The following is a 71042-nucleotide window of genomic DNA, read 5'->3' as shown; positions in this document are numbered from 1 at the left end:
CCACCACCCCACCACCCCACCACCCCACCACCCCACACCCCACCCCACCCCACCACCCCACCACCCACCACCCCACCACCCCACCACCCCACCACCCCACCACCCCCACCACCCCCCACCACCCCACCACCCCACCACCCCACCACCCCCACCACCCCACCACCCCACCACCCCACCACCCCACCACCCCACCACCCCACCACCCCACCACCCCACCACCCCACCACCCCACCACCCCACCACCCCACCACCCCACCACCCCACCACCCCACCACCCCACCACCCCCACCACCCCACCACCCCACCACCCCACCACCCCACCCACCCCCCACCACCCCACCACCCCACCACCCCACCACCCCACCACCCCACCACCCCACCACCCCACCACCCCACCACCCCACCACCCCACCACCCACCACCCCACCACCCCACCACCCCACCACCCCACCACCCCACCACCCCACCACCCCACCACCCCACCACCCCACCACCCCACCACCCCACCACCCCACCACCCCACCACCCCACCACCCCCACCACCCCACCACCCCACCACCCCACCACCCCACCACCCCACCACCCCCACCCACCCCCCACCACCCCACCACCCCACCACCCCACCACCCACCACCCCACCACCCCACCACCCCACCACCCCACCACCCCACCACCCCACCACCCCACCACCCCACCACCCCACCACCCCACCACCCCACCACCCCACCACCCCACCACCCCACCACCCCACCACCCCACCACCCCACCACCCCACCACCCCACCACCCCACCACCCCACCACCCCACCACCCCACCACCCCACCACCCCACCACCCCACCACCCCACCACCCCACCACCCCACCACCCCACCACCCCACCACCCCACCACCCCACCACCCCACCACCCCACCACCCCACCACCCCACCACCCCACCACCCCACCACCCCACCACCCCACCACCCCACCACCCCACCACCCCACCCACCCCACCACCCCACCACCCCACCACCCCACCACCCCACCACCCCACCACCCACCACCCCACCACCCCACCACCCCACCACCCCACCACCCCACCACCCCCACCACCCCACCACCCCACCACCCCACCACCCCACCACCCCACCACCCCACCACCCCACCACCCCACCACCCCACCACCCCACCACCCCACCACCCCACCACCCCACCACCCCACCACCCCACCACCCCACCACCCCACCACCCCACCACCCCACCACCCCACCACCCCACCACCCCACCACCCCACCACCCCACCACCCCACCACCCCACCACCCCACCACCCCACCACCCCACCACCCCACCACCCCACCACCCCACCACCCCACCACCCCACCACCCCACCACCCCACCACCCCACCACCCCACCACCCCACCACCCCACCACCCCACCACCCCACCACCCCACCACCCCACCACCCCACCACCCCACCACCCCCACCACCCCACCACCCCACCACCCCACCACCCCACCACCCCACCACCCCACCACCCCACCACCCCACCACCCCACCACCCCACCACCCCACCACCCCACCACCCCACCACCCCACCACCCACCACCCCACCACCCCACCACCCCACCACCCCACCACCCCACCACCCCACCACCCCACCACCCCACCACCCCACCACCCCACCACCCCACCACCCCACCACCCCACCACCCCACCACCCCACCACCCCACCACCCCACCACCCCACCACCCCACCACCCCACCACCCCACCACCCCACCACCCCACCACCCCACCACCCCACCACCCCACCACCCCACCACCCCACCACCCCACCACCCCACCACCCCACCACCCCACCACCCCACCACCCCACCACCCCACCACCCCACCCACCCCACCACCCCACCACCCCACCACCCCACCACCCCACCACCCCCACCACCCCACCACCCCACCACCCCACCACCCCACCACCCCACCACCCCACCACCCCACCACCCCACCACCCCACCACCCCACCACCCCACCACCCCACCACCCCACCACCCCACCACCCCACCACCCCACCCACCCCACCACCCCACCACCCCACCACCCCACCACCCCACCACCCCACCACCCCACCACCCCACCACCCCACCACCCCACCACCCCACCACCCCACCACCCCACCACCCCACCACCCACCACCCCACCACCCCACCACCCCACCACCCCACCACCCCACCACCCCACCACCCCACCACCCCACCACCCCACCACCCCACCACCCCACCACCCCACCACCCCACCACCCCACCACCCCACCACCCCACCACCCCACCACCCCACCACCCCACCACCCCACCACCCCACCACCCCACCACCCCACCACCCCACCACCCCACCACCCCACCACCCCACCACCCCACCACCCCACCACCCCACCACCCCACCACCCCACCACCCCACCACCCCACCACCCCACCACCCCACCACCCCACCACCCCACCACCCCACCACCCCACCACCCCACCACCCCACCACCCCACCACCCCACCACCCCACCACCCCACCACCCCACCACCCCACCACCCCACCACCCCACCACCCCACCACCCCACCACCCCACCACCCCACCACCCCACCACCCCACCACCCCACCACCCCACCACCCCACCACCCCACCACCCCACCACCCCACCACCCCACCACCCCACCACCCCACCACCCCACCACCCCACCACCCCACCACCCCACCACCCCACCACCCCACCACCCCACCACCCCACCACCCCACCACCCCACCACCCCACCACCCCACCACCCCACCACCCCACCACCCCACCACCCCACCACCCCACCACCCCACCACCCCACCACCCCACCACCCCACCACCCCACCACCCCACCACCCCACCACCCCACCACCCCACCACCCCACCACCCCACCACCCCACCACCCCACCACCCCACCACCCCACCACCCCACCACCCCACCACCCCACCACCCCACCACCCCACCACCCCACCACCCCACCACCCCACCACCCCACCACCCCACCACCCCACCACCCCACCACCCCACCACCCCACCACCCCACCACCCCACCACCCCACGGGGGTCAGAGCAGATACCAACGGTACGGCGTTGTTAGAGAATTGCCCGTTTCGTTTATGCAGTCAATAAAAGTTAATGAATGTTGGGACTTTTATAGTAGTTGCTTGTTACATCTAGAGATATGTGTGTAGAATGTTTTTTTTCAGCAAATAAAATACACCAGAGGCGGCACGGATAAGTGATATATCTCATCTGGAGCCCCATTCGTTATCTTATTATTCCACTTGTTTACAGAGGCAAGCCTCAACTGATTGAGAATACTTCTCTCAGGAGGGTCTAGCCCCAGGTTGTCACAAGAGGGGGCCATATTGCTGCTGTGTGATCCCACTTGAGTAATTTTCTGGTCAATTTTCAGCATTTTTGGATGTTTAACCAACACCACTTACATTGTATGGGTTTTTTATTTTTAGCTACGGAAGGAAAACCAGAGAACCCTGAGGAAATACATGCAGAACAGGGGGAGAACACGCAACTCCACACGGAAAGGAACCGGTGTCGGGAATTGAACCCAGGATCTTCTGGTGGCGAGGCTCGAGTGTCCGTGCCACGGTGGCGAGATGTTAACTACCTCGCCCGGTATACAAGAGGTCGATCCCGACCTGACCCCGACGCCTGTATATTTGGAGTTTGCATGTTCTCCCCGTGGTCACGTGGATTTTTCTCCCGGTCCTCCTGTTTTTCCCTTCCACATTTAGAAACATTCTTTGTTGCCAGAAAAAAAGGGGAAACCCTATTCTCATATTTTGGTACTTGCAAAGGAGATCCCATGATATTCATCGAGAGTATTTGGCTACTAAACATTTCCACATAAGCCACTTTGTCGAGCTATCATTTGTGGCGAGGTCGCTTCTGAAAAAGAGCTATATAGCTCATCGGGCCTTGCCTGGTAAGTAGAACAAAAGTTCAACAGTTTCCACTCTGACACCCTCACCCATGAATCAACATGCGCTGACGGATGACTTGAATTACTCTGCTACTGGAGTGTCCGCCACCGGACGGCAGCATGAAAACCGCTGGGTACATTGGGAGCAGCCCCGGTGGCAATGCCGCGGGAGAATCGCAATCTCTCTCACTGGACCAACTTGCGCAGAGCGGTGGAGCACGCTTCGACACTCAATCGCGCGAGACTGTGCCGCAGGCACGCACACCGGCACGCATATTTGGCGAAACATAATCGGCACACGCGCAGTGGCGCCACGTGCACGCAGGCATGGGTTGCGACACGGCGGGTGGCCCAAGTCGACTGGCGCAGTTCCCCGTGGTCCACGCTGCCAATTGTAAAACTCAAGCTGTGAGTGCTCCGACGCCAAATTATTACCACGAATCACCAGTTAAGCACAGGCGTGTTCTTATATTTGTACACGTATTAAGTGTGTGTTCATATGAATGTTAACAATGCTGCGTTACGATTGATTCAATTGGGGTGGCGAGGCTGTAGGTAACTGCCTCGGCATGACACAGCGAGCTTGTGTCTGGAAAGAGCGTTCCTCTCCGTTGTGATGCAAGAGGGGTGATTAGAACGTCTGTAGCCTGCAGTAGGAGTGTAGCCACAACAACGAGTGAGTGGTCGGGGCTGGTCACCTTCCCACTGAGGACCAAGCCCAGAGAGACTTCTCAGTCAGCCTCCGTCAAAAATCGGCAACCTGGAGCAGCATGCGGCTCTTTAATGACTGCTTCGTGACAGTTGTTTATTAAGGATCGCCGTTCGTTTTTCGCATTGCATTGCGGCTCTTGAAATATTTCGTTTGACCGAATTCGAAAACAAATTATCTTGTCATTTTGGTTGCCTATGTCTGGCGTAGGTCGACATCAAAACTGCAGGTTACTGCAAGTAAAGTTCACGGCACTACTGGTACCAGATCTAAGTACAAATTAACCCCTGCCACCTGGACACAGATGCCAATTCCAGCACTCTCTGGGTTAAACCCAGACAGGTGCCAACACTAATGAATGTGTTATTTATTGGGGAGATGAACAGTCGTGTTCTCTACGTGTTTGATATGACTCCCGGTGCATCTCCACGCTTTGAGAATCACTTTGCAGAGAAGGAATATTTAGAGCTACAGGGAAGCGATGAGTGTTATGAACAATTGGTTTTCCATCATGAAGGTTTTTTTTGGGCGAGATCGCGTAAAAAAATGCGTCGTTAAACCCGCCACCACCCGACACAGCCAATTAGGAATGTTTGTCACGTCAACAGAACATGCCAATTCGTTACTAGTACAGCACACCGGTGTGTTGGAGAGTAAATCCACAACATTTACAATTCGATTTTCTCCAACACACAGGTGTGCTATACTTGTCACGAATTGGCATGCTCTGTTTACGTGATAAACCTTACTGATTGGCTGTGTCGAATAATGGCGGGTTTAAAGACGCATTTATATTTACGTGATCTAAAAAAAAAACTATTATGAATTTTGGTCGCGAAAGCCTCCTACAGCGTGTTAAACTAACACTTGGTTTTGGCGGATATTTAAGCCTTGGTAAAATCGATGGAGTGAGTGAACAATGGAGAAAGGTCAAAGACAAAATCCGCAAATCTGAAGAAACGTGCAAAGTTGAAAGCTCGCTTGTAGGGAACGCAGTCGTACAAAGGCAGTGAAGTGAATGCGTGCTGTCACAGAGTACTTTGACAAGACTAAGGGCCACGTTCACATCTTGACAAAACGGCTACAACGCACACGGCAGTGCCGATTTGTCGCATCGGTGAAACCGTTGGTAATTTTTCACCAAAACTAGGATGGAACGAGACGCTCGCCAGCGCACGGATAACATCGTCAGGGTATAGTTTGCAGCCTCGGAACGTCAACGATGGACCAATTGCATTGCACTTCAAGGAAACCTTGAAGCGAAACAAGTTTAATTGAGGCCACCCATCGCTGTCTGTCAGGACGCAACCTTTTCTCCCTAAGCCCTCTCACGATGGCGAGATTCTCTGCGTGGAGTTCTGGCTCCTGGCCCTGGATAGTTGAGAGGGAGCAAGTGCAGTCCCCCTGACCTACAAAATCCAACCTAATCTATATTATATAGAGCACCTTCACTTAATAGGGCTTGACGTAACATACGGAATGAGCGTTTAATATAACGGCGAATAAAGAAAAGCTAAACTACGCCCAATAACTCACGTAATATTCTTGGTTCTTTCGGTAAAGTCACGGAGAAGGGAAATAATAAAATAATATAAATATAAAACAATTAAAAGCATTCTCACGACGTTTGGACTGCAACACAAGCAATCATCAGGTGTGAAATCCACAGCAAGAAAATTTGAAAAAAGTGGCGGGTTTTCCTAACGTCAGCACCACAGACAGCGATTTGGCAGTTGGCCAGATGGACGAGTCCATCTGTAATAAAGGACTCTTTCACTGTGTCTGTCTCCGTTGTCCTTTATTCGGGTTCTTACAACTTGTCCCACACGGCCCTCGCTCAGAGCCTCCCCGCTTGGCAGCTCGACAGCTGCCGTCGCTCCCGTAGCCTTTCTCCACTCCGATGCAGCTCCGCTGCAGGTTCCCTTGTACAGTCCTCCGGCTGCTCACACTGCAGCTCCACCGCTGCTCCCCGTTCCTCCCTTGCTCGGTCACCGCTGGCCGACGGTGCCGAGTCTCACCGTGTGGCGATCTCGCCACTCTCCACTCTCCGCCCTGCGTGGCCTCACCCTGTCTCTATTCCCATACTCTCCTCCCGTCTCTTCCGGTTCTCTCCCTTAAGACCTTACCCCTCTCTCTCACGTGACCTAACCCCTCCCCCCGTGACGTCATATCCGCGAGGCCGTTTACGCCCGCATTACACATCTATGTTCGGAAAAGAGGAGGGGGGAGTAGAAAATGGAATGCGGTCTGAAAGTCACCGTAAGCGTGAACACAATCAATTAAGACCCGAAATGGTTTATCAAATCCTTACAATGATTGCTAATCCAGAATCCATCTTCTCGGTTGAAATTGTCTCTGTGTTTGTATATGTGAATAGCCTCATTAACGAACCTCTCATGGTAGCCAGACGGCTTGCAAAGAACCTCTGTCTTGGAGAAATCAATGTCATGTGAGCACACTGAATTATAACAGTGATCTTCTACGGCCGAGGTGTTGGTCCTTCCGTGTTTCAGGTCTGCTTTGTGCTCACGGATGCGGTCAGAGACATGTCGTTTGGTTTCTACAATGTAACTACTACCACAGAGGCAACTCAGTTTGTAAACGCCAGGATACTGTATGTCCGGAATCACATCTTTTACAGACGGATCCAGATCACGAATTTTATGTAATGTGTTGAATCGGACCTGGATCTTGTGTTTATTCAAGATTTTGGAGATCTTTTTTGTGATCCCCGCCATGTAGGGCAAGGTGATAGTTTTGAATGGCTCCTCAAGAGGGTCCGTCATGGTTGGAGTGATGGCTTTGCGGATTGTGTAGTCGGAGTAACCATTAGCCTTAAGAACTTGGTGTACATGCTTGAGTTCACTGGCAATGTGTTCCTGGTCAGAGATGCATTGGGCTCTATGGTGCAAAGTCTTGATTAGGGAATTCTTCTGGGATGGATGGTGGTGGGAATCTGGTTTCAGGTTCGCATCCGTATGGGTAGCTTTCCTGTAGACAGAGTGGCTCATTGAACAAGCAGGTCTCTTTTGTATTAGGACATCCAAAAAAGGTAGCTTACCATCTTTTTCGACTTCCATAGTAAATCTGATGGCTGAGTGTATGGAATTGATGTGGTCAAGGAATTGGTCTAGAGCAGGCCGGCCATGTGGCCAGATGACAAATGTGTCATCCACGTACCTCTTCCATAAGGTTGGGCGTAAAGTGGCAGTCTGGATGTTTCTGTTTTGTTTAATGCAGGTGGCCGTCATTTTGACGAGAAATGCCACGTGACAGAAATGTGTACGATTTATTTTGTGGCAGGATTGTGAAGCCACGGTTCCCGGCTTCTAATCACTCAGACTCGGCTCAGGCTTTGAGCCGCTTGCTTGGTTGCCAAGACCACACGTGAGCAGCTCAGCCGTGGTTTGGCTCAGGCTCAGCTCTGTGGAAGTCCCCGTGTTAAGCGCGTGGCTTTCAGCCGGCTCACTTGAGCCACAGCCTGAGCCATGACCAAGAATATTGGCCGAATGTCTTAAGGAAAATGTCCTTCCTCAGAACAAGCCATTGTGACAAGAAGCAAAAAGACAAAATAAGCTCTCGTCTCACGCACAGAAGCTTTCGGTGCAAGTCAGCACCGATGAGGGCCAACACGGCGCACAAAGGGGGGTTGGTGGCAAGCAACACGTCTGGCCACCTTCACCTCCTCAGCAAGATCTCAATAGCGGGAGAAACATCAAATGCTATTATCAACCGCTACCTTATCCAAGCGCGTAAAGCAGGCAACACACGGCATTGTAATTTTATACGAAAACAGGACCCTGTGGGGTGGGCTGGTAGGACCGAACAATTGAATGGCTATAATAAAATGGCAAAAAATGGCCGCCAATAAGTGGATGCCCCGTGGCCCCGCCCTCCACCCGCGTAACCCCGCCCCGGCCACCCGTGGCCCCGCCCCATCTCGGTGTCCCCGCCCCCAGCTCGTTGCCCCGCCCATTACCGCCGTAACCCCGCCCCAACCCCACATAGCCCCGCCCTCCACCTCGTGCCCACGCCCCCTGCCGCCGTTGCCCCGCCCAGCCCCGCGTAGCCCCGCCCCCTGCCGCTGTAGCCCCGCCCAATACACCCCGAGCAGGGGAGAGATTCCCAGGCCTGGCTTGGCTGGAGAGCCGCCGACGAGGGGGGGTAGGGAGTTGTTTTTAATGTAAAAGCTTTAAATTTAAATGTTTCTATTAAAAAACATCAGGGAATGTAACATTGTTAAACATTAACTCCCTTTCACACCCACGGGGGAACTATACGAAGGGAGAGCTTGAGGCCTAGGTCTAGGCTTTAGGCCTAGCTGTAGGCCTTAGGCCGCCGTGAGTTAATTGTTAATATAAATGTTTTAATTATTTATGTAAAAGCTTTAAATGTAAATGTTGCTATTAAAAACATCAGGGAATGTAACACTGTTAAACATTAACTCCCTTTCACACACACGGGGGAACTATACGAAGGGAGAGTTTGAGGCCTAGGTCTAGGCTTTAGGCCTAGCTGTAGGCCTTAGGCCGCCGTGAGTTAATTGTTAATATAAATGTTTTAATTATATATGTAAAAGCTTTAAATGTAAATGTTTCCATTTAAAAACATCAGGGAATGTAACATTGTTAAACATTAATTCCCTTTCACACACGCGGGGGTACGATACGAAGGGAGAGTTTCAGGCCTAGGTCTCGGTTTTTGTAGGGTCATGCCAAGTGTTTGCAGTAGGGGGCGATGTTGCTACACGGACGGACGGACAAACGGACGGACGATATAATCTATTGGTGGCTGGTCCACTTCGTTCCTACCAGTATTATACGAACCGTATACCACACATACACACGCGTGCATGTAGGGTATAGACTGAGTTGAAAAACTCACACGTTACACTTTTCAACACTGCACACAACTTGGAAACATCGATTATGTGGATTTTTTTGGCCAAACCAGTGATTTGTTTTTATTTCATTTACAAATGCATCGTTTGAAATGCCACTAGGTTTCAGAAACATGTCCATTGTGAGTCAGTGCCCACCACCCATACAACAATTACACTCGATCAACGTCACATTTCCACGCGGGAATCTAAACATCAATAAAAATGCAGTCCAGCTCATTGTTGTATTTAGTGCAGTTATACTTTCTTCCATTGCTATTTATGCAAATTGACAAAAGGCACCAACCGTTGTGAAATGCTGACTGTGCGTTACCTTGTGAGTGCGAGGCTTGCTATGGCAGTGACCGAGCATGCATGCAGCGATGCTACCAAGCCCATGTTACATCCTGTCCAGGTGGCACTGGACAGATGTTACCCACCCACTGGCAGTCACAAGGTCAAATTCTGGTCAGGGGTCAACCCAGCCCAACATCATTAGCAGTCCCTCCTGGGTCAATTCGATCAGCGGCACTTCATGAGAAATCAGAGGTTTTCCCATGTGAAGAGGAATGGAGAATAACCACCACCTTTAGCTTAGGGCCACCAAAAGAGCACTCCACTCGACACTGATCTGAGCAAGAAAATACCGTGCCAGGGAGTAGAGTTGCCACCTTTCTGGGTTCCGGGTTTAACCCCACAAGTCTGGGAATTCGCATCTATGTTCGGGTGGCAGGAAATTGATTTGTACCAAGATCTGGTTTTGGTATTGCGTTGAACTTTATGACGGTACACAGAACAGATTTGATAGATGTAGTGTCGACTGAGAAATATGTCCGGGTCGGCTCTGTGTAAAAGGTGGCCCACGCAACCGGGGAGATTCCTACCCTTGACCAAATTTGCAACCAACTACATTTTATAAACACTCGTAGAGGGTGACACTAAACGACCGTTGGACCTTCATTAAACCAGCAATAGCAGTGTTTTGTTGCACGTAATTAGACTGTTCTTGAAGTGATTACGTGGTAAGCTTGCATGGCGGACAAGCCTTCACAGTGATGGCTTAAAAACTTTGGTAAAAACCTTTTACTCAATTCAGCTGTAACCAAAAATGTTTAACATTACGAAAAGTGTTAAAACATGTTATCCGTGAAACGCAAACTCGATGCACAATCGGCCACACGGCGGCAATGCCACAAGCAACGCGGCTCGGGCCGTCCCTTCCTCAGCATGCACCGGCCACAGCCCAGGGCCTCCAAAAACTCCATTCCACACTTTGCTTCCCACCCCACGCTCCAGGTTTTCACTTCGACCAATCCAAGTGTCTGTTTGTCAGCAACACTCGGGGGTTGTGGAGGGCAGCAATTTCAAATGCAATCGGCGTCCGCCGACGAACTTGACGCTCGCCCGTAACGTGATCCTGCATTCGGTATTATCGGATTGATTAGTTTTATCGTCACCCATATCACACTCGTGTGTCCGGTCGCGCCATCAGATTTCAAAGCAGTATTACGCTGCGACCGTAGGCTGTGCGGCGTGGCTTGCGAGCGTCGGTCAATGCTGGTCCTCAAGTCAACCCAAGACGTCGGAGGCATCACTTCCCCACTCGAGCTATATTGTTCTCGGAAATGTTTTTAACATTTTTTAAATCATAGAATAATCCAATGGTAGACAAATAAACCGGGGGTAATCCGATACCGCAACTTACAATGTAGCAATTACACGGGATTACCTTTCGTAATCAGATCACAAGTTGCGTTACTCGGCAAAATTTCAACGTCCGACAACCTTTATTTTGCAAAACGAATGTGAAGGAACTGACTGGGGTGTGCGCGTAAAGCGAGCACGAGTCGGGAGGCCCTGGACTAGCCACTTCCATCCCCTCGTCAAAATAACCACGCACTTTGGTTTCTCACAGCAGTGACCGTTAAGACAGGCGACACACCGCGCACGCCAGAGTTCACGGTCAAGCGCTACGGACATCAAAAGTGTGAAACACGGACAACAAATTAACTGCATTTGGTAATCGGGAGGAGAAGAGTGTTTCGCACACGAGACGGGCACTCACCCCTAACCACATCCAACAAAACCCTAGCCCTAACCACACTTGCCAACTAACCCTACCCCCTAGCCCACTAATCATAACCCTACGCCCTAGCCATAGGCACACGAGCCAACTAAACCCAACCCTAGCCCCTAGCTCTAACCACACTAGCCAACCAAACCATAACCACATCCCCTAGTCCTAACCACACTAGCCAACCAAACCCTAACCATATCTCCTAGCACGAATCAAACTAGCAATCAAACCAGACTCTACCCCCCCCCCCCAGCCATGACCAAACAAAAAAACCAGACCTGAACACAAGCACTACCCATCGCCCGGCTAACCAATAAGAACCTAGCTCTACCCTGAACCAAATTGAATCACTCGCCCCCAACACCAACCTAACGTTTGATCCTGGCCGGGCCACCTTTCACGATTTGTTCCCTTTGCGTGGCGGTTATGATGTAACCTGAAGACGCGCCGCAATAAATACAAATATCCCAGTGTAAAAAAGAAAACTCGTAGTGTGAGTATGTAAACCTGTGTATGTGTGCGATACAAGCACGAGGATAGGTATTTACAAAACGTATTTACACGTGTTGCAACTTAATTCACATTCACTAACGTGTTATATGTATCAGAGTCTTAACGTTTTCTAAAGCAGAATTCAAGAACACATCCCTCTGCTCGGTCTTAAATCTACAGACAGCGAATAAAGAGACCACACGTCCACGCCCCCATCAAGTCACATTCTACCCACGGCTTTCCTGTTCCCTCGGCAGGAGATGGGGGGACCTGGCCACTGTCAAACGCACGATAGGAACGAGCGTGGAACGTTTTAGACGTAGCTTATATTGTTTAAACGTACACGTACACACGAAAGCAATTGTTGGGGCGTGACTTCGCACGCGTCCTTTGAATTCAGGCCTCCTTTGAAGAGATGCGGAGTCTGAATCGACTCTCCCCGGGTTTGAAAACAAAATTCTGTTCGATTTTTAAGAAGAAAAAAAGCCTGTGTCGAGATTCTCACGAGGATCCTACACTGGCACGAGTGGCCAATTTGATTGTTCAATTTATATTTTAACGCACGTAACAAAACCGGTACACCTGGAGAAGAAAGCCCAATCAAAGCACACGGGGAGATGATGCTGAAACTCCTTGCATGTCACCATCTCTGCGCGATCCACCGACTCTGCCCTGAAATTAATGGATTGTAGGCGTGCACATGTTTCAGAAACAAGGGTTGGTGGATCACGCAGCTTTGTCAAACTACTAAACCAGCCGTGCTGGAGTGTATCCAGATGGCAGAGCAGCAAGTGGGTTTGCCAACCTGTCCGCTCGGTGCTTTGTTATCCCCTCGTCCGTGATGGGGTTTGCTCCTCCCATCTCATTCGACCCACCGGTTATAAAGTATATTGCGATGAATGCCAAGGTAGGACCCGCGTGAAAAAAAAATCGTCTTCGTTATTTAACAAAGCACTCAAATTCACATTGTCGAGAATCAAACGAGGGTTTCCTGAATTACGTCATCTACGGCTCTCCATCTTTTGCCCACGGTGGTTAAAACGTAGCACCAGTGAGCGGCACCGGCTTCAGGAGGCGACACGACAGACAGCAAACGTGCGAGAGAATAACGTGACCACAGTGGACACCCTGAACAAAGAGGCGACGGAGCCAGCAGATGCAGGGGGACCACTCCTGTCAGGCAAAGCAATTGCGTACTTAAAAGTCACCAACCTTAATATAATATTTATAACATAAATACCAAGTCAAATATAAATGTTGAAATACATCTGGTCAACACGGAATTTTCATATTCACACCAGATTCGTCTTAAATACAGCATTAGGACGAGTTAGTTTTACAATATTGTGACCATAGCTACTGCTTAAATGTATTTCATCATCACCTCATTTATGGGTAGCTCTATACACTGCAATGGACTGGAATGGCTCACTCTCCTGAGGTCCTCCACCACCTCCAATGGGCCCTTTCTGGCCCGAATGGGAAATTAGCCCACAGCCGGCCATGGGAAGCTCAGCTGTGACGACGAGTTTGCTATCCTTGCGGCTTCTATAGACGCGATTCGCCACCGTCGCACGTCACGGGGTAAAAAAAAGTTCGACAGCCCTGGCTGAGAGCGGGCGACCGATTTTGCTCTCGGTGGCGGGATGTCGGATTATAATCGAAGAAATTACGAGACAGATTACTCTACTTAACTGGACGTGAAAATAGTTGGGAGGGGGGGGAAGTCTCGAATCTGTTCCACGTGCCGCTGAACGGGCGTTGACGAGGTGGGTTTGGTGATATATGTATCGTCGGTCGCGTCACGCTTGTAAGGGGTTTCTACCTTCGGAAGGATGAAGGATGTCAGGGGGCCCCTCATTAATGGTAAAAAAATTGTAAATAGTTTAGTGTAAAGAAACCTGAGTAATTGAGCACAAATCGTCCCAGCTCTAAGCCAATCAAAATCCAAACAAGAAAGGCATTATTTGGGAATGCATCTGGACGTGTGTGACTTAGAAGCCTCATGATTGCTCGCAAGCACTTACAAAGTTCTCAATAATCTGGCCTCCCTCTCAGTCCATACGGCAGCTACGAGGGAAAACACAAACGTCTGTGGCCTGACACAGGAGTGGTGCTACAACAGAGTGTGAGAGTCTTCAGCGAAAAGGATTGCCAAGTATCACTTTCATCTCGTTTTTGCAGGTACATGGAAAAATATCGTATGCGCGTTAACATAAAAATGGGAAAAAAAATCCATGGAAATAAGAACCATAGAAAATCGGTAACAATATGGAGAACTTGCAACTGACCGGACCTGGCGACGACCACCTTGACATGAGACAAAGCAATGGCATAGTGAAAGAATTGCATGCCGCAAACGCGTCGGTTGAGCAGCAATTCCAGGTAGAGCTTAAAGCCTTGAGACACCGAGGAACCAAGTGCACTGCACGTGAAGGGGACGATGTGGAGAGAAAGGGTTTCAATAAACACACTCTCTATGTCAGGACACAGACCACGTGCATGCAATGTCCCTGTAAACTCAAAGACAAACTACACATTTCTTCACTCTGTAAGTCTAAAAGCACGGGTTCGGTTGTCGACGCACTCTCGTGGTGTCGCGTGGTTCCTTCACCGGACGCTCGTTGGTGTTGCTCGCGCTTGAGCGGCGGTGTTGACCACGAGGGAGCCTCGTTCGGCGCGCACGCATGCACACACGCACACCCGCGTGTACACACGCACACCCGCGTGTACACACGCACACCCGCGTGTACACACGCACACCCGCGTGTACACACACTCAGTGTGCCGGGTAAGGTCCTGGCAAGGATTATTCAACATCGCCTTGCTAGGCATGCTGAGGAGAGGCTTGCGGAGCCCCAATGTGGTTTCAGGAAAGGGCGGTCCTGCACAGATGCCATATTTTCTGTCCGTCTGCTACAGCAGAGGTGTAGGGAATTCCAAAAAGACCTACATCTCTGCTTTATTGACCTGGTCAAGGCCTATGATACCATCAGTAGGACTGGGCTCTGGGTTGTTCTTCGTGCTTTCGGAGTCCCTGACCCTCTGCTCACGATCATTAAGGACCTTCATGATGGTGAGCGGGCCCGGGTAAAACTACGTGGCCGGGAGTCGGAGCCTTTCCCTGTACACCTTGGGGTGCGACAGGGATGTCCTCTGGCTCCCACATTATTTAACATCTATTTCGACTGCGTAGTTCGTGAAGCCTTCAATAGCTGTACCGGGGGAATTACCATTTGGTACAGATATAATGGGAGGCTGATCGACGCCCGGGTGCGATCAAGGGATGGCTCCCTATTGGTCAACCACGTTATGTATGCCGATGATTTGGTAATAGCTGCTCATTCAGAAGAGGAGTTGGAGACGCTGCTGCTGAGGCTGGAGTGTGCCACTAAGAGGTGGGGCCTTACCATCAGCCCCACCAAAACTAAGCACCTGCCTGGGTATTTTGTACCATCGGGCACTCCGCCCCCACAACTCCCAATCGGTGATGGGGCAGTTGTGGAGAGAGTAGAGAGTTTCCCATACCTGGGCAGTGTGCTCATGACCAGCTCCAGTTTATCAGCAGAGGTCTCACTCCGAATCAGTCGAGCGGCAATATCTTTTCATCGGTTGCGTAACGCTGTGTGGAAGCTACCTGGTCTGTCGCTCCGCACGAAGCTTCAGGTCTTCTCGGCCACGGTCATTCCCTCCCTTCTCTACGCTTGCGAAACGTGGACCCCCCTAGTGGAGCATCTTCGCCGGTTGGAAACATTTAGGCTGGCCTGCCTACGATCCATCCTGGGTTTGACCAGGCTGGATTGTGTGAGGAGCTCACAAGTCCTTGAAAGATCTGGGCAAAGTCCCATCAGTGAGCTCCTCCGGCAGGCAAGGCTGCGTTGGCTGGGTCATGTAGCCCGCATGCCCAGCCACCGCATGCCTAAACAGCTTTTGTTCGGCCGGATCGAGGGGGCTAAACGGGCGCGGCACGGGCTAGAGAAGAGATGGAGTGATGTGGTACAGGAGGACGTGGAGCTGAGTGGACTTGCCGATGACTGGTACCAGCGGTGTCAAGATCGGCCTCAGTGGAGGAGGCTCGTGAAGGACGCTACTGGGCAGTTGGAGGCAGTCGCCCTCCAACAACAACGGAGGGCGGAGGAGCGACGCTCACAACAACGAGCGGAGCGCCGGGTGGCTAAAGCACAGCAAGTTGGCACAGTAGGGGGCACAGGTGGTGCATCAGCCAGTCATCTCGGTCATCTCGGTCAGTCGACCCGTGGCACCTGGGTCTGCCCCGTGACCTCCTGCCAGCGGGCGTTCGACACTTCACGTGGCCTCAAGGTGCACATGGCCTGGCACAAGCGTCGTGGTGACGTCACCGCCACTTAGTGGCGAATGGCGGTTGTTGTTGTGTTGTGTGCGTGTGTACACGCACACCCGCGTGTACACACGCACACCCGCGTGTACACACGCACACGCACGAGCGCGCACACAGGATTCTAGACGTGCTTTGTATTTGTTGCCGACACCGGATTGGTGAGCGATGTGAGCCGGTGGCTTCTGAAGAGCCGGCTCCTCCGTTCACAATCCGTGCTCCCGCTCAACAGCCCGGTCAAACTGCGTGGTGAGGGACCACAGAGTACGGCCGGACATCAACGACGGCCCGCTGTGCTTTTCCAAACAAGAGTTGTGATGAATTCCAACCGTCCAAGATGCGAGAGCACAGTCTGAGTAAAAAAAAAAGACATGCAGTGTAATTAGCTCACAACACCCCAGTGAGGACTACACGATGCTGTGCAAGACAAGCTACATTAAAGCATTATTTGGTCATCCTGTATCGCACCGATGGATGGCACTGTGGTCTAGCACTCCACTCACCATTGTAAGTGGAGTGTTGGATTCAGCCCATCATTGTCAACATCATCACCTTTGGACCAATGACATAAGTACTACTTGAAACATCAATTATTGTGTGGAGACTGGCCTCTGGCATGGGAATGTGGAATTTTTAACCGCTGGACTTGATCGATGCCCCACTGATTTGTGCAAGCTGACCGATGCTACCCGAGACTACGGACCGGCTGCCAAATGCCACGATCCACATTACTCTTGCGTAACAATAGTCCAACGGTTCCCCCCATGGGTATCCATTGAGAGGAGAGTCGTACGCAATGACCAAGGCATGCACACATACACAAACACTCTCAAAAGATACACCAATATACTCAGACAAAGAACAAAGATCCCCCGTGTAGCCTTAACAGACTGTTGGGGCAAGTGCTGTTCGCGAGCACCTATAAATGGCGGAACGGCACACGAGGGTGTGCGTGGCCAGCACCACGCCCGGCCACCTTTGTCTCCCCAGTGGCGATGTTTATGCACCACAGCAGGTACTCATTTGAGGCTGAGTCGACCTCGGGGAGGCCCATGACCGATTAAAATAATGGTTACCAGTGTTGGCCATGAGTGGAAATTGAACTCGGGTCGCCAGGTTTGTAGCACAGCGCGCTAACCGCTGCGCCACCGCCCCCTCCTCAGATACACACACAAGTGTATGTGCGCACAGAAAACAAATAAACTCGCACAAACACAAATGTGCGTAAAAAAATAAAATACACTAAAACCTCTAGAAGCCAGAATAATTGTGGGGAGAACCTTTCCAGATATGGGAGACGTCTGGAATAATGAAAATAAAAACTACGTTTTTTATTATGTTTGTATGTAATTACAACCAAAGACATTAAATTAAACGCTCTTATCGAAAGCAATATATTTACAATGTAATACCGCGTGACATCTCTACGTCTTCGAGCGCGCACTCTAGTCCGAGTTTCCGTGACCGCGACGGCGCTCATACCGGAGGGGCTCAATGGTGTCACTTGTCGTCGCCGTCGTCGTCGTCGTGCGGTAGCGACGACACGGGGCTGCCCTCGACGTCGCCCACGATGATGTCGTCGTAGGCGGGCGGCGGCCCACTGGGCGTGGGGCTGGCGGCGCGCCCCGCCGGCACCGCCGCCAGGCCGGTCACCTCCTCGTACGAGGGCGGCGGCTCCACGTTGGAGACGCGCGACGCAACGGACGCCGAGCTGGGCCGGTGGCCGAGCGACGCCGTCGTGCGGTCCCCCCCGCCGTCCCCCGCGAGGCCGCGCAGGCCCTCGCACGGAGCCTCGAGCAGCACGGCCGGGCAGCCCCGCGCCTGCGGGGCAACGTGGGGGGGGAGGGGGGTGGGCACCGTGGGGGGCGCCAGGTTGGAGCCGATGAGTGGCGGGACGACACCGCGAGCGACGCTAGTGAGACTAAAGAAAGGTATCCACGGGGACGGCCGCAAAGAAGGACTGACGAGAAGGGAGCTGGAAACACGAGCGACGACATGGCACCCGGTGAGGCGATGAGAGAAGGGACGATAAGTGTGGAGAGAAGACAAGGACACGACAAAGGATGATGAGAGGAAGTCTCGAACGACACAAAAGGTGAGTCGAAAGAAGGGACGATGGGAGAGTAGAGGCAACGTCAGTGATGACGTGATACTCATGGAGAGATCGCGAGGGAGACAAATTGGCAATAGGGAAATGAAGGCATGGGAGATGATGGCAAAGAAGGAATAATGAACAGAGATTATGAGCAGGAATGGTGAGAGAATAATGGCGACAGATTGGGTGGAAAGTGGAAGATGCCGGCGAGCGATGGGATGACATCGGTGGAGAGATGACTGGAGATAGGATGATCCCTGGAGGATAATTTTAAGTGAGATAAAGGGTGGGTAACCCAAACCTCTTCCAAGCAAAGGCATGCCCTGAACCATGAGCCTGCATGAGTGAGTGCTGTGCAATGTTTGGCAAATGCGTACAATGCCTATTAGTTAACCTCTGTACTCCTCCAATGCACGGGTTGCGACTTACCGGTCCCGACGACTCGATTCTCCCTCTACCTTAAAGCACGGGGGCAACGTGGCCAAAGCGGCAGGGAAGACCCGAGAGTGTCTCCATCCGTGCCGCCGTATTTTAAAGTTCGATTCGGCGCCCTACCCCCCCACACCCCACCCCAGGGGGGAGCGTCAAGAGCCGGCACGCACGTAGGCGCTTTCCACGCCTCTCACCTCCGCCGCGTGTCACTTTTCACGTGTTAGCATAGCACGCGCGGGCTGCCGCCGCCACGGTGACCACGGGGGGGGGGGTTTGCATTGCCGCTCCCGTTTAGCGGCCGCTCGTGGGAAGGATCTCACGAGGCGAAGGGTTCGGGTTACAAACAGCCACGAAACACCATGTGGCCGGAATCCCGTGGCACCCTCGAAACGCCGACGCCGTGCCCGGTGTGATTACCGCCGACGCTGGCTGTTTGAAACTTCAGATGGCGACAAAAGACGTATTGAGGGAAGATTTTTTTTTTAAAGCAGCGTTTAACAAAAGGGGCCCATCTGTCAATGTGTGGCCTGCGAGCCGCTGAGAGTTGTCAAATGATGGGAAAGAGCTTAAGGTGAGTGCATACCGTGCCGGAACGCTTTTGAACATCACGGTGACGTGCCCACACCAGTAAATATCTACACAACTTGCGAGATGTTAACTACCTCGCCTTGTATGCAGGAGGTCATGGGTTTTATCCCGACCCCGTAAATTTGGAATTTTGCATGGTCTCCTCGTGGTTGTGTGAAATTCTCTCCGCGTCCTCTGGTTTTTCCCCTCCACATTTAGAAAAATGCGTTTAGAGTATTTGGCTGCTATACATTTCTATGTGATAAGCCAATTTGTTGAGCGATCATTTGTGCCCAGGTCGCTTCTAAAAAGGAGCTATATATCTCAGTAGGCCTTACATGGTAAACACAATTTTAGTTTTTTTTTTAATAGTTCCTGCACGAATGAGGGTGGGACCATGCTCATTTCCTGTTGATCAATTCAGTGATGCATGAGAGGGGTTGTTTGACCATATTTCACCATGTTGGTTCGTACGAGCTTTGAATAATAAGTGTTCTTTTATAGCACGATTCATGCAAACTGCATCTTACAATGTTCCACACAGAGGCGCACATTAAGATTTTCCAGCTAATTCACGAGTGTTTATAGGTAAGTGTTTATAGATGAACACTGGAGCACACACAGAAAACCCACGGGTACGAGAGGACACTATCCGACACAGATGAAAAGGTGATTAAGAGTACTCTGTCGTTCTATGAAGACACTAGCCTCTGCCATGGGAATATACAATTTCCACCACTGGCTCAGGACTGCTGATGAGTGTCAGGACATGGCTCGCCGGAGACATCCATCGTTATGGCATCTAAATTGTAATCACCGAGCTTCGTCTTTCACAAGTCCACCGGACATTTCTGCAAAGTGCAGGTTCTGAGCTTTAAGGAAATGTACGGGGAGTGGGGGGGGGGATCTGCCCACCCCAATAGTAAACTAAACAAATACTCTAAACGCGTGTTTCTAATGTGAAGGAAAATCCGGAAGACCTGGAGAAAAATCCACGCGACCACGAGGAGAGAGACAAGCAAACTCCAAATATACAGCAGGCTAAATTTCGATTTAAAGCTTTCGTGACTGCAGGGATTCATCTTCTTGGTTCTTTCGGTAAAGTCACGTAGAAGGGAAGTAATAAAATAATAAAAATAAAACATAATAAAATAAAATAATATAATAATATAATATAATACAGCAGGCGTCAGGGGTCGGGATCGAACCCACGACGACCTCCTGTATACCAGGCAAGGTGGTTAACATCGCCACCATGGCGTACACAACAACCCCTGTGGCTCGTGTTCTGGCACCTGCGGGAGGCGATAGTCGAGGCCGGAGCCATGCTCGTATGCGCGGTGCTGCTGGTGCTCGAGCGGGGAGGGGTGCTCCGACTGCTCCGCGAGGCGGCGCGAGCGGTAGCGCCACAGCGACAGCAGCCCCACGAGCAACAGTAGCAGAAAGGTGGCGACGGGAACCACCACGAAGAGGCTCACGGCGCCATCCGAGTCCGGCGCCTTGTGCTCCGCCGTGTACTCGATCCAGAACTCCCTCTGCTCGCAACGCAAACAGATCCCGCTCTTAACAAGCACACATGAAGGGCAACACAGCATGCAAGGGGGAATTGTGGCTTTCACCATGCCTGGCCGCCTTTGTCTCACCAGTAGTGATGTTGACACACCGCACCACATACTCGTTTAAGGTTATGTCGACCGACGGGAGGTACACGATGGGTTCAGTCACTGATGTTGGCCGTGAGCAGTAATCTAAATTGGGGAGCCCGAGTTCACAGCGCAGTACGCCGAGCCATTACGCTACCGCTCCCCACACTTGTACATACAACAGCTGCCATTCTCCACTAATTGGCGGTGACGTCACCCCATCGCTTGTGCCAAGCGAGGTACACTTTGAGGTCACATTAAGTGTCAAAAGGCTCACTGACCGGAGGTCATGCGACAGACCCAGGTGTTTGGGTGAACATCCTTTGAAGACTGCCAGATGTTACTACCTGTGCTGCCCACTGTGCGAACTTGCTGCGTTTTAGCCGCCCATCACTCCACTATTTGTTGTGAGTGTCGCTTCTCTGCCCTCAGCTGTTGTTGGAGGGCAGCTGTCTCCAACTGCCAAGTAGCGTCCTTCACGAGCCTCCTCCACGGAGGCCGATTTGACACAGCTGTTACCAGTCATCAGCAAGTCCACTCAGCTCGACGTCCTCCGGTGCCGTGCAGCCCCTTCTATCCAGCCAAACAAGCTGCTTGGGCATGCGCGCTACATAACGCAGCCAATGAAGCCTCACCTGCCATAGAAGCTCACGGATGGGACTGTGTCCAGATTTCTCAAGGATCAGCGAGCTCCTCACACAATCCAGCCTGGCTAAACTGAGGATGGATCGTAGGCAGGCCAGTCTGAATGTTTCGAGCTGGCGCGGAAGTTACTTTAAAGGGGTCCACATTTTGCAAGCGTAAAGGGAGGGTATAACTGTAGCTGAAATTATCCGAAGCTTCATATGGAATGATAGATCAGGCAGCTTGCACACAGCATTACGCAGCTGACGAAAACATGCTGTGAAACTGATTCGGAGCCCTCTGCTGCCAAACCGGAACTAGTCACAAGCATATTCTTGGTTCTTTCGGTAAAGTCAAGTAGATAGAAAATTAAAATATATAATTTAAATAAAAAATAATTAATTTAAAATAATAAAATTAAATAAAACCACGACGTTTCGATCGCAACACAAGCGGTCTTCATCAGGCGGAGAGAAAAGTGGGGGCAAGCCTCCAAATGCAACTGCTGATAAGGGTTTCCAAAGTGAGTGGGCGGATTGAGGCTCGTGGGTAGCGTCTAGAAGCATCCAGAAGCATCTGTGCGATGCTATGCCGAGGCAGCCGTATGACCGCTTATTCCGACACGCGCGACCTAGTTTCGATCGCGTTACATCCATTTCACATCCATCCGTGTTATAAAAAAAACGTGTTCCCTAATACGTTCATCCCATTACATACAATTCGCATTACGAAAACTACGAGTTCCAGGAGAATGGACCGCACACCCACGCTTGCTCCCTGCACGCCGTGTCCCCGGCGACACAGTGGGCACACCCCCCCCCACACCCCTGCTAGGTAGCGGTGGCACGCGTACGGTTTTCTCATCGTTCTCGAAGGCCTCGCGCGCCTCCTCGTAGTTGCAGCGCTCCTCCACGCACTCGCGCTCGATGTTGCCCTGCTTCATCTCCTCCAGGTATGCGTTGTCGCGGCCGTAGCGGCGCAGTACGGAGCGCGCCACCTCCGGCGACAGGAATACTGGGAAGGGACAAACGCCAGGGGGTGGGGGGCTCAATGACGCTGGCAAGCTACACCGCATCTACGTACGACGCACATCGTCGGTGTCACACGTTACCAATACACTGTTGCACGAAGGCCTCTCCCAACTTGTCGCAACACCTGCACTGGAGGGGATTGCCACTCCATCGCTTGTCTCGAACACAGGCTTACATCATGTTGGTCAAAGTGTCTTGCGCAGGCCCAGTCGTCTTTCTAAAGTCAATACGATGCCTTTAACCTGCGTTTGTTCTCTAACCAATGAGTTCCTCCTCCTGCCTCTCAGTGCAATTCAAAGCATGCACCTCTCCATGATTTTTTGCTCACTTGTCAGTGTCTTGTTCCATTTTCTTCATTAACTTCTTTAATCTAACAGCACATATAAAAAAAACATGACTGGCATTTCTAATTAACAATGCCTCATAAGAAAAAAATGATACATTTCGATTTAATATGACTTTGAGACCCCCCCCACCTCCTACGCATTCCACAAGTAGTGACTAATCCCATATCTGCATTTTCCACGAATATGCTAAATTCCTGTTGATATGCAAATTCCTTTATCAAGGCGCCCTTCCTCCCCTAACCCAGCTTAAATATACGCTGCCAAGCTTGGTGGTGTTCATTCAGACGCTGTCTTTCCAACAGACCTGTTCTTCATCTGAGGACGGCTGCTTGCGTTGTGGCCGAAACGTCGTGAGAATTGTATTTAATTATGTTTTATTTTTATTATTTTATTATTTCCCTTCTACGTGACTTTACCGAAAGAACCAAGAAGAAAAAGATGATAGGTTAACATGTCAGGCAATATCCTTGCTTCAGAGCAGACAGCTCTATGATGTCATAGGCCTTATCAAAAATAACTCGGAACGTGGAAAAAAATCTCGTCAGATTTTGCAAGTCAAGCAAGGTTGATCCATGCATGACAGGTTGTTATAGGCTGTGGGGTCACGTGGTAAGTAGCAGTGGGCAGTGCAAAATAATCCATCGTTGTACTGTAATGTTTTGCTTTCACGGCACGGTATGTGTGCGCACGCCACTTTATTTGTCAATGAGCGATCGGTGGCGGGGGGGGCTGGTGAGGATCCCGTGTGAACCGGGGGTGGTGACGCGCGTCTGCCCACGCGCTCCACTCTGCTCGCCTCGTGACTTACGGCTCGGTCCTAACCACACTACTGTGCTCTACAATGATAATAATAACAACAGTCAAGGCAAAGTGTCTCTAAAGCTCGGGCAGGAGCAGATGTGCAACACAGAAATAAGTATGAAAAGATGGATTTCGGGGATCGTAAGACAAGATCTGGTCAGAAATGAACAGGAGGAAGGAGGTAAAGAATTGTCCCCATCTTAGATGGACAGAAAGTCGACTCGTAAAGCTTGGACATGTTGGTAAGGGGTTAGTGGTACCATCTTGGGCAAGCTGAGAAGTCACTCAAGACGTCTGGAATCACCAGGGCGGAGATCGAGAGTGACAGGTCTAGAAGTGGTGAGCTAGGATTTGCAAAAATCTAGAGTGGATGCAGACATTATTAAGCAGGACAGGAATTTTTCCCTTTCATTTTGAGTCCTTCAAATGAAAGGAAGAATTCCAGGGCGGAATAGTCAAGCCAAAGTGTCTCATTAAACAAGCAACGGGAGGCCCTCGGCTTCACTGGCAGCCATGGAAAGTCTACTTTCCCAATGCTAGCAGAAGACTATATAGGATAACCATTAAAGTGGAACCATTCGCATGAACTTGAGAGAGGTGTCAACTCCTGACCGGAAATTTAACTCGCGAGTCACAATCTTCCGATTACGATGCAATCTAAAAACAATCGTAGATTAATAGCTCTTCAACAAGTATTTATCGATTCACTGTTTGAAACCGATTGTTAACCTCACTGTATATGCATCGAATAGTACGGATAAAACCTGTTAAGAATTTATGCAAATGAGATGGCCATCGGACGAACAGGACATGGTGAAATCAAGTTTAATGGAAGACACAGGCAGACTTCGCTTAGTGCAACCCCATAAGAACGCCGATTTGCTTCAGCGTTTTTTGTCCTGGAGAAGTGGTTTGCAAAAGAAAAAAATGTTAAATAAAAATAATCTAAAAAGAGTTTACGAGTGAGAACGTGCAGCAGCGCCGGCCATCGTTCACTCAGCCAATGACAGCGACGTTCGCTCCAAGCCAAGTAATCCGGCAATTCGATTATCACAATTCGTGGGCACAATTATTTTTTTTCTACACCAATTAATTTTCTCCATGTAATTACAGTGCGTTTAGCTGGGTGACAAGTCACGAGACTAGGATGGAGTTTCAGGCTCCACCTAAAAGAAACCTAACCACAGAAATGTTGACCGAGGGCATCGCTAAGACCACGGAGGTTCTTGGGAGCTCTTTTCTGAGAATGACCCGGACTGGGAGCTAAGCAGCTCCTCCAACCTAGCCTTGACACCGCTGAGATGTAGGAGTACAGTAGAACGCACTGGTGAGTATAGAACATAATACTTATTGATGTTACTTTAAAAAAAATTTCTAAGCTAATTTTTACCATCTGTATTAATATTTGCGCTGATACCGATACCCAAATTAAGCCCTCCTATTGCTCATACGTATGAAATTAGGCTGTCTGGAACGCATCCCCGTACAAACAATGGTATAATGACCTCGTTTAGTGCCGATCCAATTAGTGCCCACTTCTCCAGGAACACATCCCGAGTGCTAAACGAGGTCTGCCTGTAGTATTAATGATATATCACAAACCAAAAAATGCTATCAATACTTGAATAGAACCGGAAACTACAAATCATGAAAATTCACAAAAAGTAATCTACATCATTAGCCTCCCGGTTTGTTATCCCCCACCTACCTTGCCTCTTGTGCAGAGCCATGTTGGGCGGGCGTCTCCCCCACGCTGGATATCCCCTGGGCCAAGCGACGTCAACTCTCCATCACGCCGTGGCCAGCAGATCGGCATCGACAGGAGCGTCCGCGCTGAGGTGGGGCGGCACGTGAGGCCAGGGCGGCAGCAACACCCCACGACCTGTGCCCAACGAGAATTATTGTGACGATCAATTTTTTTTACTTACCACATAATGCCCACTGAGCTATACAGCTCTTATTTTTTTAGAAGCGACCTGGCCACATATGATAGCTCAACAAATTGGCTTATCATCGTGTGTAAACTTAAAGCTGCCAAATACTCTAAACGCAAGTTGATTCTAAATGTGGATGGAAAACCGGAGAAAAATCCACGCGACCACGGGGAGAACATGCAAACTCCAAATATACAGGTGTCAGGGTCAAGATCGAACCCACAACCTCCTGCAGACCAGGGGCCATAGTTCATATCTCGCCGCCGTGGCGCCCACACACTTGGTCACCAAGAAAAGCCTCACAGAGTCTCAAGACGATTCTTCAAGGAGGCTCCTGCTATGGTAATTTGTAGGTAATTTTTCAGCATCAGGATGTTGTATATATCTTGACTTTCTTTTACACCGTATATAACCAACCATGCAAATCGGAGGTGCGGGTGAAGGACAGCAGAACACGCGTGCCAACAAGGACACTCAATTGATTTTGATGTTGAAATTCTGTGCAAAACTAACTACTACTGGCCAAGACTAATTCGAGAATCTATCGAAATTGAAAGAAATAAAAATTATTTTAAACTTTCGGATAGCTACCGCCTTAGTGCTACGTGGAAGTGAATAATCAAATAATACATTATTTAAATGCATGCCTATAAAGGGCATCATACTTTAATAGAGATTAACGTTGGTACGGCTATTTTTATACACACAATAGACAGAAAAGACAAGATCAAAGGGCTCGCATAATGCACATGCATAATGTACGTTGACACATTAATCCCCCCCCACTTTGCGCAAGAGCGCAGAAGTGTGGCCACCACATCTACGCCTCTATATAAGGAACGAAACAGTTAAGACTTCTCCACACATCTGGTTGTCGCCTGATGCAGCTAGTTGTAATTACTGGCGAAACGTCATAGTCAGATTGTAAATGTTGTGGCTTGGCTCTCCAACACACCGGTGTGCTGTACTAGTGTAATGCGGGCGTAAACGGCCTCGCGGATATGACGTCATGGGGGGGAGGAGTTAGGTCACATGGGAGAGAGGGGTGAGGTCTTAAGGGAGAGATACCGGAAGAGACGGGAGAGTGTGGGAGATAGAGTTAGAGTGAGGCCACGCAGGGCGGAGGTCGAGGAGTGGCGAGATCGCCACACACACGCAGAGTAAGACTTGGCACCGTCGGCCAGCGGTGACCAAGCGCGGAGGAACAACGGGCAGCGGTGGAGCTGCAGTGAGGGCAGCCGGAGGACTGCACAGGGGATCTGCAGCAGAGTTGCAGAGGTGTGGAGCCTACCGGAGCGAGGGCAGCTATGGAGCTGCCAAGGGGAGAGCTCTGAGCGAGGGCCGTGTGGGATAAGTGTAAGAACCCGAATAAAGGACAACGAAGACAGACCCAGGATCCAGTCCTTTATTACACTGGTGTCAGAAGTGAAACGGCATGTCAAAACAGCTCAGAAGAAAGAATATTCCTGCGCCATCATCTGCTACATCATCCGACGACGACGACCTTCCTCGGGCGGTCGACCTGCCTGCGATGGAGGAGGAGATCCGTGCGGGAATAAGTGCGGGTCCGGGAGTCCAAGATGTCGCCGCGTCGGTGGACCCGTCTGCACCAGAGGACGCGGATTGGCGATGGAGGCAGATGGCGGCGCAGCTGGAGACACTGAAAATCGTGCTCGCACAATTGTGCGAGCTTGTCACGCCGAGGACGGCGTTGGGGAGAGCCGATGGAGGTCCGCAGGTCGCTGCCTTGCCTCCGCTGTCGGCGCCATTGGCCACGCGGTAAGAAGACGCCATCTTGGGCGTGGCAGGAGAAGAACGGCGGGAAGCCGCCATCTTGCGCTCTCCGCGGCGAGAGGCCGCCATCTTGAACACGTTGCGATGCGACGCCATTTTGAATATGCCGCCGGGTGAGTCATCGGCTGAGGACGGTGCAACAAGGAGTCGCAGTCGTCATCTCACGACCGTTAAAGAATTCTCCATCGGGGGCGATTGGAGTGCTTTCGCCTGCAGATTTCTGGCGGCGGTACGCTCAGCAAGGTGGACGGACGCCGAAGCATTGGAGGTTTTACCGACTCTTCTCGATGACGAGTCGGTGAGATTCTTCCGCTCTATAAAGGCCGAGAAGAAGAAAACAGAGAGGAGTTTTCGACGAGATGGCAGATGCATATGAGCCACCGGATGATGCTCATCGCCGGTTTGTTCAACGTCAGCGAGCACCCGAGGAGTCGCCGGTGGCATACAGGGGTGCGGTATTGGAGTTGGCCATGGCTGCATACCCGGAGACGGAGCCTGACCTGCTCGAACCTCTCATCTTGGGTAAGATGCTCGAGCTGTCCCGGGATTTGGGGATTCCTATGCCGGTGTGTGGCCACGAAAAGCTCACGTCCCGGGCGGCCGCTAAATGTCTTGATGCCCAGTTCAACCTGCGCCGTTGGAAGCAAGTCACGGCGTGGACGGGGGGGCCCATCGTCGATGGAGGTGCCGCGGGTTGGGATCCCAAGAAGGCGGTGTACGTTCCTGACGGGGGGGGCCCGCAGGAGCTGACAGCCGCCTCTGCTCAGTGGTCGGCCCGCAGTACGCCGGGGCCGCGATCTGCGCCACCGCCACGGGAGCGTCGGGACGGGGTGCCTGCGGCGCGGCGCAACAACATCGACTGCTTCCGCTGCGGCCGTAAAGGCCATTACGCCAGGGACTGCTGGGCCCGCGTCCCGGGTCCGCCCCAGCAGGAGGCCTCGTCAGCGGACGTGCCACGGAAGGATCCTCCAGGACAGGCAAGTCGGTGCACACCAGACACCCGGCAAGGCTTGACACCTCACTCATCACCGTTGTCGTGCGATCCGGGTGTTGTTAATAACGGGGGGAGGCCATCGACTGGGCCACGTCGCTCAGTAACGCAGTGGCGTAAATTGGCACGGCGGGTCGTCGCGGCCGTTACTGGTTCGTCCACTGTACCTGGTTCTATACAAGGGGTGGACGTACGTGTGTTAGTGGATTCAGGGGCATCCGCGACCATTATATCGGATGTCATTTTCCATCTGTTGAACATCCCACCTGAGGCCGTGCGTCCGGTTTACGATTCCTGCGTCGCTGCCAACGGGGGTAGCATGGGCATTGTGGGCCAGGTGGACGCTACAATATCTATCGGGGGAGTGTCGGCCTCGGGAATTGTGTTAATTTCGAGGTCCCTCGCGGTTCCTTGCTTGTTGGGAACTGACTTCCTGGCCAAGATGCCCATTCTAATTTGAATTAATCAAAACTGCATTGAATTACCGGGTGGGCGAAAAATTACATTTCAACCGTCGCCCTGGGGGCGACCTGCTCCGGTCGCTCAGGTGCAGGCGCTGTCCGAGGTATATGTTGATATTCCACCTGGCTCACAGATGCTTATCCCCTTGCGATATCGGAAGCCTGTACCTGGTCATCAGGGTGCAATTGGGATTTTGCTGCCGCCGTCCGCCACTATAACGGGCGGAGCGGCGCTCGTTGGGGCGCAAACTATTGTCCGGCCTGACCAGCAGCCGTTTCTGCAGGTGCTTAATGCAAGTACCGAAAATGTGTGTGTGCCGGCTGGTACGGTTGTGGCACATGCCACTACGGCGTTTACGGCACAAGATCATCTGAGCAGCCAGGTCGTGGTTGGTGGTGTTTCAGGTCCTGGTGCCGCTGATAATCGCTGGATCGCCGAATTGTGTGGGGAAAATTCTTCCCTTTCCGGTGAACAACGTTGTGCGCTTCGTAAATTATTGTTGAGTTATTCTGATGTGTTTAGCTCCGACGATTTGGACTTGGGACGCACCTCGTTGCTTTACCATCATATTGACACAGGGGACGCTGCCCCTATTCGGTTGAACTCGCATCGGATGAGTCCGGCGGAGCGAGATCAGGTTCGAGGGGCAGTGGATGACATGTTGGCTGCGGACATAATATCTCCATCTAACAGCCCATGGGGCGCGCCTGTTGTTTTGGTTAAAAAGAAGGATGGCAAATTGCGATTTTGTGTCGACTTTCGGAAATTGAATAAAGTGTCTGTGGCAGATGCGTACCCCCTGCCGCGTATGGACGACTCCCTCGATGCCTTGTCGGGGGCGAAGTTCTTTTCAACGCAAGACCTCTCTTCGGGATTCTGGCAGCTTCCCCTTGACGAGCCCTCGCAGGAGAAGACTGCTTTCCGTACGCCGCAGGGGTTATTCTAATTTAATTGTCTTCCGATGGGGCTGAATGCTGCCCCTGCCACATTTCAAAGGTTGATGGAGTTGGTGTTAACGGGGTTGCAGTGGGAGACATGTCTGATATATTTAGATGATATTATCGTCTTCAGCCGCACATTTGATGAGCATTTACTGCGGTTGGAGGCGGTGTTCGCCAGGATGCGTTCCGCAAATTTGAAATTTAAGCCTAAGAAATGTCACCTACTGCAACGGTCCGTGCGCTATTTGGGGCATATCGTAAGTGCGGACGGGGTGGCCACGGATCCGGACAAGACAGCATGCGTCCGTGACTGGCCAACCCCGGCCACGGTGGGGGATGTACGTCGCTTTTTGGGGTTTGCCTCATACTATCGGAGGTTTGTTCCGGATTTCGCGACGATCGCGAGGCCCTTGCACCTCCTTACGGGTAAAGGAAGGAAATTTGCTTGGGGACCGCCGGAAGAGGCGGCGTTTCAGGGCCTGCGCGATCGACTGGCTACGGCACCGACGTTAGATTATCCTGATTTCGATCACCCCTTCATTCTGGATACGGATGCGAGTGACACGGGCATTGGGGCCGTGTTGTCTCAATCAAAAGGTGGTGTGGAACGCGTGGTGGCGTATGGTAGCCGGGTTTTGTCTCCCGCTGAAACCCGCTACTGCGTCACACGCAGGGAACTTTTGGCTATTGTTTTCTTTCTCCGCCAATTTCGACCGTATCTCGACGGTCGTTCGTTTATTGTTCGCACGGATCATGCGGCCTTGCAGTATGCTCTTAAGATGGACCAACCATTCGGCCAGTTGGCGCGGTGGTTGGACACGCTGCAATAATTTTCCTTCCAAATTCACCATCGGAAGGGGGTGCGTCACGCGAATGCGGACGCGCTTTCTAGGTTGCCGCAGCGATCCCCTTGCGCGTGCGCGTCGGGGACGCATAGATGTGCGCCGATTCAGCAACCCCCTCAGCCTGTTGCGTTGGCGGTCGACGTGCCTGAAGCTCCAAAGCAGCCGGGACCGGCTGATGGGATTCTGAATCTTCCAAGGGCTGTGTGGATTCGGGAACAAATGTTGGATGGTTCATTGGTCTCGTTACGGAATCGGACTGCGAAGAAGAGTGGGGGACTGGGTACGGGGGGTATGGCGGAAACCGCTCTCCGCGATGGTCTGCTGATGTGGAGGGAAGGGTTACAGGAACGCTGGCGTCTGGTTGTACCGGCATCCTTGCGGTACGAGTTGATTAGGACTCTGCATGGGGACACGCTTTTACATCTGGGGGTGCAGAAGACCCTATTGACGCTGCAGCGAGACTATTTTTGGCACGGCATGACAACGGATGTCGTCGGTCACGTTCGCGCGTGTCCCGATTGTGCCCGGCGAAAACCACCTAAACAACCATATGTGCCGCCCATACAGTCTATTCAGGTGTCTAGAGTTAACGAATTGGTGGCGTTGGACATTTTGGGACCCTTCCCGCCATCCGCTAAGGGAAATAAATACTTGCTAGTTGGGGTGGAGTACCTCTCCCGCTGGCCGATGGCCTGGCCTTTGCCTGACCAGTCAGCGGCGCCTATCACAGACGCCTTTCTATTCGGGTACGTTATGGACAAGGGGGCGCCGGAGAGGCTCCTCACAGACCAAGGCCGTAATTTTTCTTCTAAATTGTTGGGGGAGGTGTGCGCAGCTCTTGGAACTAAAAAGATACGGACATCTCCCTACCATCCGCAAACGGATGGTATGGTCGAACGGCTAAATCGGACATTGTCCGCCATGTTGTGTCACACCGTGAGTGAAAAACAATCGGATTGGGATTTGCATATCCCTGGGGTACTTTCGGCATACCGAATGACGCCGCATGCGGCTACAGGATATTCGCCGTTTTTCCTTATGTACGGTCGCGAGAACGTGCCGCCAATGGATGTGCAGTTGGGAACTGGAGTGAGGGGACCTGCTAAGCCTCTTCCTGATTACATTCGGGATACCGTTCGCCGGGTTACTGAGGCACGGGAGGGGGCCCGCATGGCTACTGCCAAAGCCCAGGCCCGGAACGAGCGGTGTGCTCGACGCTCGAAGGGGGAGTGCCCCTGGAAGGTGGGGGACATGGCCTGGCTCCATTGCCCGCAGGTGCGGCCAGGTACCTCTCCTAAATTACACAAACCATGGCAAGGGCCGGTCCGCCTCATCGAGGTTCCCAACCCACAGTGTTCGGATTGGATCTCGGCGTTGGTTCGTTCACACGTCGCGCTTGAAACCATATGTGGCCCCTCGAGACGATGCGTCATCTCCCGATGTTGCCTTGCCGGGGTCTGTGGCTGCCGACTCATCCTTGCCTGTGCCTGTTGACCTTGCAAGAGCGCCTGTCGTGCCTTTTACAGACAAGCCGGCCGTGACATTGCTGGAGACAGGAGACTCTGCTCGGGGTGTGCCTACCACGGCTGCGGGGACTCCGAGCCCCGCCGCCCTTCCGACCCCGTCGCAGACACGATCGCGACGCACCCCCGACGCTGGGCCTTCAGGGACACGGGACCGGGACGTTGACGGGCCTCCAATAGCGACAGGAGGACTTCATCCTGTCGCTCCTAAAACCCCGTCACGTTCCCGGTCTGCAGGAGGGCCGCCGCCCGTCCGGGACGGACCGGCGACCCGAACGCGCTCAAAGTCCCTTACATTTCGTTGAATTTTACTGTTGTGTTGTTGTTGTTATATTTATTGTATGCTTCGTTGTCCTTGAATGTGTGATGGTTGTGTTCGCTCGCATTACTTGTCTCGTTATTGTTCAGCCGAGGTCGGCTGGATTTTCTCTACGGGGGAGGGTGGTGTAATGCGGGCGTAAACGGCCTCGCGGATATGACGTCATGGGGGGAGGAGTTAGGTCACGTGGGAGAGAGGGGTGAGGTCTTAAGGGAGAGATACCGGAAGAGACGGGAGAGTGTGGGAGATAGAGTTAGTGTGAGGCCACGCAGGGCGGAGGTCGAGGAGTGGCGAGATCGCCACACACACGCAGAGTAAGACTTGGCACCGTCGGCCAGCGGTGACCAAGCGCGGAGGAACGACGGGCAGCGGTGGAGCTGCAGTGAGGGCAGCCGGAGGACTGCACAGGGGATCTGCAGCGGAGTTGCAGAGGTGTGGAGGCTACGGGAGCGAGGGCAGCTATGGAGCTGCCAAGGGGAGAGCTCTGAGCGAGGGCCGTGTGGGATAAGTGTAAGAACCCGAATAAAGGACAACGGAGACAGACCCAGGATCGAGTCCTTTATTACACTAGTGACGAATTGGCACGTTCTGTTTACGTGACAACCCTTACTAGTTGGCTGTGTCGGGTGGTGGCGGGTTTTAACAACACATTTATATATTTACGCGATCTAACCCAAAACAACCTCTTATGGATATCGGTCGTGAAAGCCGACGTGTTAAACGGACAACTAAACACAAAAACCAGTTCAAAATAAATTCGTTTTCAATCCATATTTTAAAGTGCACAGCTCCGGTGGCTTCCTAATGTTTGACTAATACGAGTTACACATTGCACATTTGTTTTAGCTACTGGAGGAAACAGGGGAAACCCACAAGAAAATCACGTACAACGGGGGAGAGAACATACAAACTCCACACAGTCCAAGTCAGGAATCAAACCCAGGCTGTTCTTTCTGTGAGACACAAGTGTTACCACTGTGCCACCCTGCCGTTAAAAGTAATTTTAACTGCATGAACATTCAACAGTAATCGTGTTTAAAACCAATTTTGATCTATTTATGTTCAGCACGTAGGCGTCTTCTATATCGGTCGTTAATGACCCTGTGTTAGAACAGGTAGCAGTACGCACTGATTAAACGCTCGCTTCTTCTCAAACCTGCTCTCATCTACATCATGAATAGAAAATATCTATTTATGCTCTTGGGAGGGTGACGTCGAATTTGCTGGTGTAATTAACTAACAGATCTACTTCTCCTGTGGCTGTATCATTGTGGTAATGGCCCATAATACCAGTTTAAGATTACATCTGTACATATGTTTGAGTGTTATCCTGCAATATGCATGAGTTTTCTCCAGATCATCCGATTTCCTCTCCCATGCAAAACACTCTTTGGCCATATAACAAAGTTAAGGACCCTTCTAAAAATAGTTTAAGTCAGTGAGGATTTCCTGGATGAAATTAAATAACCAGTGAAAATGAGCGTTCTAGCTCATCAAATTCCTCCAAAATAAATAAATATTCTTATTACATTATCGTGGATCCTAAAACGATTGGGGTTAAACAGGCTGAACATTTAACTAAAGTTCATGTTTTTGCCAAGACGTGTACTTTGGGCAGATATATTACATCGGAACGTGACTATAACAGACTTCTTTTACATATCTTATTTAATTTATTACCCATTATTATCTATTGCGCAAGAAAAATGGCGTTAATTGCTTGTGTGTTGATGAGGGCTCCGTGAGTTAGGGCGGTGATAGGGCTCAGCGGCAGCGCGTTTGCCGCTTGTTGCAGAGCTTCACGGTTAGAATGCAGTAGCCGACCAGGTTATTCCTATAAGAGATTTTTTTTGGGTACGGTCGCGTAAATATAAATGTGTCGTTCAAACCGGCACCACGCAACGCAGCCAATTCGTAAGGTTTGTCACGTAAAAAAACATGCCAGTTAGTTACTAGTTCATCAGCACATCGGTGTGTTGGAGAGTAACTGACAACATATACAATTCAAGTACTGTGAAGTTTCGTCTACAATTACAACCAGCTTCATCAGGCAACAGCCAGGATTGACTCTCCAACACACCGGTGTGCTGAACTAGTCACCAATTGACATGTTTTACTTACGTGACAACCCTTACTAATTAGCCGTGTCGGATGTTGGACAGTTTAGCGACACGTATATATTTACGCAATCTAACCCCCAAAAAAACCTCTATTAGAGATAATATTGGTCGCAAAAGCCTACTACGTGTTAAACAGATTACTCCCGCGGATGTAATAAGCATAGTACGCACGCCATCTGTTCACAGTGGACGTTAAAGATCATGACGTCATCAGCCAAGGGGAGGTCATTTTGTACCAGCGTCTGGGTCCAAGTTTGCCCAATTTGAAAATGACCTGCACATTACTCAATTGAGATTTTACACGCAACAGAAAATCATCACCTCCCCCCCCTACTTGCAGATGAATGCCCCAGGTCACTCTTTTTACCTGGTTAAACAAATTTAAATTAAAACTTAGACAGTGCTCGAGCCACTAACATCTGGCAACCCACAAATTATTATTTAACAAGCCTTGATATGCTGATGAACAATGAAGGCAAATGTTTGGTCCAGAGTTTGCTTGTTTAAATAAATGCTACTAAATATCACTGGTTTGGAAAATCCATAGGCTAATGAACTAAAATATTCAATTTCAAATTTCACCATATCTTTGAACTTCTACAGTTATTATTTTTAATAACGTAATGAAATCTAAGTTGGTGCTGACTTTTCAATGTCCCTACGGCATCACGTTAATTTCTCCAAGGCAAAGACAATGCCTTGGAGAAATTAACCCAAAGACAATGCACTATCAGAGTAATGAGAGCTCGGGGTGAGCATCTACATCATGGGACCTCCTTTGTCTTTGGGCCGTATGCCTTTTGGCATCCTCTGGTCTAACACTGTTTGAGACGAGGCTCAAAACAAAGCTGTCTCTGGTGTGGACCAATCAGTTTCAAGGACAATGCATATATTATCAGAGGATGTTTTTTTTGCATTCTGACCACAAGCATTGTGGTTAATGCAGACATGATTCATTGTAAAAGGTTTCAGTTTGGTGTTTCAACATCTTAACACCTGTTTTGTTGCCAGAAAAAATAAGAAAAACCTATTATTATATTTTGATACTGGCAAAGGAGGTCCCATGATGTTATTCTACTTCAGTTAACACGAACACGCCTAATTAATGTGATGTATGTGCGAACAAGGACTGCGAGGGATGGTGATGGCATGGGAAGTCCTTCATCCAGCAGTGGATTAATAATTGCTGCTGATAATGGCGATCACTTACATTGACCTCAAACGACTTCAATTCTCACAAATGAGATGCCGGTCATGGATCAACTCAGCCTGTAGCACGTTCAGTTTTTAATGAGTATCACTTTGTGATAAGCCAACAGTTGTCCTTTGTATCGTTTGACCCCACCACCGAAACGTGCTTTGTGTACCACTGGCTCAGCACTGCCAATGGAAGATAAATGCCACCCCCATTGCTAATCTGAGCGTAGAAACACTTTGAAATTAATTTGATTCGACAATCAACTGCAGCGCCAATACAGACTGTAAAAATAAAGCGGCCACTGGAGCACGTACAGTCGTGGGGATTTTAAAACGACTCTTCTATGACAGGCGGAGCTGCAATCTCTGCTCTCAGCCCACATAACAAAAGAATACACAATGTGCTCGATGACATGCTCATATATCAATCTAACAAAATGCATGGCTTTTCCATGGCAGCACAAAGGGCAAAGAAAAAAAAGCTTAGAAATTATTTTCCCACAAGTTTCGGGTGCATCACTGTGTGCGTGTGTGTGACAAAGTTTAAAATAGAGAGATCCCCACAAAAAAGGTTGAAAGGTGACAATGTATATGTTCATCTGTACTAAAAAAAATGTCATTCACTGACGTGTCCAAGGCATTTATTTCAACAAAAGTGATGTTCCAGCACAGCACTGGGCATAGCAATAATTGGAAGAGAGCAGATTGTATTGATTAGTGCAGCATTTTTAGCTCGGATATTGGAGGTTAACACCCTGACTTACTTATCAATGCCACAGGACCATTCACACTAACAGATGAGATGGGGGGGACCTGACTACATTTTTCATCTCAAGGACCACATTCCCATTGTAGTATTTTCCCTGCTATGCCTAGAGTCCTCGATGAAGCCAGTTTAATGTATAAATAATCCCGGGCCAACCCTGCATTGATTGTGAGATGTTTACGAGACGCCCCGTGCTATGGACGAAAGGCCAGTAAGCAAAAAACCCAATGAAATGCAGTACTGTACATAATGTTCTTTTTAAAAAAATGTTGAAAGCATTCGCCATATACTGGACATTGCATAGCAGCATATTGTACGTCTTGGAACAAACACAATATTGATCTACAAGGCACTGTTGAAACTCCAACCGGATTATTGTTTCTAGGTTACGGGGTTTTCCACACATATAATGTCGAGCAGTAAACGTAACATTCACAACTGAATAACCAAGGGCCCCTTTGCCATGGTTAGTGCACCCCGGAGGGTTTGGTGTAGTGTAGTGGGGCGTGGTAGCTGTTTGCGCGCTGTGCTACGTACCCGGCGACCCGAGTTCGATTCCCGCTCACGGTCAACACGAGCGACGACTATATGAAGCAGCCCTGGGCCTCCCCTAGGTCGACTCAGCCTCAAAATGAGCACCTGGTGCGGTGTGTAAACATCACGAATAGGGAGACAAAGGCGGCCGGGCGTGGTGTCGACCACCCACCCCCTCGTGCGCCGTGCCTGCCGTCATAGGTGCTACTCGCTAACAGCACTTGCCCCAACAGTCTGTTAAGGCTACACGGGGGATCTTTGACTCTATCTTTGTGTAATGGTTAACGCACCGGACGGTTCGACTGCATCTCTCTTTGGGCGGCAGTGGATAATCATCGAGGTTCAGATCTTACTTGGATGGGTGCATTCATGAGCATGAACACTATCACGGACTTTTCGGAAGCGACAATTGATCGATTTTCAAGTACTTACCAGTTATCGATTAACTCTATTAACATTTCCCCCCACTTTATATAGACTGTAGTCTCCACATTAATTATACGCCGCCAAATCACCACAGCCGGCGATGGAAATTCCACGTTCGCATGGCGGGCAGGTAGGTTGGAGGTATTAACCACGAATCACGATCAATTGCAGGTAACGGTTTAACAACGCGCCCGATGTAAAGCAATGCTTTGTACGTGATTACAATGTAGGCTCCTCGGTCACTGCACTGTACTATGTCGGCAACCCTCCACGCAGGCCGTACGGTGTTATCGGGGGTGGCATTCGACCATACTTCACCACGTTTGGTCAGTGCGGATTGTAGCACTGTGAATGTCAATTAAACATATATTATACAGTATCGATACATGCAATATCGCCCAGCGATCGAATCATCACAACCGGCACGCGGCGAGTGACATGAATCATCTTCCCGTCTCTTCACGGCTCCATTACAGAGACAAAGGTCCCCCGTGTAGCCTGTGACAGACTGCTGGGGCAAGTGCTGTTAGCGAGCAGCAGCAGAAATGAAGGTCGGCACGGCACACGAGGGGGTGGGCGGCCAACACCACGCCCGGCCGCCTTTGTCTCCCCAGTGGCGATGTTTACACACCGCACCAGCTACTCATTTGAGGCCGAGTCGACCTGGGGGGGGGCCGGTTCAGATAATCGTCACTGGTGGTGGTGGCCGTGAGTGGGAATCGAACTCAGGTGGCCGGGTTCGTAGCGCGGCATAGCGCTAACCACTACCCCACCGCTCTCCACACACACACGTAGACATCTCCACAGCGCCAGTGGCGATCCCGTCCGCGCTTTCCCCTCAGAATGTCCCGAGCGCTGATATTAAACCACAACAATGACAGCAACAACAATAATAACACACCACAATAGGACTGTACACGCGGCCAGTACAGTGAAGCAACAATAGAACGGGTGGTGGTGGTGGGGGGGGGCACAGGAGTGCGAGGCGATGTAAGAGGGCTCACCGCACGCTCCTTCGTAGCCGCGACCTCTCCAACGGATGCTGACAAATTATTATTGACGACGACGACGAAACGCAGCGGGCGATTAATAAACAACAGTCATCGATAACGCGCGCTACGCCAAAGACGGAAATAAATAATGAAATGGGCGCGCGGGAGGGGGCGGGGCTGTTGTGGGGCGGGGGCGCGAGTAACGTCACGCGCACGCGCAGCCAATGAGGGATCTCCTCCGTAGGGGAGGGGGTTTACTTGTGGGGGGGGGGGGTTGGGGGCTTTGTCAGGAGGGGATCCACAACCAATGAGAATCGGCGTTGATACTGCACGAGGAATCCGAAGTGCTATAAAGCTCGATTTAAAGCTTTCGTGACTGCAGGGATTCATCTTCTTGGTTCTTTCGATAAAAGCGATTTGTTTACCCTTCCTATACTTTGCACTCCTGTCGTGTTTTTTGTGTTGTTTGTTGTCACGTTGTAACCCCCGGTGCCCCTTTACTAGACATCTATGAAATAAAACATAATAAAATATTTTATTATGTTTCATTTTTATTATTTTATTACTTCCCTTCTACGTGACTTGTTGTTGTCACGTTCTAACCCCCGGTGCCCCTTTACTAGACATCTATGACAAACGAAGAGCTTTATAGCATCTTCTTGGTTCTTTCGGTAAAGTCACGTAGAAGGGAAGTAATAAAATAATAAAAAGAAAACATAATAAAATATTTTATTATGTTTTATTTCATAGATGTCTAGTAAAGGGGCACCGGGGGTTAGAACGTGACAACAACAAACAACACAAAAAAACACGACAGGAGTGCAAAGTATAGGGAGGGTAAACAAATCGCTTTTATAAATAAAAAATATATAAAAATAAACAATTTGTATCTATCTTACCAGGTAGAGCCCACTGAGCTATTAACTTATTTATCAGAAGCGACCCGGCCATCACAAATGATAGCTCGACAAAGTGGCTTATCACGTGGACATTTATAGCAGCAGAATGATCTAAATAATCGAGACGCATGTTTCACTTGGCGGGTGTGGATAATTGGCAGGCGGGACCTCTCACAAGAAACGGTGTTCACTGGGGTGTTGTCAAGGAGGTAGGGGGGGTGCCATCGAGGTATGGAGTTCCACATTGAGGATGTGTGTGTGTGCCACCCAAGCCAGAGGGCATGGGGGGTGGGGGCAATAGCGGCCCACCGCGTGGGTGAGGAGGCCCTGTCGCGTCTGGTGATTCACAACGAGAGGGTTGATGCCAGCTGGGAGCGGGTCCCTGGGGTCACAGCAGAGAGAGAAAGAGAGCTGCACGCGAGCCGGGACAGCTGGCTCAGCGGGTCGAGCGAGCGCGGCTCGCGGTTACAAGGTTGCGAGTTGGGGCGCCGCGGTGGCTAGGAGATGTTATCTCCCTCGCCTGGCATGCAGGAGGTCGTCGGTTCGATCCCGACCCTGACGCCTGTTGTATATGTTCTATCCCCCCCCTCCCCCGTGGTCGCGTGGATTTTTCTCCAGATTTTTCCAACCATATTTAGAATCAACATCACGCGTTTAGAATATTTGGCTGCTATTAGTTTCCCACGTGATAAGCCACTTCGTTGAGCTATCATTTGTGATGGCCAGGTCGATTCTCAAAAAAAGAGCTACATCGCTCAATCGGCATTACCTCGTAAAATAAAAAAATAGTTCATTGTTTTGTTTTTAGTTCAAATCATGTTGGGGGGTTGACTCAGCCCATCATCCCTCCTGGGTCCAATAAAACGAGTTCCATTCTGTGTGATTGTTATACACTTTACCCCCTGCCTAGAAATGTGGAATTTCCACCACTCGCTCAGGGCTGTAAACGGGAGATGAGCACTGAGAGTCTGGTCAACAGCACTGAAACTCGGACTGGAGCATAGCTTTTTAGTATTGTTGTTATTGAATAATTGGCTATCGTTAATTATTGTTATTGAATCATTGGCTTTCATGAAGTATAATCATTGCATCATTGGCTATCATTAATAACTGTTATCATTGAATCATTGGCTATCATTAATTACTGTTATCATTGACTCATTGGCTTTCATTAATTATTGTTATCATTGCATCATTGGCTATCATGAATTATTGTTATCATTGAATCATTGGCTATCGTCATCATTATTGCAGTCCCACGCACATGATTGCGAGGACAGGAGCACTGAAGTGCGTATCGGCCAGGTGGAGTAACGTGTGTGTGAGTGTGTGCCGTGCTCGCTAACAGCTCTCGTCCCAACAGTATGTTACAGGCTATACAGGGGATCTTCGTCTTTGTATGGGGATCGGTAGTGTAGCGGTTAGCGCGCTGCGCTACAAACCCGGCCACCCGGGTTCGATTCCCGCTCACGTTTAACACCAGTGACCAATGTCTGAACCGGTCCTGGCCCTCCCCTAGGCCGACTCAGCCTCAAATGAGTTCCTGGTGCGGTTTGTAAAACAACGCCACTGGAAGACAAAGGCAGCTGGGCGTGGTGCTGGCCACCCACCCCTCCTCGTGTGCCGTTCCGCCCTTCATAGGTGCTCGTTAACGGCCCTTGCCCAAAGTCTGTTAAACTCAATAGGGGGGTCTTTGTCTTTGCACCTGAGTAAGGGCGAGGACGAATACACTTGAGAAATCACATAACAGGTTTCTGGGGCGCCAGTGCCACGAGGAGACGTTATCTTATTTACCAATATATACTGGTATACATTTGGAGTGGTCACGGGGTTTTTGTACGTTCTGGTGGTCACGCTGATTTTTCTCAGGGTCTCATCGGTTTTCGCCCTCCACAATTAGAAACACGCATTTCGGTTATCTGGCTGCGACTATAAACTCCCACGTGCGACGATATAAGCCACTTCGATGAGCTGTGACCGTGTGTGGCCGGGTCGCCTCTGGAAATAAAATAGCTCATAGCTCAGGGAGGGGGGGGGGGTCATTACCTATTAAATCAAATGGTTTAGTTTGTAAGTTAACACCCTGCGAGAGATGCAGTGCGTAAACATACATTGCGACGGACGTTTCGGGCAGTGTCCCTTTTTTCATCGCACAAACCCTCACCTATACAGGGTGCTTCAACAATATGTTTTAACACTTCAGAAAATTTGCAACAATATCACGAGAGATGTGCCTCCGGGCTCTGGAGACCACCTGGAGGAGATGCCAGGGTTGCGTTGACAATGGTGGCAAACAAGTGGAAAAGCTATTAACATACATTTATTATCACGTTATAGTATATTATCCGTTCTTTTTCCATTAAAAACGATAGTTCCATATAAGTGTTAAAACATTTTTGAAGCACCCTGTATTTGTTCCTTTTAAGGCCACCACGGTGCCGTTAAGGAACGCGTGCGTGTTGAGCGTCCGTTGCGTGTGCCTGTGCACCACTGCCAATGTGGCCTCACCTAGTAAGGGCGGCAAGGTGGTGGCAGCATATGGGCGTCACAGCAAGAAGGACATGGGTTCGACTCCCGACTCGAGCGCCTTGTTGTGTGGGGTCTGTATGTTCTTCCCTTGTTCTGCAGAGTGAGTGAAACTGGGAGGAGGTGTGTACGTTCTCCCCTTATTTTGTAGAGTGAGGGTGAGAGGGAGAGAGGGTGGAGTCTGTTTATTGTCTTCTCTTGTTCTGTAGAGGTTTGCTCCGGGTTCTCCGGTTTCCTCTCATAGTTACTAATCCCACACACAATGCCACCGGTGTTGACCTAAACACATCCCCATGTCAATGCTGCTAAAGCACCTACAAAGTGCACAATTGCGATGACAAGTCGCAACATGTCTGTATGTTGAACTTCTTTTGCACCGTACGTAGCCAACTATGCTAATCGGAGGCGTGGGGGAAGGACAACACACTACACACACAAAAATCACTATCTATATAAAAGTCTAAAATTGTGTGTGGGTTTGTGGCGGGGTTTTGTGTGTGAGTTTGTGTGTGGTCGTGCGCTTGGCTCTCCAACGGTGAGAAAGCGCGATTTATTTTCCCCATCTGTCAACTTTAAATTACTTTAATTAGCGATTTTGTGCAGTTTGCGATTATTTATTTATTCAATGGCGCGCGATCGACCATACCAAGTCACACGCGTTCGGTGGGGGGGGCAGCTTTTACCAAGTCGGTAGGGGTGAGGGGGGCATTTTCACACAAAACGCTGACGTTAATTTTTCTAAATGTTTTTTTCGGTAAAGTCAGTTGTGTGCAGTTACTGCTATAGAGTCCCTACATTAATATTATATAGCGCTTCGATAGTAATTATTGTAGCGTGGGCGGGGGGAGTGGCCCAGCCCAAAGCCTGCCAGGGAGCCACCTCGGCCTGGTGCACAATCAAGGCGAGGCCGCGGGTTCTGCACGGGACTAGGCCTCATCACGGTAACGTTAAGTGCAATTTTATTGCTTCTTTCGCTAAACTCACGTACATAGAAAAATTATATTAAACAATTGGTTTGGAAATATAATCATTTGTTTGTGTGCAGACAACTTTTTTTTATTGCTTCTGTAGTGGGTAAATCATCGGAGGAGAACGTCTTGTGAGGCAACACGATATTTATTAACACTCTATTTTACAGGGTCCCTAACACAAAGGGGTAGCGGCCCCTTCACCCGATACCTGGGGAGGTATGGTCTCCGAACTACACGGGCCTAACACTGGGACCCCGTTAATTCCCCGTCTTCCGGCTGGGGGCCGTAGGGGAGGCTATGCGGATCCGACCGTGCCAGGATCTTCGGGTCCTGACCATTGGCCTCACTCAGCTCTGGGCCTTAGAAGGACGACTGAGCTTGGGGTCCAGGGTCCTATCTTCCAGGGACCTATCTTCCCTTGACCACTGGCCTCACTGAGCTCCGGCCTTTAGAAGGATGATGGAGTTGGGGGCCAGGGTCCTAACTTCAACCCAGGTCTTCAGTCTTCGGCTTGGAGGTGACTGAGCCGGACCCTTGGGAGGTCTGGCTTATAAACTGGTTCGTGGCTTGCTCCGCCCTAGCCACGCCTCCCTTCCAGAACTTTCTGGAAGGTGACATCATCCCCCAGGCCCCCCTCCCGGGGTCCGGAGATTGTGTCCCAAGATCCGCTTCCCAGGGATTGTCATTGGCCCCTTGGGCCATAGTCATTAGCCTTGGCGTGATAGCGCTTCCGCCCCCTGTTGACGAGAACGGGGAGCTACCCGCTAACAGGATGGGGAGTGCCGATTAATGCATCTACACTTCTTTCACTAACCTCACGTAGATAGAAACCTATTATTTAATTAATCACCTTGTAAATAAGAAATAACTTTTTTTTGCGTGCAGACAAATATTATTTCGTTTTCTTGCTTCTTTCGCTAAACGCACGTACATAAAACCTATCATGGACTGGTACCGGTCCGTGGCCTGTTAGGAATCGGGCCGCACAGCAGGAGGAGAGCGGTGAGTCCGCGCGTGGCCCACTCCCCATTATTTTATTTACCACTTCCGTCCGCGCCTCTTTCCCGCACTGCACACTTGTCTCAGTCACAGTGTTGGTAAGCCCACAAGCTAACCCCGGCCACAATGAGTAAAAAACAAACGTCGCTGGAGACCCTCTTTGAAAAGGGGGAAAGGCCCAATGATGAACCACCCTCCCCCACCGGTCCATGAAATAATTGTCTTCCACAAAACCGGTCCCTGGTGCCAAAAAGGTTGGGGACCGCTTATTTACATAACCTTGTAAATATGAACATAATCTTGTTTGTGTGCACAAACATATTATTTCATTTTCTTCTTTCGCTAAACTTACGTACATTAAAACCAATTTTTTTAATAATCACCTTGCATTTATACGAATAATTATGTTTGTGTACAAACAACTCATTTTCCACAATTGACTTGCTTTTTTATGTGTGTGCCTATGTCCTTCTGTCCGTGCGAGTCCATCTGCGTGTCAGCGACGGTCGCTTTGTGTTTGTGCGCGAGTCGATGCGTCTCTGTGTGCGTCGATGTTTGTGTGTGTCGATGTGTATGTGCAAGTCCAAGTGTGCGAAAGTCCATGTGTGTGAGATCTGGACACATTCCCATTAGTAAGCTCCTCCGGCAGGCAAGGCTGCGTTGGCTGGGTCATGTAGCTCGCATGCCCAAACAGCTTTTGTTCGGCCGGATAGAGGGGGATAAACGGGCGCGACACGGGCTACAGAAGAGATGGAGTGACGTGGTACAGGAGGATGTGGAGCTGAGTGGACTTGCCGATGACTGGTACCAGAGGTGTCAAGATCGGCCTCTGGAGGCTCGTGAAGGACGCTAATGGGCAGTTGGAGGCAGTTGCCCTCCAACAACAACGGAGGGCGGAGGAGCGACGCTCACAACAACGAGCGGAGCGTCGGGTGGCTAAAGCGCAGCGAGTTGGCACAGTAGGGGTCACAGATGGTGCATCAGCCAGTCATCTCAGTCAGTCGACCCGTAGCACCTGACTCTGCCCCGTGACCTCCTGCCAGCAGGCGTTCGACATTTGTGGTCTCAAGGTGCACATAACCTGGCACAAGCGTCGTGGTGATGTCACCACCACTTAAGTGGCAAATGGCGGTTGTTGTGTGTGTGTGTGTTTTAGTCGATGTGTGTGTAAGTCCATGTGTGTTTAGGTCGATGTGTGTGGTTGTCTATGTATATGTGTGTGCGCGAGTCGCTGTATGCGTGTACGTCGATATGTGTGTGTAACTCCATGTGTGTGTAGCTAAAGTCGATGTCTGTGTGTGTGAGTCCATGTGTGTGTGTGTGTGTAAGTTGCTGTGTTTGTGTGTGTGTGTGTGTAAGTAGTTGTGTGCGTCTGCCTTTTCGACCCGGGCAACGCTGGGTACTTCCCGCTAGTTCTAAATAAACTAGTCTTCAATCTAGATGATTTAAAAGTGTCATAGCTCCAGTGGCTTTTATAATATCAGAAGGAAGAACGGTTCCGGTCATCTCCCCCGACCCTTCTGAAAGCGAGCCTTGAGACTCGGCAATGCTTTCCTCCGGGGTAAACAATCGCCATCACAACAACAAAAACGTGACGCAGACACAGCCAGGTATCAATAACTGACATTTATTCCATTGACATCACTCAGGGTCACCACGTCACACAAGGGGGGGCGGAGTGAGCAGGGGGGGGGGCGGGGGTGGTGGGCCGGGTGCCCACTACGCAGAGCGGCCACGTGGTAGGGCTCTCGTGGCCGGTCCCTCTCGCTGGGGGTTCTAGTGCTTGGACTTATCCTTGCACTTCTTGTCCTTGTGGTCCTTGTCCTTGTGGTCCTTGTCCTTGTGGTCCTTGTGGTCTTTGTGTTCTTTGTGCTCCTTGTGTCCCTTCTGCGAGCACACGCGACGCAGACAGACGCCGCTCGGTTACGTTCGTAGTCGGGGTTACCCCGCGTTCACCCATCCGAGCAATAGCCAGGCTCAATATCCGCTTCGCATCTTCGATATGACGAGACGACGTGACTTTGGGGCAGAGTTGCTGCATAGTTCGTGATATATTTTAGTGACATCGGGGTTCAACTTTGACGGCGTCGCGAGCCTGAAGTTCGTGCGTTCCACTGGGAACAGAAATTCAAGCGCCCATTGCTGCCGCTGTCCGCTATTGTATGTGTATATGTAAGTTGAACCTCTTTCGCACTGTACGTAGCCAACCGTGCTAATCGGAGGTGTATGGGTTATTGGTTGAGAACTGCCATCTTTCGTTTGAGTCACTGACGCCTCTATATTACACTACCCACAGGATGGATAGATCATCCTCATCATCAGCAGCATGAACCGTTGGGCGGCGGAATGGCAGAGCAATGGTAATACCCGTGCCTTACAGCCGAGAAAAGCATGGGTTCGATTCCCGACTCGGGTGCCAGTCTCTGCGGAGTTGGTCTGTTCTCCCCTTGTTCTGCATGGCTTCCTTGGTTTTACTTCCCATGGATAAATAAACACAATTGGCGCTGGCGAAACATCCCAATGCTGAAAAAATATAATAGCCTGCAAATTACTCGATTGGGATCACACACAGCGGCAGCATCCCCCCCACCCCCCTCCACGGCTAAAACTTAGCAGGACCCTCCTGAAAAAGTCTTGAGACTCGGTGAGACTTTCCTGGGTAAATGAGCGGAATTATAACCAAGCAGCATTATTCATGAGAGATGTATGTATGTATGCACGTTGAACTAATTCCGCACCATACGTAGTCAACCGTGCTAACCGTCATCATAAGCTCAGCATTGATCGCAATCAACCGTCGCCTACAGCTACAAGGGTAACATCATCATCTGTAGGGGGGGGTCGAGAAAAATCGGCACCACTTTGTGCTGAAAGCTAGGGTGGCAGCAACGAACGAGGAGATGCCGATCGGTAGTTACCTTGCCATCGTCGCTGTCAGATGACGACGAGCTGGAGCTCTGTAATAAACGGACAGACACACACAGACGGGCCCGTGTCACCCCAACATCGCTCACACTGCCTCATCTGAACATCACACCGCCCCACTTAACGTCCACTTGTGCTGCACGCAATGTATTATTCAACATTGATTTACGTTTGTGCGATATTATTTTTCATTTTTCATCATCATCATGCGAGGAAGTTTGATTTTGCACCGATTTCTATTTGCTCAATTTTTTGTTTTGACTTTTTGTAATTTTGTTGGCATTCTGGCCGCCTGTTGCGAGTGAGACTCTATCCTGGACTCTCGAATCCTCACGTGGCGACGCAAAGCCAACTCGACTTCACCCCCTCCCTCGGTATCTCACTCAACCAATCACCTACTCGCTCACAAACTCGCACACACCCACTCACTCACCAACCCACCCACTCTCATTAGTGGGACTATCCTGGTCTCTTGAATTCTCAGCCTGGTGAAACAAAATCAACTTTAAAACCTGAATAAGAACATCCTCCCCCTCTCACCCAGCTCATGTAATTATCACTCGTGTCACTATCGAGAAGGCTCTCGCTGCTGTTGTTGTGGGGTTCCCTCGTGCGTGCTCGTGGCTGTGTGGCGCCTCACCCCTTCCTTCTTCTTGCCCTTGCAATGCTTGTCCTTGTCCTTCTCTCCGCACTCTGCAACAGACAACACACACCGCACGCTGCAGCCCACCGCACTTCCTGCCCTTCCCGCCCCGTGCTTCCTGCACTTCCTGCCCCGTGTTTCTCGCACAAGTACGTGTGGTCAATGCAGACCTTATTCCTTGCAAACAGTATCTATTTGGAATTTGAACATCGTAATACCTATTTTATTGCCAGAAGAGGATAAAACCTATTATTTTTTTACACACCACGAGATATGTTTTCAAGCACAGTATTGGGGCCTCCACCTGACCGACTGCCGCAGCCCCCCGCTCAGAACTGATGATGTAAATTACTATGCCACTGCTTATTTGCAATCGGTCATTTGCCACAACTGGGGGACTCGGGCATTGTGGCAACGCTCACGGACCGTCGTGGCGGAGGGGCAACACCGGATCGGAGGCGTTGCCTCCTCCACGTGAGTCTGCGCGATTCCACGTCACAATAACCACGAGGACTTCGCTCTACACTAGCAGTGGGGAGTAACGTGATAATGTGAGGTGATTTTATAAATGTTTGAAAGTCTGTCATGTACACGAGAGTCATTGGTGAATGATCGTCTATGTGAATCTGCCAATAATAAATAACTGCGATAACATTTGAACCCAGATGGTCATCTAGACCGATGTAAAACGACCTTTATAAACTCGTTGATCGTAAACAATGTGGTTTCCAAGAGTAATCAGTTACCAGCTAGTTTAGGGAGACCTCACAAAATGGACATTTGGTTAAAATATTGATGTTCATTATTCATACATTTATTTCTCTCTCTCACGTTGAGTCGGGAAAGAGGGGGGTTACTACTCGATTGAAACAAAATTCAATGAGGGAGAGTACAGCGGTCAAACACGGTTGAGAACCACTACCGCATCCTGCCAGTCAGCCAAGGCCCTTCTGCTATGCCCCGCGATGACGGACCGTGGCCAGGCCACCGAGGGGGTGGGGGTACGTACTCGAATGCTTGTCCATGGCTGAAGGTCTGCTCGGGGTTTCTTTTTGTCAGGCAATCTGCGGGAGAAATCACAGCGGAGCCGCTCGCGTTAGTGAGCATCGATTACTGCACGGGTGAGGGGGAAGGGTGGAGGGGTTTGTGAGTATCTGGTGCAGAGTGTAATCATCACCACTGGGGAGACAAAGGTGGCCGGCCGTGGTGTCGGCCACCCCTTCGTGTGCCGTGCCTAGCTTCATTCGGTGCTGTTACTCGCTGACAGCACTTGGCCCAGCAGTCTGTTAAGGCTATACGGGGGAGGGGATCTTTGTCTTTAAGCTTTGGTGTGGCCGTGATTGTGGTGTGGCCGCTGAGGGCATTGATGACGCATTAGGCACATTCCGAACTCTGCTCCCATTGCAATCTCTGCCGAGGCTTCGCCACCACGGACGCTTGTTGAGCGATGCAACGTGGGAATGTGCCCCATGGCCTTATCGCCTCCTTAGCGCTACGTAAGCCTCCATCCACCACCGCCACCACCGTCATTGCCGCACAACCTCACTTTACTGCAACACACCCCCCCCCCAAGTTAACGGCAACACAAACATAACGACGGCGTTCATGATTAATAAGTAACTTTGTAGCTCTGCTTTGTGTTTAGTTTGGTGTGTCCCCCCGCACCTCCAATTAGCACGGTTGGCTACGTACGGTGCGAAAGAAGTTCAACACATAGAACACGACAGTATTTCTTTTCTACACATCCCATCAGCCACACAGCCCTCCTTCTGGGAGGCGCAGCATTTGTGCGTCATTGCTTCAACTCTGGAGCGGTTTCGACAATTCAGTGTCTCATCGGCAGAGTCGGGCTCGCTCGAGTTGAAGCCAATGCTTGGCGAAGTGTTTCGATTTCATGCGTTTGTTGTATTTGTTACACGGATCATCCCGTTCAGTCGGTTCCCCCCGGGCTATTAAACACGGGAGATCCGTGATGCTGCGCGAACACAGCAGCAACAACATCTTGGGACCTTTTTTGCCAGGAGCAACGTATGAAAAATAAGAATAGGTTTTATCCTTTTCTGACAATAAAACATGAGGTGGTAATCAACGATTTTTGGGTTTAGATCGCGTTATTTATAAATGTGTCGTAACCCTCCACCACCCGACACGGCCAATCAGTAAAAAAGTGTCACGTTGACAAAAGACAAATAGTTCACTGCTTTAGCCCACCGTGTGTTGAAGCGTGAAACCACAACATTTACAATTTGAGTACGACGTTTCGCTGGTAATTGCATCCAGCATCATCGGGCAATTCGCCAGAATGGTGAGGCTCTGCTGTGTCTCCCGTTCTTACCGAAAGTAAATATTAGCTCGAACGAGGCAAAAGCCTTAAGAGAGCTTCGTCTAAATAAAGATATTCAAATCCTAGCAGCTGATAAGGGCCGCACTACTGTAGTGATGTCACGAGCCGATTATGATAATAAAATTAAAGATTTATTAGAGGAAAGTACCTACATTAAAATTAAACGAGATCCAACTAATACTCTGGAACGTAAGACTACTGCAATCATTGCAAATTCATTAATCCCAAAAAATGAGCAATTCCTAATTAAGCAAAGGGCTTCAAAACCACCTAGACTGTATGGGCTACCAAAGATCCATAAAATCGGCATCCCTTTACGACCCATAGTCACTACAATTGGCTCTGCCACATATAAATTAGCAAAATATGTAACTAAACAAATACAGCCCTACATCGGTAGGACATCATCATTCATAAGAAATTCAGAACATCTTGTGAATATGATCAAAGATATTAAACTTAACCATAATGATATTTTGGTGAGTTTTGATGTGATTTCGCTATTCACTAAGGTTCCAGTGAGCGAGTCGCTTAAATTACTTGATACACTGGTAAAGAATACAGATTTACCAAAAGATATTCCGAAACTCGCTGACCATTGTTTAAATAACACTTACTTCTTATGGAGAGGCGAATTCTTTAAACAAAGGGAGGGAGCAGCAATGGGCTCTCCTTTATCTCCTGCTATAGCAAATTTGTACATGGAAAACTTTGAAACCAGAGCACTTGCCTCGAGCACATTAAAACCATCCTTTTGGTTTAGATATGTGGATGACACTTTGGTTGTCTGGCCACATGGTAAAGATACACTTAACGATTTTCTAAATCATCTCAGTGCACAAAACCCGGCCATTCAGTTCACCATGGAAATGGAGGTGAATAACACACTCCCGTTCCTGGATATTTTACTTGGGCATGGCCTAAATGGTAAAATAACACACAGCGTTTACAGAAAGCAAACGCACACTGATGCCTATCTGAATGCAGATTCACATCATCACCCAGCTCAGAAATCCTCTCTTATTAAGACGCTCATACATCGGGCTAAAACAGTGTCAGATGATGAAAGTCTAGTGAGAGAGATTAAACATGTTAAAGAAGCACTAAGACAGAATGGCTACAATAATGCTCAAATTAACATAGCACTAAATGCCAAATCACGATCGCAAAGCAACACTGCTGAAAGCGATCAGATTATTAAAACAATAAAAATACCATTTATCTCAGGAGTAACTGACAAATTAGCCCGTGTTTTGCAAAAGCAAAACATTACAGTAAGATTTGGTACAGTACACAAAATTCAACAACTAGTAACGTGCACTAAAGACGAACTACCTAAATTATCAACAGAAGGTGTATATCGGATTAATTGTGTATGTGGCAGATGCTATATTGGACAGACAGGGCGTAACGTTAGTGTAAGACTAAAAGAACACCAGATAAATATTAAACTATCGCAAACACAACTGTCGGCAGTGGCTGAACATGCTTGCCAACAGGGACACTCAATTGATTTTGACAACGTTGAAGTGTTGTGTAAAACTAGTTACTACTGGCAAAGACTAATTAGAGAATCCATTGAGATTGAGAGGAACAGAAATAACTTTAATCGCTCGGACAGCTACAGGCTTAGTGCGGCCTGGAAGCGTATTATTAAATAAGATGCATTACAATTCCTTATAAGGGAAACAAGCACTGATTATTAATGTAGCATAATCACAATAGAACACATTCCAAATGATTACTAATCTACAACTCGCATCGTAACAACAGCCGTATTACTAATCAAGTATATAATTACAATAACCCCCCCTCAAATCTTTGCACCTGATGAGTTAATGAGTTAATGATGACGTCACACTGCTGCTGCTCTATATAAGAACGGGAGACACAGCAGAGCCTCACCATTCTGGCGAATTGCCCGATGATGCTGGATGCAATTACCAGCGAAACGTCGTACTCAAATTGTAAATGTTGTGGTTTCACGCTTCAACACACCGGTGGGCTAAAGCAGTGAACTATTTGTCTTTTGTCAACGTGACACTTTTTTACTGATTGGCCGTGTCGGGTGGTGGAGGGTTACGACACATTTATAAATAACGCGATCTAAACCCAAAAAATCGTTGATTATGAACAATATTGGTCGCGAAAGCCTACGTGTTAAAATGAAGTGGTAAGATGCTCAAACAACAAATAGAAACCTTTCTGCAAGGAATCGAGTCTGCATTAACCACACGTACATGCAAAAAACATGTTCTGACAATATATATTCATGGTCTTTTAAACCGATTGGCCTACACCAGAGACCGCTTTTGTATGGGATAGTCTCACCAGTGTCATATCCAACCAAAAATGTTTGTTTTGGAAAGACAACAAACTAAACACACACAAAAACTGCTTTGTTTGCATTGTCCCTGTACTGTTCGCCTATTTGCGTTCTTTCCTCTATTGCACAGGTGAGACGACGCCATGAAGAAGGCTGCATAGCTCTGGTGCAGGCCAATCAGTTTCAAGGACTATGCATCCATTATGCAAGCCTATTTGCTGGAATGATTTACCGCAAGTGTGGGTAGTTAATGCGTTCTAGTTGGCACATTAGGGTCACAGGTGGTGCATCTGCCACTCATCTCAGTAAGTCCACCCATGGCACCTGGGTCTGTCCCGTGACCTCCTGCCGGCGGGCGTTCGACACTTCACGTGGCCTTAAAGTGCACCAATCCTGGCACAAGCGCCGTGGCGACGGCACCGCCACTTAGTGGCGAATGGCGGTTGTTGTTGTGATTAATGCATCCTTGATGTCTTGTAATAGGCGTCTATTTGGTGTTTCAACATCTTAACACCTCCTGCAATGTTGCCAGAAAGGATATAAAAAGCCTTCTTAATGTTGGTAACAAAGGTCCATAGGAGTGGGAGCTTTAGTCAAAATGTGACCGCTACATTGGCCACGCATTGTTCCCCTCTGTGCAAAGGCGACAATCGCTGTCGGGTGGCGGAGGAGTTGATGACAGCAATTTTTTGGCTCGTGCCTACCACGTGGCCCAACCCACGCAGCAAATACGGATGAGGCCAGCCGATGCGTGCCTTAGAGCGTTGTGGTCCGCTAATGCTTTCTGGAGGCTTGGAAATGGACCATGGTTGCTGTGCACCACGTGTTTCGCCTGTGCTCCAGCACTGTGGAGTCGGCAGCGATGGTTGGTGGGTCACACGCTCTCAGAGACACACACACGGACGTTGGGAACCTCCCTCCCAAGGGGGTCGAGGAGCCATTCCCTGGCTTGGCCAGGAGACGGCGGCACAGTCATCAGTTCCCGCCTGTGTGGGATCGAGTGTTGCCATCTCAAACCACCAACAACAAAAAAAGCAACCAGGCTAATATGTAGAGGACTGCAGAGCTCGTGCAATTTATTGGTAGAGCCACTGAGGGTCAACGACGGTGATGATCATACGAACCGGTCCTGGGCCTCCCCCGAGTCAACTCAGCCGCGAATGAGTAGCTGGTGCGGTGTGTAAACATCGCCATGAGGGAAGCAAAGGCGACCAGGCACGATGCTAGCCAGCCACCTCCTCGCGGGCCCTTCCGGCCTTCATAGTTGCTACTCCCTCACATCACTCGCCCCAACAGTCTGTTAAGGCAATACGGTGGGAGGGGGGTATCTTTGTCTTTGGTGGTAGCGGTGGTGTTTGTGGCGTAGAATGGGATTTTTCTGAATTCTTCACATTCCTGCTTGGGCGCTGGTATTTTAAGCATTTCAAGTGACTTGGAAATGGGTGCGGTGTTTTTATTATCACCCGTATTTTTGTGAAGCACGGTGCTCCGCTTGGTTACCCAGGAGAGCCTCAGAGTTTCAAGACTCCTCTTGAGGAGCCTCCCCTGCCAAGTCATTGATAGTTCCATTTCAATGTGCTATTTTATTGAGGGACGACTTGGTGTGGTCTGGGACAGTTTTATTTTTTGGTCCCTTGCCCCAGCTTGCATTTCGTGTTGAAATATCGGCATGACATGTTTGTAAAACTTCTATCACACCGTACGTAGCCAGCCATGCTAATCGGAAGTGCGGAGGAAGGACACTAAACTAAACACAATGATGCACTTTTGCAATTTGTACTTGTGTAGTGTAGTGAGTTCTGGAGACGTCGGAGACTGATCTTGGAGGCAACACTTTTAATCCCAATACACGGCAATACAGCCATGGCTTACTCAGGGCATCGGCGCTTCTATACCCACTGCCTGGGGAGGTATTGCCTCTGGCTAACGTGCCCTAACACGGGACCACTACTCTGGGTCCTCCGGCTATGGGTGCCTAGGGGAGGCTACTCTAACCCGACCTAGCCAGGGTGCGGGTCTCGACCACTGGCCCACTCGGACCCGGCCCTCACAAGGACGTCGGGCCGGGGGTTCCCAGGGTCTCACCACTGAGCCACACAGAGTCCCGGCCCTTACAAGGGCAGCGAGGCTAGGGGTCCCAGGGTCCTATCTAGCTGATCTTCTTGCTTCCGTCTTGGACTAGCCCCGGACCCTTCCAGAGGTCCGGCTTTTATACCCAGCACCGGTGCGTCAGCCCCGGCTCCACCTACCTTCTAGAGAGTTCCAGAGGGGGCTGCGGGGGATCCTAGGACACCCCACAGCCCCCTCCTGCTCCGGGGCTAGGGATAGTGACTGCCCCTGCTGGACTGTGTCTGCCCCTACAGGTAAGTGTACACAGTCCGTTTATGTTGCGGTACATAGCCCATTCACGCCGCTACACTTGTATACTTTATTTGTTTTTAGTTACTTGCTTACCCTTCCTGTGCTTTGTACTCGTATCGTGTTTTTGTATTGTTTGTTGTGTAACTTTCTGACCCCGTTCCTCTACTGGAAATCCCCGAACGAAGAGCGTCAAGGCTCATCGGATTCTTCCAGTCTAAATAAAGTTTCTTATTGGGAATCGAACCCAGGCTCGTCATTGCTTTGGAGGCACGAGTTTTCACCAACTGGCCTGCCGCCACCCTGTCGCCCAACTGAAATCGAGTGATTCGAAAAGTAATATTTTAAAATACTTTTTTTTAAACACGCTTTAATGAAATGTACCATACTGGTAATGGCAGAACTCTACTACTCCAGGAAGTGGCCCCGAGGCTTGCCATAACGTAAGGGACCGTGGTGATTTACAGCCAACGTCAGTTGAGTGTGGACAATTAGACCCAAGCCGAAACATAACATATAAAAAAGATGGTTTAAATGTTTTTATTTTTAATGATAGAATTTCGTATTGTCATGAGTATGACATAAGTATACCAAGTTTGCAGTCGATATCACATTGGGAAGTGGGTTAAAATTGAGTTACCAGATTTGAGGATACGACAACAACAGACAGAGTGAGTTAATAGAGAGCGTGTAAGAAGATTGTTTAAAAATATATATTTAACTTTTTATGATAGAATATAGTATTCTCATCAGTAAGACGCAAGTATACGGAGTTTGCAGTCGATAGCACATTGGGAAGTGGGTTAAAATTGAGTTACCAGATTTGAGGATACGACAACAACAACAGACAGAGTGAGTTAATAGAAAGCGTGTAAAAAGATTGTAAAGAAATATATATATTTTTTTTTTATGTTTGAATATAGTATTGTCATCAGTAAGACGCAATTATACGAAGTTTGCAGTCGATAGCACATTGGGAAGTGGGTTAAAATTGAGTTACCAGATTTGAGGATACGACAACAACAACAACAGACAGAGTGAGTTAATAGAAAGCGTGTAAAAAGATTGTTTAAAATGTTTTATTTTATTTTTTATGATAGAATATAGTATTGTCATCAGTAAGACGTAAGTATACAAAGTTTGCAGTCAATACCACATTGGGAAGTGGGTTAAAATTGAGTTACAAGATTTGAGGATACAACAACAGACAGAGCGAGTTAAATAAAAGCGTGTAATAAATAAAATATTTAAAAATGCTTTTTTTTTAAACACGCTTTAATGAAATGTACTGTCCGAGCTGCCCCTCCCCCTGCCCCCTTCCCCCATCGCCCCTCCCCTCCTTCCACATCCCCCGCCCCTGGGCGTGGCTCCCCGAGGCTTGCCGTGACGTAAGGGACCGTGATGATTTACAGGCAACGTCGGTTGAGCGTGGACAATTAAAGCCGTTAAAATTATTGTTTAAAAAAATATTTTTTTTCAATGACATTGTCATCAGTATGACATAGCTATACGAAGTTTGCAGTCGATACGACATTGGGAATACGGTTGAAATTGAGTTACAATATTTTTTGATACGACGACACATACAGTAAGTTAAATAAAAGCGTGTAAAAAGTTAAAAAAAATATGTGTTTTGGATTTTTAATGATATAATATCGTGTTGTCATCAGTATGAGATACCTATACCAAGTTTGCAGTCGATAGCACATTGGGAAGTGTGTAAAAATTGAGTTACAAGATTTATTTTTGAGGATACAAACAGACGAAGTGAGTTAAATAAAAGCGTGTAAAAAACGAATACCACCGCTACGAATTAAGTTGTTCAACGTGCATCTCTGCTCAGAGCCAGTCGTGGAAATTCCACATTCCCAGGAAGGGCTCAGTCTGATCCCATAGGGCAACACACGCGAACGCACGCAGAGATACAACAACAACAGCCGCCACTAAGTGGCGGTGATGTGCACCTCGGCGCTTGTGCCAGGCTACGTGCATGTTGAAGTGTCGAAGGCTCGCTGCCAGGAGGTCGCGGGGCAGACCGACTGAAGTGGCTGTCAGATGCATCAAAGATACAAAGACGCCCCCGTATTGCATTAAGAAACTGCTGGGCAAGTGCTGTTAGCGAGTAGCACCTATGACGGCCGGCACAGCACACGAGGGGGTAGGTAACGAGCACAACGCCCGGCCGTCTTTGTCTCTCCAGCGGCGATGTTTACACCGCACCAGATACAGTCCTCATTTGAGGGTGAGTCGCCCTAGGGAAGTCCCAGTACCGCCACACCCACTCGTACACGCATGTACACTGCATTGCATGCATGCATACATAGGCACATACAGTGTATCTGTACATACATAATACATTGCACGGGTCAGGCTTCGGGTACCAATCGTGACTTGGCACTTTATGCTGCGACACGAGCTGCGTGCGCACGTGGTGAGCTGTGGCGCAGTGATTAGCGCAGTGCTCCGAACCCGGCTACCCCCCCCCCCCCCATTTCGATCATTTCGATTCTCGCTCACCACCGATATCAGAGGCGAACATTTGAACCGGTCCTGGGTCTACCCGCCCCCCCCCCCCCCCAAGGTCAACTCAGCCCTAAGTGAGCACCTGTATAAAACATCAGCACTGGGGAGACAAAGGCGGCCGGGTGTGGAGCTGGCCATCCACCCCCTCGTGTGCATTGCCGACCTTCATAGGTGTTCCTCGCTAATAGCACTTGCCCCGACAGTCTGTTGAAGGCTATACGGGTGATCTTTGTCTGGATGTATATGTTGAGAGCCTGTGTGGTCTGTGTGTATGTGACGATTATCTGAACCGGTCCATGGACCTCCCTTAGATCGACTCAGCCTAAAATGAGTACCTAGTGTGGTGCTTAAAAACAGTGCCACTGGGGAGACAAAGGCGGCCGGGCGTGGTGCTGGCCACCCACCCCCTCGTGTGCCGTGCCAGCCTTCATAGGTGCTACTCGCTAACAGCACTTGCCCCATCAGCCTGCGGAGGCTCTAAGGGGGGGGATCTTTGTCTTTGATATTGCCACAACACCCGGGTCTGACTCGTGACTTCCTACCAGCAGCGAGCATGCCATGCCTCACGCGATAGGCGTCAAAGTGCACCGAGCATGGCACACATCGCTCTGGTGACAACGTCACCACCGCCACTACAAATGGCAGATGGCGGCTGTTCTTTGATCTTACGGAGAGCGGTGGTGCAGTGGTGGGCGCGCTGGCAATTGCGATATGAACCGGTTTTGAGTCACTCCCATAGGTCGACTCAGCCTTAACAACAATAATAATGATGATGATGCTAATAATTTGCAAGGAATGCGTCGCTATGATCCCAACCGGGTCATTGCGGTGTCATTTATATATTTTTTACGGCAAATTTTTAATAGTGACCGGCCCCACAAATGGCCGAGACATTTAGAATGACGTCACAGGATCTTTAACGTCCACCGAGCCGACGGCGCGTACGGTTAATGCCACCCCCACATTATTTACCCACAGTAGTAACCTGGAGTATTAATACCGCCCGCAGTATCATCTATAATTTATACTCATTGTATTACCTATCGTTGCTATCCATTGTATTATCTATGGTGCCTACCCATGCATTGCATTGTCTATAATTCATACCCATTGTAATATCTATATCTCCCCATTGTATTATATTTGCCCATCCATTGCATTGACTGTAGTGCCTACCCATTGCGTTAAATATAATGCGTACCCATTGTATGAAAGTTCAACATACATTTAATTATATACGCCTACCCATTGCATTATATACGCCTACCCATTGTGTTATCCGTTGTCCTAACAAAACTCCGCTATTTCCACCAGGCAAAATATCTCGTTTACAACGTGTAATGTTACCCGCTTATTTTTGTCTTCTCGGTTTTATATATAATACAGATATCAGAATCAACATAAATTAAATATTTAATGAAATAAACACACCGCTGACTACTACCGAAGATCACGGAACAGTTGTGGAACCGCACGATCTACCGCTACCCGGGTCGCCGTGCAGTGGAGAGCCGAACCGGGCCTGCACGGTACGGGTCGCTCTCGCATTAGCAGCGTGGGAACGCAGCTTCTATAGCAGCAGCGACATTGCTCTGCGCGCTGTGGAGTCTTTGAGCTTCACTAGCGCAATTCCAACTTTTTAAAAAATAATGTTATGCTTCCCCCCACCCCCACCGTAACAAAGAACCTACCTCGTGATATGTAAAACCCGCTATATCCGTCCACGTTATTTCTAGCACGCATTGCACGAGACAGACGGCAGTGACTGCGCGCGTTCAAAAGGCACTACAAACCCAGCGTGGACCCCGCACCCCACGGCACTCACCTGGTAACGCGTGGTCGCCGAGTCTGCCAGAGGTCGCGCTCCGGGGAGATTTATAGAGTGCGGTGGCGAAGGGGCGGAGGTGGTGGGGTTGGAGGGAGGGGGCCGGGGATGGTCAGGCGGGTGGGGTGGGGGTAATGACGGCCCGACAGGTGGAAACACTCAGGTGTGCGTGGGCGTCAAGGCGTGTCACCTGATTCATTCACCTGGCTGAACTGGATTTCTCTGGTTTGTGTTGTTGAAGCTGCGCGAGGTCGGGTAACCTGGGTTCACGACACGAGAGCGGGTCACTCAGAATAGTCTCGAACTACACCCGCCCCATCCCCCAGTCCCCCCCCCTAGAGTAGTCTAGAACTATACCTGCCCGTTCCCCACCCCCCCCGCCCCCAGAGTAGTCTCGAACTACACCCCCCCCCCCCCACAAAGTGGCGGTGACGGTCACAACAGCTCTTGTGCCAGGCTAGGTGCACATTGAGGCCAAGTGAAGTGTCGAAGGCTCACTTCTGGCAGGAGGTCACGAGACAGACCCAGGTGCCATGAGTTGACTGAATGAGGTGACTGGCAGATGGACCACCTGTGCCCCCTACTGTGCCAACTTGCTGTGTTTTAGTCGCCCGGCGCTCCGCTCGTTGTTGTGAACGTCACTCCTCTGTGCTCCGTTGTTGTTGGAGGGCGACTGCCTCCCAACTGCCCAGTAACGATTGGCCTCTACTGGGCCTTCAACTGCCCAGTAGAGGCTGATCTTGACACCGCTGGTACCAGTCATTGGCAAGTCCACTCAGCTGCATATCCTCTCGTACCACATAATGTTATCTCTTCTCTAGCTCGTGCAACGCCCATTTAGCCCCATCTATCGAGCCGAACAAAAGCTGTTTGGGCATGCGGTGGCTGGGCATGTGGGCTACATTACCCAGCCAATGCAGCCTTGCCTGCCGAAGGAGCTCACCAATGGGACTGTGTCCAAATCTTTCAAGGATTTGTGAGCTCACAATTCAACCTGGATAAACTCAGGATGAAGCGTAGACAGGCCAGACTGAATGTTTCTAACTGGTGAAGATGTTCCATTAGGGGGGTTTATGTTTAGCAAGCATAGGGAAGGGAGGGCATGACTGTGGCAGAGAAGGTGCATAGTTTTGGAGGGACTGATAGTAAGGCCCCACCTCTTAGGTGGCACGCTCCAGGTCAACATAACGTGATTGACCAATTGGGAGCCATCCCAGGACTGCACCCAGGCATCGATCAGCCTCCCATTGTATCTATACCACATGGATTTGACTCCCAGCCATGTAGCTTTACTCGGCCCTGCCCACCATCATGAAGGTCCTTAATGATTGTGAGCAGAGAGTCAGGGACTCTGAAAGCACGAAGAACAACCCAGAGCCCATGCTTATACTGGTAGGAACCTCCTGGTTACACCAGCCCACAGGGGATTATTGTGTCCGTCCGTCGTGCATCCAAAAATGGGAGGGGTGGGGCTGGGTGGGGAGGGGCTGGGTGGGGAGGATGGGGAGGGGCTGGGTGGGGAGGGTGGGGTGGGGCTGGGTGGGGGGGTGTGGCTGGGTGGGGAGGGGCTGGTCACCCCGTGGTGCTCTTATAAAACTCAACGTTTAACCTACTCACGCCGGCTTGTGCCTGCCCTCACAGTCGGCCATATTTGCGGAATACACCACGCCGCCGTTGACCCTGGCCATTGACCGAGCAACCCAACGTTCCTACCAGCTCCCTCCGCAGGAATGTGTTTATTGGTGGCATCAAATGCCTTGACCAGGTAAATAAAGCAGAGATGTAGGTCTTTTTGGAATTCCCTAAACCTCTGCTGTTGCAGATGGACAGAGAATATGGCATCTGTGCAAGACTGTCCTGGCCTGAAACCACGTTGGGGCTCCATAAGCTTCTCCTCATCGTGCAAGGCAAGGCAATGTTAAATAATTAACCTTTCCAGGACCTTCCCTGGTACACTGATGAGGTAGATGCCCCTGTAGTTGTTGCGATCAGTGCGGTCCCCCTTCTTAAAGAGGGGGACCACCAGGGCATCCTTCCAATCCTACGGAACCCGTAAAGTGGTCCAGACTGTTATAATGATGTAATATAGGGCACTCTGCACACAAACGCCGCCCTCCCTCAGCAGTTTGCTTGGGAGATCATCTCTGCCTGGTGCTTTTCCTCGTCTTAGACTCTGGATCGCCTTCCATGCTACCTCAACAGATGGCACCTCAGCCAGCCACTCACAGGGGGTGACTACTTCTTCCAATATTTGAGGCGCGGCAGCATCAGCAAGATTAGCCTCACTTTGCCCCATGATCTTTTCTGGGCTGAGGGATTTCCCTTCTCCCAAGACCTCACAGATGTACTCAGCAAACCTGCAAATCTGTTCTTGGGGATCGGAGATCAGATCATCTTTCTTTCCCCGAAGTATGGTGATAGGTGTGGCGCTGCAGGTTACTTTTTTGATGGAATTAAAGAGTGATTTCCTCAGCCAGCTGGAACTCCTCATTCATCAGCCAGGGTATCTGGGGAGGTTTGGACCGTGTACCCAAAGCAGCCATTGCAGCTGCATGGGCCACGGTCCTAAACCTCGCCTATTTCCCCTCGGCATCAGGAGGAGTGGGTGACGATGCCAAGCCCAGTTGAATGCGATTATTAAATTCTCGGACATGGGCCTGCATCCACTGTTCCATCATTATATAGTTCAGCAGATGTTCTTGCTTGGACCCGGCGTACATCCATGATGTTGCGTGGATGTGCCGATGCCGGAACAGAGTGTTGGTAATTACAAGCCCATGGGCTACACAGAAATTTAGCAGCCTCCTACCGTTGTTATTGAGTTGACCATGCCTTCCGCTCACTGTAGCCCAGGTGCGAGCGTCATGGCCCGTTCGGGCATTAAAGTCACCCAACAGGATGACTCTATCCAGAGGGGCCACTTTAGCTAACACCTGTGACAGGAGGTCATCGAAGGCATCTGACTCATCAGGCTTGCCTGCATCCCTCCATTGATGTTCATCTTTGCTGGGGGCGTAAGCAACCACCACAATGCCTCCCATTGATGGGTTAGCAAGCCCAGAGTAGCTTCAGGCTTACAGATTTGCAGACGTCAGCTCCACGCTCCTACGCCCCCATCATTATCTTTTTTCAGATTAAGAGCCACTCCCTGTTCTTTGGCAGTCTCGTGCTCCTAGTAGAGGACTGTCCCACCCCTCATGGTGACTGTAGCCAGAGCCAGTCCACCGGACCTCCTGAATACCGCAGAGATCGATCCAGTGGCAGCCTCTCCTCCGCAGTGAGCGTTCGAACATCCCACGTTCCCACACGCAAAAAACAAAGACAAAAACCCCCTTGTAGCCTTAACAGACTGTTGGGGCAAGTGCTGTTAGCGAGCACCTATTAAGGCCGGAACGGCACACGAGCGGCTGGGTGGCCAGCACCACGCCCGACCGCCTTTGTCTCCGTCGTGGCGATGTTTACACACCGCACCAGGTACTCATTTGAGGCTGAGTCGATCTAGGGGAGGCCCAGGACCAGTTCAGATAATTATTGTCACTGGTGTTGGTCGTGAGCGGGACTCGTGTTGCCGGGTTTCTTAGCACAACACTAACTGCTATACAACCGCACAAAGACAAAGACACACACACACACACAAAGACACACACACAAAGACACACACACACAAAGACACACAAAGATACACACACACAAAGATACACACACACAATGACACGCACAAAGACACACAAAGATACACACACACAAAGATACACACACACAAAGATACACACACACACACAAAGACATACACGCAAAGATACACACACAAAGACACACACGCAAAGATATACACATGCAAAGATACACACACAGACAAGGACAAACACGCAAAGATATATATACACACACAAATATACACACACACAAAGACAGAACAGGGGCGGGCAAGGGGGGGGGCATACAAACCACAACACAGAACAAACAGTTCCCGAGTCGTGAACGGTACCCAGGCGCTTCTTGCTGTAACAGGTGTCGTCACGGGTGTCGTCACGGTAATTGTCACGGGTGACGTGGATGCGCCCAGGTGTGGCACCTCGAGATGGGGCGGCACCGAGCCGTTGGACTACACCCACCTCCATTGAGAAACTCAACATTCCCGTGACCAATTTACTCTCGTTTATTTTTCCAGTCGGCCACGAAAGGTCTTGAGCCAACGGCACGGACGGCTGGGGGAGGGAATTCCAGACTTTGGGGGCAGCGGAGGGAGAAGGAGCGGCCTTCCACTGAGCAAAGCTTAGCCGAGGGTTTCCAAAGAGAGCCTGGGTTGCTGGAGCAGAGTACACAAGGGCGAGTGGAGTGAGATGAGAGGAGGGGCGAGAGTGCGTAGAGGGGAAGCTTCTGGGCCACAACACTAAACCACATCTGCCGCGCACAAACCATGGTAGCAGCAGCTGATGCACCTGATGATGATGATGCACAGATGGGAATTTTTAAAAAATCTCCGGTCAGTGTGCGGAGGCTGTGGTCGCCAACCCAGAACAGAACCACGGAGCGTGTGACGACTCAAAGGCCGATTCGCAAACACGGAGGAGGACGCATCACAACAGCGACGATTCACCACTTCGCTTACTCACGACGCAATCATCTGGCTCAGCCGTCTCAATGTGCTGTCAATACAGCCGTTGCTCCACGACCTTCAAGCATTAGTTCCAAGCTAGCCTGGCACTGCCGATGAGACACTGCATGTCGAATCAACCCCGGGAGTTTCCGCGTACGTCGAAAATTCATGTCGTTGTTGAATGGACGCACTCGCTGATTGGATGTGAAAATAAAAATTTGTTTTCATTTTTGTTCACGCGGAGGGACAGATATGAGAGTGAGGGAGGCGTCTTGTCAGTGTATTTGTCTTGGGGGGAGGGGGTGGGGGGGTTTGGATGCCTCGAGAAGAATCCCGCACCTGTGTCCACCCCCAATACCCCCGACATAAGCCACTCCGTTACGGTGACGTCACCGCGGCGCCTGTGCCAGGCCAGGTGCACTCTGAGGCCACGTGAAGTGTCGAAGGCTCGCTGCTGACAGGTCACGGGACAGACCCAGCAGGTGCCTTGGGTTGGCTGAGGTGACCGGTAGATATACCAGCTAGACCCCCTACTGTGCCAGGCTCGGTGCAGGAGGTCTCGGGACAGACCCAGCAGGTGCCATGGCTGACTGAGATGACCGGTAGATGCACCACCAGCTGTGTCCCCTAACGTGCCAGGCTAGGTGCAGGAGGTCTCGGAACAGACCCAGCAGGTGCCATGGCTGACTGAGATGACCGGTAGATGCACCACCAGCTGTGTCCCCTACTGTGCCAGGCTAGGTGCAGGAGGTCTCGGGACAGACCCAGCAGGTGCCATGGCTGACTGAGATGACCGGTAGATGCACCACCAGCTGTTACCCCCTACTGTGCCAAATTGCTGCATTTTATCAACCCGGCGCTCCGCTCGTTGTTGTGAACGTTGCTCCTCTGCCCTCCGTTGTTGCTGGAGGGCGACTGCCTCCAACTGCCCAGCCGCGTCCCCCCCTCCACTCTCTCCGTGCCCCCCGCCCCCCCAGGGTGTAGGATTACAGCTCTGAGTCATCTGCAATGAAGGCAGGCTCGCGTGTCAATATGTGCTCAGTGGTTACAAACTGGGCCCCCAACACACGAAAGAAAGGCTCTCAGCATTGCAGCTGCCGGGTCCTCGTGAGAGATACAGTTTAAGACGTAATAATACTAACAGTTTAACACGTAGTAGGCTTTTGCGACCAATGTCATCCATAGTAGAGGTTGTTTTGGGTTAGATCGCGTAAATATAAATTTGGTGTCGTTAAACCCGCCACCACCCGACATAGCCAATTAGTTAGGTTTGTCAAGTAAACAACATTCCAATTCGTTACTAGTGTAAAGGAGAGCCGACACAAGGTTGCAGGGGGTTCGTTCTTTATTCCTTTTCTCCCATCCACACCTGTCCCCAGCCGCCTCAATCTCGTTCCCGCCAAGATTCCCCTTCCCGCCCGTTCTCTCCCTTATATCTCCTCGCTTGCTCCTCCCCCTTCTCCTGTCACCGTCCCACTCCCCATCCTATTAGTGGGAATCCTTCCCCTGACACCCCTACACTAGTACAGAACACCGGTGTGTTGGAGAGCAAATCTACAACATTCACAATCTCTCCATGTGAGCGTCGCTCCTCTACCCTCCGGATGTGTTCTCCAACACATTTAGTTTGGCAGTGTTCACAACGGCAGGCGCGTGGTGCAGTGCGAGGGTGGTGGTGACGGCTCCAGTTCGGATGTCGCTCACCACTGACGTTATCCGTGCCCCGGTATAGAACTCGGGAGTTGTGGGTTCAGAGTGCAGCGTGCAAACTGCTGCGCCACCACTCCCAAGCGTGTCCCTGCCAAACGAGCGTCGTTAGTGTTCAAAATTCCACATTCCCGGTGGCTCGGCAATCGGTCGGTTCCTGCACAGGAAAAACGGCGTTGAATTCCCTCCAAAAAGTGGTTCTAAGTTGATCGACCCCGAAAGAATGATGGGCCGAGTGAACTCTCGACTGCCATTTGAACTCGCGACCTTCCCATTGAGAGACAATCTGCCTCCAGTCGACACACCTCTGGCCCAACCCTCTGCCTACCTGGGACGTTATTTCGCATGCGTGAGAAACCCAGAGTGCCCGGAGAACTCCTGCAGCACGAGAGGAGGAGATCACTCCGACCCATCAGGTTGGCGGCGAGTACCAACCTACTTGCCGTCCTGGCTTTGTGTGCAAACGCACGGCTGACTTTTACGATTAACGATGTAACGATTTTCATGTTACCAGGTAAGGCCCACTGAGCTATGTAGCTCTTTATCAGAAGCAAACTGACCACAAATGATAACTCAACAAAGTGGCTCATCATCGTGTGGAAATGTATCGCAGCCAAACACTCTGAACGTGTGATGTTGATTCTCAATGTAAATGGGAAAACCGGAGAAAAATCCACGCGAGCACGCGGGGAGAGAGAGAGACACGCAAACTCCAAATATACAGCAGCAGGCGTCAGGTTCAGGATCGAACACACAACCTCCTGTGTACCAGACGAGGTAGTTAACAATCTCCTTTGCCACCGTGGCGACTTAATCCCTGCACGGTCCACCAACAGCAGCCTCGCGAATCCGCTGGCGCAGAAGTGTTGCCTGCCGCACCCACAAACCCACCCGGGCCACATTCCGTGGCCCCGCGATACTCGACCTGTCCATCCCTACGTGACATTCGACCTGTCCATCACCACGTGACATTCGACCTGTCTATCCCACGTGACACTCGACCTGTCTATCCCACGTGACACTCGACCTGTCCATCACCACGTGACATTCGACCTGTCCATCCCACGTGACACTCGACCTGTCTATCCCACGTGACACTCGACCTGTCCATCCCACGTGACACTCGACCTGTCTATCCCACGTGATACTCGACCTGTCCATCCCTACGTGACACTCGACCTGTCTATCCCACGTGATACTCGACCTGTCCATCCCACGTGACACTCGACCTGTCCATCCCACGTGATACTCGACCTGTCCATCCCTACGTGACACTCGACCTGTCTATCCCACGTGACACTCGACCTGTCCATCACCACGTGACATTCGACCTGTCCCACGTGACACTCGACCTGTCTATCCCACGTGACACTCGACCTGTCCATCCCACGTGACACTCGACCTGTCCATCCCCACGTGACACTCGACCTGTCTATCCCACGTGACACTCGACCTGTCTATCCCACGTGACACTCGACCTGTCTATCTCACGTGACACTCGACCTGTCCATCCCCACGTGACACTCGACCTGTCTACCCCACGTGACACTCGACCTGTCCATCCCACGTGACACTCGACCTGTCCATCCCCACGTGACACTCGACCTGTCTATCCCACGTGACACTCGACCTGTCTATCCCACGTGACACTCGACCTGTCAATCCCACGTGACACTCGACCTGTCCATCCCCACGTGACACTCGACCTGTCTATCCCACGTGACACTCGACCTGTCTCTCCCCACGTGACACTCGACCTGTCTATCCCACGTGACACTCGACCTGTCCATCCCACGTGACACTCGACCTGTCCATCACCACGTGACACTCGACCTGTCCATCCCCACGTGACACTCGACCTTTCTAACCCCACGTGACACTCGACTTGTCTATCCCACGTGACACACGACCTGTCTACCCCACGTGACACTCGACCTGTCCATCCCCACGTGACACTCGACCTGTCTAACCCACGTGACACTCGACCTGTCCATCCCCCACGTGATACTCGACCTGTCCATCCCCACGTGATACTCGACCTGTCCATCCCCACGTGACACTCGACCTGTCTATCCCACGTGACACTCGACCTGTCCATCCCCACGTGACACTCGACCTGTCTACCCCACGTGACACTCGACCTGTCTATCCCACGTGACAATCGACCTGTCCATCCCCACGTGACACTCGACCTGTCCATCCCCACGTGACACTCGACCTGTCTATCCCACGTGACACTCGACCTGTCTATCTCTGTTGTCTATCCACACGATGCTCGGTCACCAACGTTGGTTGGCACAGGCAGACAGCGAACGGGACCAAGGTCCACGGGGTGGGACGGTCGTTTACAAAGTAACGATCGTTATACGGCGTGGCCCCAAAGTCAGGACGCATAGCGAACTTTCACACATACTGTATATCGGGTTATTTCGTTTATTTTAACAAATGATCAAACAGACTGACTAACATTTACATGAATGCATGACGCATTAATTATTAATGGTGGAGTTTGTTTTGTTGGTGTTGTTGTTAAGATGACACGGTGGCAACTTTAAACATTCATCATAAATTATGCTTTGTCGTCTCCATTCATTCAGGGTTCTTGGTTGAGTTTTGTAATGCGATGGATTTAGAGAAGAAAATTAGATATTAATAAATGTGATAGATAAAATATTGAATTACAGAAAAAAAATGTCAATGTTTTAATGCCAATTAAAATATATGAAATAACCCTGCATGTGTCCTGACTTTTGGGGCCACCCTTCATGTTTAGTTATTATTCGGCGCTGTCAATTCGTGTTTTGTACAGTCGAGATGTGCGTCGAGCAAGGACTCGTATCTAACAGAGAGGAATCGTGCCGATCAACATCTGGAAGTTCACCAGCGTTGGTTCAAGCAGCCTGACCCTGCTGACTGAATTTCAAAACTAAATTTGCTAAGTATTTAACCAATGTTGCTGATCAGATGCACTATCAGAAGTAAGTCCGTATGACTGATGGGATGTGTAAAAAAAATACTACTGCACTCAGAGTTGGTTTTATTTGGAGAGATAGATGAGAGAAAGAATCATAATTAATTCGGTTTTAATGTTCGGAGTAAAACCGCGTTTTTATACTAAAAGATGTTTTAAATCAGCGTGTGGAGGCATCTTTTCTGCGTGTGTGTTGAGAGAAATGCAAATAATCCTGTAAAGAAAGAGACACTCTCTCTCTCTACCCGAGCCGGCTCCCAGTGCTCCCCACGTGGCTCCGAGCGAGAGGCTCCCTCGCGGGGGAGAGCAGAGCGAGCCCCCAGAGCGAGTTTCCAGTGGCGAGGAGGAAGCGGCTCGAGGAGCTGGGAGCTCTGAGCAGAGAGAGCAGCAGCGAGTCTTGGGACATCTTAAGATGATGGTGGTGATGATGGTGCAATTATGATGATGATAGTGATGATGGTGGTGGTAAATCAAGTAATAATAATAATAACAACACTGTGTAACAATTATTTTTTGTTCCTTGGTAGTAAGTGTTATTTCCTAATTGCTTATGCCTCAATAGTACAGAACATGGCTATTATTCCCCACAAACTTTGCTTTTGTGACCAGAACAGTGATATTTTGAAATTTACCTATTTTCCAGAATATCCCAGATAGATTCAGTGCGGAGTAAACTTGGAGTAACTTATTCTTTGGGTCTTTCGGTAAAGTCACGTAGATAGGTTCAAATTAATATTAAATTTGTATTTGATTGTTATTAATTTGAACCTATCTACGTGACTTTACCGAAAGACCCAAAGAATATGAATTCCTGCAGTCACGAAAGCTTTAAGTCAAGATTGGAGTAATTTCTAGAACATTCTAGAACTTTCCAGTAATATAAATAGAATAAATACAGGGACCTTAAGCCCACCAGTTCAGTTTAGTTCCAGCTGCCTAAGTGGATACATATCTGCATTTTTATGAGATGGCATCAAGAGGGCTGGAAGCATCCGGCAGACGCATTTTGCTATGTCTGCAGCCAATTTATCACGACAAGAGCGAAGAAGTACTCTGTGGAAGCATCTGCTAAGATGTGCGAGGCCTACTGTTGCACACTCGAAATGAAGGATGTAGGCAGGTGCTCCAAATCGAGGGCAAACACATTTATTGTGGTTAATCTGTAAGATGCAACAGCACATGTGTCATACACAGCGATTCTTGAACCAAGTCGCCATTAACCATTTGACTGGTGTACAAATGCGATTATTCAATAACAGTTTTCTTAAACCCAATTTTACTACTGATAAGCCATATTTGTCTTTGACAATAACCTTTGCACTTTACTATTCGTATATTACTTTAATCCTAAGCTGTATGTATATCTATACCATCGACTTATATCGGTATCTTACACCCATTACCTGTACTATATGTGTACAATATACGTACTGTACGTGTCACCATTGTACCACGTACGACTATGCATGTGCTCTATTCTCAATAGCATTGCAAGTAGTCATACTCTGGGTGCATGGTTATAGACTAAACAGTATTAGGGTTAGATAATTACAATTACAGTATGTAATTACAGTGCGTCATCCTTTACAATGCACAGTGATAAACCCCCTCCAATTGAATATATCATAAACTAACAATTCAAAGCCAAGCTTGAAGTCTAGAACAAGTCTAGAACATTTCTATAACGATCAAAAACAACCTTTGGGTCCTTTACCTGTAAGATGCAACAGCACGTGCGTCACACACAGCAATTCTTGAACCGAGTCGCCATTAACCATGTGGCTGGTGTACAAGTGCGGTTATTCAACAACCCTGCCAGCCACCTACAGGCCCAACTCCGTTATCGCATGCTGGTGTACACACATGCATCGATGTACTGCACAGCACATCAGGACTTTCACAGAACCACACTTTACTCCCTTGCTGCACAAATAAATAATTAAAAGAGTGGTCCATTCCTAATGTGCCACACTACAAGGCATATTTCGGCATGCCTGTCGGGGATCAAGTCAAACCCTGGGCACCTCATTTCACCAGCGAGCAATGCAAAAAAAACTCTGCAAGGTAAGATGGACAATTGTTGCTCGGAAGTTTACGTTATAAAATTTGTTAAAAATGTAAGTTTTTAATTTTGAAATGTTTTACAATTTTAAATGTTGTTGAAAAAATATATCATACATGAAAAATGTTGCGAGAATCTCTTACTCATTAGTCATGGGTGAAATAAATATATTTTTGTAGGATGGTACAGAGGGGAAAAGAGAACCATGAAGTTCACTATGCCAAGAATTTGGCGGGAACCCACTGATCACTCAAACAACTGCTACTTCTGCATGGTGGACTCTTCCAAACATCGGACTGGCAAGAATGCACCTGCTATCATGTATCCAGACCTTCCTTCATCCATCGCCTGGTGCCACACTGCCATGAGCTCCCCGTACCCACTCCTCCGGAGAGAGAGCAGCCGTCTTTAGAAGAGAGCAGCAAGTCAGAGAGCGAGGAAGACGTTGTAGATCCAGATGACAATTTCAGAGGTGGAGTTGAGGAGAGAAACCCATACTACC

At 50.6% G+C, this 71042-nt stretch overlaps 1 protein-coding gene and 1 long non-coding RNA gene across 3 annotated transcripts; both read right to left on the bottom strand.

The window, feature by feature from the left end:
• Positions 1 to 16527: 16527 nt before the first annotated feature.
• On the bottom strand, positions 16528 to 39035 carry PRRG3 (proline rich and Gla domain 3). Of its 2 annotated transcripts, XM_078616251.1 has the most exons (6): positions 38874 to 39024; positions 25726 to 25899; positions 22692 to 22852; positions 20867 to 21106; positions 17960 to 18298; positions 16528 to 16829 (listed from the first exon to the last, which is right to left on the bottom strand). In XM_078616251.1, the coding sequence occupies exons 2-5, from the start codon at positions 25745 to 25747 to the stop codon at positions 17978 to 17980; spliced, it is 744 nt and encodes a 247-aa protein (XP_078472377.1). In that variant the 5' UTR covers positions 25748 to 25899; positions 38874 to 39024; the 3' UTR covers positions 16528 to 16829; positions 17960 to 17977. The 2 variants fall into 2 exon arrangements, with proteins under 2 accessions (XP_078472377.1, XP_078472378.1); XM_078616252.1 differs by lacking the exon at positions 22692 to 22852 and having other exon boundaries at positions 38874 to 39035.
• A 6832-nt stretch (positions 39036 to 45867) lies between these two features.
• On the bottom strand, positions 45868 to 59280 carry LOC144734180 (uncharacterized). The gene is made up of 5 exons (XR_013588484.1): positions 59201 to 59280; positions 48834 to 48888; positions 47822 to 47874; positions 47175 to 47213; positions 45868 to 46143 (listed from the first exon to the last, which is right to left on the bottom strand). It is a non-coding gene; the product is annotated as an uncharacterized LOC144734180 (long non-coding RNA).
• Between the last annotated feature and the right edge of the window lie 11762 nt (positions 59281 to 71042).

This window comes from Lampetra planeri, chromosome 50, assembly GCF_965212315.1.
Source record: "Lampetra planeri chromosome 50, kcLamPlan1.2.h2, whole genome shotgun sequence".
Taxonomy (NCBI): domain Eukaryota; kingdom Metazoa; phylum Chordata; class Hyperoartia; order Petromyzontiformes; family Petromyzontidae; genus Lampetra; species Lampetra planeri.
Note: the sequence above shows the minus strand (reverse complement) of the source record. Positions and strands in the feature narration are given on the sequence as shown.

Excerpts from the sequence above, each read along its gene's own strand:
- PRRG3 (XM_078616251.1), bottom strand. The coding sequence starts at position 25,747 with ATGGCTCTGCACAAGAGGCAAG. Across the intron at positions 22,853-25,725 it reads GGCTCTGCACAAGAGGCAAG|TATTCCTGTCGCCGGAGGTG; the intron begins GTAGGTGGGGGA and ends GTCCCTTCCCAG. Across the intron at positions 21,107-22,691 it reads TCGAGAACGATGAGAAAACC|AGGGAGTTCTGGATCGAGTA; the intron begins GTACGCGTGCCA and ends CGTTGCGAGCAG.